Raw genomic sequence first — 72,089 nt, forward strand, 5'->3', positions numbered from 1 at the left:
AAGTGGTTGAAATGCAATGTTTATTCATCTTTTTTTTTTTTTGAAAAAAGTATAAATAAAATTCGTTTATTTGTAGAACCTACACATGTGCAAAACATGTGTAGGTTTATTTCCTACACATTTGTAGGTAAACGCTTAAAAATGAAAAAGCATATGAACAAGTTAGTTTGATGATTTTTTATATACATAACATAAACATTTGTATGTAAGATGTAGCGTATTAAAAAGCAAGAGCCATTGATAAGAAAAAAAAAGTTTATGTTTGTTCTTTTTGTGGTCGCAATAATTCAATGTTTTGTAATAAACTGTTTGTTTCAATATGTTTGTTGAAAGAAAAATTTTGTGTATATTCAGGGTGAGTCCTTCAAAGACTCCAGTGAGGCCTCGGGCCGTTCGCCCACCTTCAACCAACTAAATCTCAGTTGTTTGAAACTGACATCCTATGCATCCATGAGGGAGCCTTTGTTCTCGTTAATTTCGTGATGTTTTTTTTTTCTTTTTGTGGTGGGTCATAACTACAGTAGTGTAATGAAGTCGTGTAGCTGAAAGCTGAAAATCTGGTCTGTAAACTTGCTTGTGTCGTGATGGTCATCGTTGTTAGTTGTTGAGTCCTGGGTCTGATTTGGATGGTCATATAGTTCTGGTTGTTTTATATGTTTCTTTGATTTAGGATTTTGTGAATCTTGTTATATTTCTGTAATTTGATAGCTGCTTGTCGTGATCGCTAGTTTAGGCTTTTAGCGATCGCTACTGGAGAAAGCGGGTTAACACCATTACAAAAAATTAATATTCATTTACATGTTTTATGAAAAATGAACCAAAATTGGATTTTGAAATATTAAAGTCACTTATGCATTTATGAAAAAGAATTTAAAAGAATAACTTGTTTTCCTTTGAAAAGGTTTAAATCAGGTTAGAGTTCTATTAACTAGGGTGTTATTCGGGTTATTTATTCGGGTTTCGGAGAGTTCGGGTCAGATTGCTCGGGTTTGAGCTCAAAGCAAATTGACCCAATAAGGTCGGGTTGTTCGGGTTTCGGGTTGTTCAGATCGGATTAATTCGGGTCGGGTTTAACAAGTTAAAAAAATTCATCTTTAATAAGATCATAAATAAAACCATAATTCAAACGTTCATGAAGCCATAATCAAGTTTCAATTTACATCCATATTCGACTATAACAAAATTCAAAACCTTCACAATTCCAAAAACTTAGTAGAAATAAAATGTTTAAAACATAAAATTAACAATAGAAAAGATGATAAAAATAAACTTCTAAACGGTCTCTACTCTTCATTGTGACGGTTGTAAAAATACTTTCAAGTTTGCTCCTCCGTTTCTAATGCTATTGTAGAAAACACTAAATCAAAGATCAGACTAGATTAATCTATAATAAGATTTAAAGTGTTACCTTGAAATAGAGAGCAGATTAGATTAATCTAATAAGATTTAAAGTGTTACCTTGAAATAGATTTGATTGAACCAGGTCAAAGAGTAGTAGGAGCGCTTCACGGGTTTGTGCGATGCTATCAGTGTGATGTGCGGTTGTGGATTGGGAAAGAAAAACCACCTATCAATACATATAAGCAATGGAGATTTCGGGTTTTGTTAAATTAAATTGTGAATGGAATGAATATAACATGCCATTAGTTATTAATGATATATAGGCTATACGCCATGCAACAACCAAGACTTGAAAGTACGAGACCTTTGGTTATCCTAGGCTTATAATGCATCGAACCTAGCGACTTGGGTTATTCGGGTTGTTCGGGTTAACCCGATTTAGGATATTTCAACCCAAATACCAACCCGATTGTTTGTTCTCGGGTTCGGGTTAGACGCTTAATCGGGTCGGGTTATTTGGATATCGGGTTCTTTCGGGTCGGGTTTGTTATTCGGATACGGTTAAAAAACACACCCCTACTATTTTAGGTGTTAAAACATGGAAGTTGATTAAACGGATAATATTTTTGACATAAATTTGTAATTGATCAAAATTTGATCAAGTAGTGTTATACGTGGGTATGCGTCAAGAAAAGAGTTTACATGACATTATGTCAAAAGTCGCCCGCTTAGAGCATTCTCAGCCCATTCCCTATATTTTTGTGATGAGGATTTGTAAATTATATGGTATGGTTATGAGTGGTTGTGAGTAGAGGAGAGAGAAAATGTTATAGGGGAATGTTAAATTTAGGGATTCACTGTTTATACCGTATAATTTTTTAATATTTTCTAAAAGTGGTTGTGACTGGAGGAAAGAGAAAAGATAATGATAAAGGTATAAAAAATGTTATTTAATTAAACAGGAGAGAGAAAAAACAATAATTTTTAGTGTAATTATATGATATATATGGATATAGGATAGGGAATTGTAGTTGATATTTATTATTGGTTTCAAGAATATGTTTTACATAATAAGCTATAATAAGCTAGTATGGCAAAAATTGCATTTGAGTAGTCTTTACAAATGTCAACATCTTTTATCATATTTTTGTTGTAAAAAGTTGGGTATTGTATTTTGAGGGCGAAGTTATTTTATAAAGAGAGACAAAAATGAAAAAGATGAGAAAGATTTGTAGCCATACAAAAAAACCGTTAAAAAAGTTAATAAAAAAAATATAACTCAAAATTTAATAAAAAAACAAAAAAAAGTAAAAACAAAAAAATGTTTCCACCGTCTTTCACGTTCTCTCTCTCTCTCAAAAAAAAAAAAAAAAAACACGCACACAATGTTGAGTGAAAAACATCGTTGGGTCTTTTTGATTGTCATTGTCTTTTGTGTTTATTTTCGTCATTAATTGTGTCTTTCTCCCTTAGCGTTGTCTCTATTTTTTCTTATTATTGCGTTATAATACTAAACATTATGTTACATTTTGTTCGGCATTGTGTTATATTTTGCGATCTATTGTGTCTTTGTTAGTTATAATTGTGTCTTTTTTTCATTTTCGTCATTGTGTATTTTCTTCGGTTTTTTTTTGAACGGGAATGATGGGGGGAACATTTTAGTTTTTTATTTTTTATTTATATTTTAAGTATGATTTTTTATTATTTTTTTTTGAATTTATTTTTAAGAGGTTTTTTGTATTGTTACAAATTCTTCTCATACTTCTCATTTTTATCTCCCTTTATATTTTAACCTTACCCTCAATTATCAATTTTACATTAACAAACTTACACATGAGAATTTAATAATTATATTTAGCTATATTAGTTTATCACCAAATATTGTTTAGACAATTAGTTACTTTCAACTTTATGGAGAAATTAACTCATCAAGTTGTACGTTTATTATTCATTTTGTTATTGTATATCATTTTAAACTGGATAAAAGATTTGTTGGGAATGATAAATGTTTTATTTTATGTTTTTTTTAAAGAAAAACCAGGAGTTGAAGACTTAAAGATTAGTATTTATTTATTTAATTATTTTTTTTGTCTCCATTGTATTATAATATGAACCGAATTGTAAAACCAAACAATTGATTGGAATGATAATTTGATTGGTTTTATTAAGATCTAATTGTAATAAGTAGTTTATGTTATGAGCGCAGGCCATTTTATAGTCTGATTCAATGTTTATGGGCTTTATGGGTTTAAATGTATCTGTATATAATTATATATTGACGCTTGTATCATTACTGTGATAATCCCTAATGAATGAACGGTTTCCCATCAAATTTCTCTCTGGCTTATTAGAGTTCATATAATTTTGATTCGTATTTTAGGAATAAAAAACGAAATGTTATTTATTAAAATAATAAGATCCAACTTAGGCCCATTAGTTGGTTTGCAAAAGGGTAGCACTTTTATTCCAACCAAAATTGGCCCAGTATAGGCTTATTATATGGGGCTGAGCTTGAGAGTTGCACACTAACTCAAAGCCCATATTATGATATTAATAATCAAGACTTTGTTCGACATTTAAAGGATTTATGGGATTGCTTACTCGACCGATCATCATGTTTTTATGACCGCCATTAAACTCTACTTTAAAAAATAGAAAAATAATGAGCCGAACCATTCGTGAACTGCTCTAGCTCGTGCTTTATGGTCTTAAACGGGCTGAGCTCAAGCACTATTATGCTCGAGACTGAATGGCTCAGTTACGCCCCTAATAGCGAGTATTCCAATAATCCAACCTGATTTTTTTTTAAGATTATAAATCAAATGTTATTAAATGTTTAGACTACATCGAAATGGCAACAAGCTATGATTGAATATAAATCTTAGAATGATTGATTTTGATTATACAATAAGACTTATATGGTGAAGTTTGGAACCTTACAATTTACTCGCCCGAGATCCAATGCTTAACATACATGGACTCCCTAAACCAAGATAAACATACAACGAAAGAGTGTCTAGCTGCATTCATTCATTCATATGAATCTTGAGTTTTGTGGAGTGATAAGATCAATCGCTACTACAAAAATGATTGATCTTAACTGACCCTAATGGTCCCTAGTTATTAACACACTAATAGTTTGTTAAACACATGTTTTGCATCGATCTACTAGAATATATATTTAGAATAAAATTAAAAACACGTATTTTGCATCGAACTACAAAAGTATTTTGCAAATAAAAAAGGACTGATATCATACTCAAAGCCATATAGAATGACTTGAAACAAATTATAATAATTTTAATGAAAACTCTCTGATACAAAAACAACTTGATCTTGTAATAACATAATTTAATAGTTTGAATTTACTATTTAACTTTATTTTGGATATATTTCATTAGCAAGAATTAAGTAAGAAGTTAGAAGCCAAAAGTGTGCAAGCCCTTACACATGTGGGGGTATATTTGGCAAAATTAGCTGGTGGCTGTTAGCTGGAAGCTGCGAGCTGATAGCTGATAGCTGTTTGCTGTAGCTTTTAAAATATATTTAGGTGTTTGGCAGAGTAGCTGGAGCTTTTTAGATATATTTAGGTATTTGACAGAGTACCTGGAGCTTATAATAAAACTAATTGGGTGCCAGCGCAGTACGACGGAGTGCGCGTGCAACCTGACATCAACCGCATAATCAGTGTCGATACGTGATTCACTTGATATTAGTGCACGCATAACCCGAATGCGGATGTGTACTTCGTGCAAAGGCGGTAAGTGTGTAATCGGTGGCCAAAATCAAGAAACAAAGTTAAAATATACAGTAATTTCAAATAGATCATTTTTTAAACCAACCTCTTTTGATCTGAAACCCTTTCCGACCCGACACCATTTTAATCTGAAACATGTTTTGACCTGGCCCCTTTTGACTCAAAACTGTACCGACATGAACCGAAGTAAATTAACCCTTTTTTATCTACTCGTTTCGACCCTAATTTGGTCTTACACATGACCCGAGCTCGTCTGACTCGACTTGTTGCCAATCATAACCGGTAAAGAAGTATATCAATATCATACTCAAATTAAAGAGAATAAAATGCTCTTTTTTATGATGTAATTTATTTAAAAAATATTAATGTGTGAAAAAGTTATGGACTTTTAAAGAGTCATGGGGTAGTTAGTTTTGAATAAGGGTAAAATATGTAACTATTATATAAATTAACAAAAGTTGATGAAAGTTCAAGTACCAAAATTGTAAAAGCTTCTAACTTCTTCTTAAACGCTAGTAGTAGTAGCGTTTAAAAAAGAAACCTTTTCTCTAAAATTAAAAGCTTGAAGCTTCTCCAACCAAACAAGGCTTTTAATTAAGTATGAACTTTTTGTTAAATGCTTAAAGCTTGAAGCCCGTAAAAGCTCCTAAAAGTTCATTGCCAAACATACCCGTGTTGTAACAATGGGTGATGAGCTGACATAAACTCCTTAGCTAACACTAGTGTGTTTGTTTGTTGTTTTCTTTTTTGTTTTTTTTTTATAAATTTTTACGACCAAAGACATTGCTCGGTGAAGACTGAAGACAAATGTTGGAATCTCTCATGTAATATTATTTTATACTAGGATAATAACCTGTGTTACACACGGGTAGAAAACATATCAACAAACAATATAAAATATAAACTACTCATTTAGTTAACACAAATATTTGATATAAGTTTTTTACCCTCATATGTAACAAAAGATGTTAGATTATATCTATAACATAAAAAAAAATACTTTATAAATAAACAATGCAATGAATAAGAAATAATATAACATAAATGAACCATTAGACCTGAAAAAAAATAAAAAACATATATTAGTAAAAGATTTTGTAATACTAATTGAAAACTAAGTTTACAAATACATACCAACTTTAAACTGTATTATATTAAGTTTTCAAAAATCTCTTTATAGATAGCTTTATTTAATTTTTTTAAATGTTCCTAATTGTTCTAAATAACGTTTTTTTTCTTTTTGAGTGTTTTTTATAAATAATTTTCAGAGATATTTATATTTTTATAGCATTTTTCATGTCATTTCTTAATAAATAAATAAATAAAACTTAAAGAACATTCGGTTTGATCACCATTCACCGGCTCTTCTTCTTTCCTCAAGAGTAAATTAAATCATTGACAAGATGGTTATTAATTAGAATAAATAGACTTAATCATAAAGTTAATTGCATTAATTTGAATAAATAGATTTAATTGTAGAATTAATTGAATTAAATTGAAATGCTTATTTTAATTTAGTGGATCAAAAATAATTGTGAATATGTAGAAATTATTTATATGAAAATGTGATTACATGGAATCCTATGTGAATAGGCTAGAATAAAGACCTATGAAGAGTTTAATATATTAGTAAGATTTTATGAAGTTTTCTTTTATACGATGTTACTTTCCATATATGAATAAAAAGGTATCTTTACTTTATTTATATATTTATTTATTTATTTATTTAGAATATTCATTTTCACTCTAGATCGAGCTGGCTCTTATAGTTTTATTGTTCTAAATTCATTGATTACATGAATGCATGAATGAGGAATGTATAGAATATATGTGAGAAAGAAAATGGATGTGCGTAAGACTATGAGAGACTATCCAAATACGTAAATTAGCATAAAATCATAATTAATTTGTAATCTTTGTTGTGCCAATTATTTTAAGTCTTATCAGGGGTGTTTATCGAATTGAATAACGAATTTTTAAGTTAAATCGAATCGAATAATCCGAATAATTGTTTTTTTACCGGTATTCGTATTCGATTAAAAGTTGAACTATTCGATTCGTATTATATGCCCAATTCGAAATTCGATTTGAATTCGTATTTGAAATTCGAATTCGAATCGAATCATTCGAATTCGATTTTAATTCGAACAAATGCAATCTAGCTCAAGTTTACCTATGCCAAAAATTCGAAAATCATAATCATAATTGCAAAATAAACATATAAATTTAAAGTAGCTACAATACCACATGATAATAAATTCAAAACTAAACTACAAATAGTATAAATTCAAAATAGTCAAAACGAGAAGTAAATAACACTCATATTAGTACAGGCTAGGAAACAATAATATAACATATTGGGTTTAATAATTTGTAATGGACATTTATTATTTATGGATTTGACACAAATAAAAAAATATATTATATATATACATATATGTATATATAATTTGAATTCGAATTTCTAATCGAATCGAATAATAAATCATAAATTCGTATTTGATTCGTATTCGATTAATATACTCGAATACGAATCGAATCAAATTCGAATTTTTTAAAACCGAATTTGAATCTTAATAATCGAATTCGAATCGAATCGAAGTTCGAATATTTCGAATGCGAATCGAAATCTGAACACCCCAAAGTCTTACATCATTCTCACTCATATATATATATATATGCCTAAGGACCTTCTAATGGACACGTAACTATTAATAATTCTTGCAAAGAAAACCGCTAATTATTTTCTATAACTTTATAGATCAATATCAATTTTATATTGTTACCATGTTAGGTATATAAGTAATTTGGATATAATATATATAATTTATCTGTTAAATAGGTATATAACACACATTGTGATATGATTACAAAAAGGGGGATTTTTAACCCACACAGACCAACTAACAAAAAGCTTGCTATCTCTATCGATCAGCCATCAAAACGAATAATTGAGATTAGAATTAAAAAATTAGCTCTTTTCTCCTTACTTCACAGTTCACACACAAAAATGATATCATTCTGAAATCCCCAATTAAATCATCCACTAAGTTGTAAAAATAATACCATATAGATGAGCTTTCTCTTCTTTCCAAAAAAGAAACAAAGTAATTACATTTCACAGTGATATGCAACTAGTATTTATTTGTAAATGTGTCTTAATATGCGGGTAGATTAAAGGGTTTTAACCAATAAATAAGAACTCAATGATAAATACATTTATATACCATTTAATTAATACAAACAAATAAAAATATATATGTATACATATACACACTATAATCCCACTCATAACGTGGCGTAGGATGGAATCAAGGGAGGACTAAGAGGGGCCATTGACCTCTTAATCTCTAACTAAAAAGTTTTGTTTCTGTCACTATATGTAGGGTTTGGAAAGGCTGATATTATAGCTATTTTATGGGATAACTAGTATCGGTACGATACCGGTATTTAAGCTAAATTTCGGTATTCCGTACCGTATCGATACCGAAACTCAAAACTTTGGTGTCGATTCGGTACCGACAGTATCAAATCGGTACTGATTACGGTACCGGTTTGATATGGCTGATACTAAATTTGCTCATCCCTACTAGTCAGTACCGTGAATAAGAGTAATTAAAATCACCAAGACATAAAATACTACTAATAATAATAGTATTAAAATTTTATAGATATCATAAAGTGGTGAGTAATGCTGATATATAAGAAAGAAAACAAACAAACATGGGAAAAAAGCTCATTTGGAAAAAACCAAACTCACTTAAAACTCATTTGGAAAAAAGCTCAGAAATAACTCATTTGAAATATAATTATCTCGTTTTGTAAGCGAGAAGAGCTCGAGCCAATTAAAGTTGGCTCGTTATAAAGTAACGTTTTATAATCATTTTATTGACAATTAGCAGATATTTAATTTTTTAAGCCCAACTCTCCATCATTAGATTTTCTTAATTTCAACAAGTTTGCATAGCCAAACCTAGCTGAAACCGAGTTGAGTAGTTCTTTAAACTGAGCTAAAACAAGCGGGACTCAGGCTCAAGTTTTTAGCTCGGTATGAGTTTGAGCCGAGCTCGAACTCGCCCTAACTAGTGCGGAAAGCACTTTGATAATAGAGTAATAGATTATATGAAAGTCCGTACAAGGAAATTCTACTTTTTCTAGGGTTAGCAATTAAAAATAAAAAAGAAAGTCATTATTTGGAATAATGTAGAAAAGAGTGCGGCGGAAAAGCTTAACATCACAAAAAAGTTGATACTCCTTCCTCTAGGAGACATTTTGCCATTGCTTCAATAAACAAAACAACAAACTTATTAATTGGAAAAAAGACGATACATGAATCCATTGCCCATTGATTTCTTTTCCATTTATGCACATGCATATGCATATGCATATATGCGTATAATTAACTAATATAAATATTTAAAAGTATGATGATACGAAGGTAAAGACTAGAAGATATTGTCATGTTAAAAGTTTAAAAGCCACCAGTTATGTGTTGGTTGCGAGTGGAGGCGAGTAGCGGTTGCTGATGAGGTGCCTAGACTGTGGGAATAAAGCTAAGAAGGATTGTTTGTACTACAGGTGCAGGAGTTGTTGTAAAGGACATGGATTTCAGTGTCAAACTCACATTAAGAGCACCTGGGTTCCCATTTCTACTAGGCAGGTTGTGCGGACGGCCGCAGCCATGGTGGGGCCGTCTCATCAGTACCAGCATCAACAACAAGAGCAACAACAGTTGCGTATTTCATCTCCTTCACTATCTGGTATGCATGTGTTTTACTTATCATGTTTTATGGTTGGGATTGGCCCTAATCATCTTAACCTGAATTTAGTTGTCAAATTTTTATAAATGAAAACCGGGCTTTATTAAGGGCTTGAAGTTTAGGGTTACTGGTGTTCAAGAATTGATTAATAATAACAACAGAACTTTGATTCTTACTCAATGATGGTATATCGATTTACAAACTCTATGGACATGTATATAACCCTAGATGATCATACGAACCAACGTGATTGTTGATGAATAATTCGTATGATCATACATATTTTATAAAACTGTACACTAGACCATTGGACTTTACATATTTAAAGACGCATAAAACAGCAGCGGAGCCACATGCATAGCACCGGGTTCGGTCGAACCCGGCCTTTTTTCCATTTTATATATGACTTATAGTTACGTATTAGCGAGCGAGCTCGTTCTTTCTTGGCGAGCGGACCGAATATCATTTTAAAAAAATATTCGAACCCATTGATTATGAAATATTTAGTTAACTTTTTTAGTAATGAATGTTTTTTTATAAAATATAAAAAGCTTTGAAAAAATTATAAAAATTACTAACAAGCATTACATATTGGCCAATAATAACCCGTATATAGATTATATAAGAAAAGGCCCAACATTATTAATAGAATGTGTTGAGAGTAGAGGTGCACAAATCGGGTTTTTCAAATACCCAGATCTGGGTATGGAACCGGGTTCAGGTATATGCCCGGGTATTGGAAAATCGGGAATTGTCAATACCTAGGTCGGGTTTGGGTCCAGGTATTGTCTCTAAAAACCATACCCTAATATGGGTGTTCTTCGGTTTAGTTTTTCGGGTTTCGGATTTTTCGGGTCGAGTTCTTTGGATTTCAAAGTTTTAAATTCAGACCCGAAACCCAATCCAAATCTCTCACGGTTTCTTCGGGTTCGGGTAATTTGGGTTCAGGTTTTTTGGGTTGAGTTAATCGGGTTTCGAGTATCTTAGAAAAAAACTACATTGCAAAATTTAGATGTAACATATTCTTCTTTACTCGTAATGTAAATAAACCAATAAGAAAACAAAAATAAACCAATAAAACATCCTAAAAATAGTAAAATTTTTAACAAAATTCAACCATAATAAACAAGATCGACATAATCGTCTTCTAGTATGCCGTGACTAGGGTGTTGGATTATAGTTGCTTTTAGTTATAACTTGAAACATTAATAAACAATAAACAATCGATTCATAATAGGTGGAACGAGAACAATCGATTTGGACTAAACTTTGATAACGTCACTGGTTAAGGCTTAGCCTAAAATATCTAAAAATATATACGGTTTTAAAACTAGAAGTTTAATTGGGTTTTTCGGGTTGACCCGAAACATAGAATTCGGACCCAAGAACCAACCCGAATTACTTCGGTTAGGTTCGGGTTAGCCTTTTCTTGGGTTCGGGTTTTCTGGGTCGAGCAAGTTCGGGTTCAGATACAGATTTTTTCAGGTTGGCTTTCGGGTTTCAGGTAAAAGTGACAGCCTTATACCCTATGTATCGGGTTCGGGTCAGATATAGAACCGGGTATTTGAATATCCTATTTCTGGGTATTGAAAAAACCCTATTTTTGGGTTTTTCCTAGGTTTTTTCTGGTATAGATTGGATCTTTTTAAGGGGTTGCACTTTTTAGGGGTATTTTTTAGGTATTTTTCAAGTAATTTCGTGTATAGATTAGGTATTTGAAAAACCTGGTTTCGGGTATTGGAAAAACCAGTTCCGATTTTCGGGTATTACCGGTTACAAATCGGGTCCGGTTTGATACGGGTTTTAGTACCGAATTGCATATCCTATCTATACCCTACGGGTAGGGTCGGGTATTAAAAACCTGGGTGTAAAAAAACCGGTTCCGGGTTTTTCGTGCACCTCTAGTTGAGCGATTCTATTAATAACATTGGGCTTTTCTTAAACATAATATTTTAAAAAAACAAGCCAAGGCAATTTCTTAAACATAATACCTAAATCAAAATTAAATAAAAAAAACATAAAAGACAGATTTGTGTGACGACAAGTGTTGACAGATGTTTTTCTTCAATGAGGTACGTGAACCACAGATTTGCGTAACCTCTTAAAGGTTATGAGCAATTAAGAGGTAGTTTCTTAATGACCATTAAAAGGCTATCAAACAGCCCCGTAATATTTTTTGTTTAATATAACTTTGTATTTTTATTGAATGCTGATGATATGCTTTTGTTATGATGGTGATATTATATTTTATTTATTTGACCGAATGACCGGCCCGACCCATCCGGGCCTGAAAACTTTGACAACAAAAAAAATAAAACACAGAAAAATCCTGAACCCATAGGAAAAAAATCATGCCTCTACTACCGCATAAAACTAGGCTTTTAACTATTTACATAGCTGACACATAACTAATTATAATCAAACTTTTGACTTAACAATTAAGACAAGCAATGTCTTAATTCAATATATTTGAGGAGTGATGAATTTATTTTGTTAGGTTTTGGAGGACGTTTTCCGCCCGAGTTGAGCGGTGAAGCAATGTTTACACGTGTAAGAGTGGCAACTACTTCAGAAGAAAATGTATGCGTAGATCAATATGCGTACGAAACAACTATAAATATAGGAGGGCGCGTTTTTAGAGGTATTCTATATGATCAAGGACCTTGTGCTCCAATGATGAATTCTGATTACATGAATGTACATGAAGGTGATCAACAAAGCTCCGCCATCAACATTCCTTCCAACTTGCAACCGGTTAATAATCCAGGGTCTTCGGCCTCAACATCATTTTCAACGCGTAACTACCAATAGATTACTCTATTATGGGTGTACTTCTAATTCAATAATTTGACTACATTATGTGTTCTTGAGACTTAAATGCCATCGAATCTTGTAAAACTTTCGATCTTAACAATATATGCATCTTCTCCTTTGATATGTTTGCATACTCAACTTAATTATTCTTTAAGCTAGAACAGCATAAAACCTGGGTAACTAATAATGACTAGTGACTTAATATGTATGTTTTGGAAAAGAACATGTTTTGCTAATTGGATATGTATGCACATATATTCCCAAGTTTTGAACCTAAAGAATGGTAATTTTAAATTTATAGGACAATGTGGCTACATGGTGTCCCCAAAGGGTACATAAAAATTAAAATACCCCTTAAAATTTGAAAATCTTAACTATAAAAAAACTAGGTTGGAAAGCCTTTTCTTATTAATCATTAGATTTCATTAACATCACTTTATTCTCTTGTGGGATGTGAACATAGTTTATAAACTAATTTCTAGAACCCCCTTCGCATTATTACAGAGGTGATATATCTTTATAAAAGTTCTTTGAAGATCCCAAGCATTTCTGAGAGTAAACTATTGTTGCAATATATAGCAAATTTCATTTTCTTTGTCCTTAATTAACTAAGAAACAAAAATAATTTTATATGTTCATCTGTTGTTACAATTAATTTCATTTCCATAAATGAACGTAAGAATTTTTATTAGTTTTTGTTAAACATGTCTTGCATATTTGGGTTTTTTTAAACCATTTACTATTTTTTTTATTGAATTAAGCGAACGCCTCATCTCTACTCCCTCTCCCTCTCTATAACCACGTCATCTGCAACAACATAAATTCCAATCTACGTCGAAAATATAATCAAGGTGATTATGGTAATATAATATATATTATTGAGAGCAAAATGAAAGCTATGAAATCTTAAGTTCTTAACAATCATTTTATGATTTTATCATAGGAAGAACTTATAGCTAATGATTGCCACCTCCTCAAATTGTGTTGTATCATTATGAGAAATATTCGGTGGGCATCTTCATACTAACTTTAGGGCTTGGGCTAACGAAGTGCACTATACATAAACCATGCCACGTCGATATTTCCATTTTACATATATTATTATTATTATTATTACCCAATTACAAATTTTGTCCTTTAAAATAAGACGAATTACGGTTTGTGTCCTTTTTTTAGTTTCCTTGCAGGCGGTGTACTTTAAACTTTTTTTTCCTACAAGTTTTGTCCTTTACGCTAACTGAGTTATAAAAACTCAGTTAAATACCCTCACGTGAGGTGCATGTGAGGGCATATTAGTCTTTTAGGCTACACCTGCAAAAAGTTTTATAACACTATCTCTTTCTTCCATAACTCATCCACCACCACCAAACCCACCACCAACACCCACCTTCACCCCACCATTCAACCTCCAGCAACCACCACCAAACCCACCAACCTCCCCTCCCAAACCCAATTACATCTTCCAGACCAAACCAAAAACCCCAATTCCATCACCGGATCATAATAATAACTCAATCCGGAGCTTCCAATTCCGTCAACTCGCCGGAGCTTCCATCACAACTCGCCGGAGCTTCCATTTTCTCACAATCAGAGCATAATAATAACTCAATCCACCCACAAACCCACCAACACAATGGTCAACAACAAACGCAAACCCTGGCGACAATCCAACACTGACCCACGAAACCCACACCCCCAATTCCCACCACCACCACCTCCGCCGCCGCCGTAAACCCAACGTCCAAAACCCAGAATTAACAGATCTTCAATTGAGGCTTTAACCTGGTCGATTGTTCCGGTGATTCTTCCGGGAACGATTGTGACTTCCACGAGGCCTGTTAACTTTCCGATGGCGGGTGAAGGTGGCCAGAGTGGCGGCGGCGGCGCATGTGTCTCTGAGAGAGGCCAAGTGCGGCGGCGCGGGGTGAATGTGGCCGGTGCGGCGGCGGCGCGTGAAGTCCCATGATGAGAAGTAATTAGAACCGGGTATGCCGTCTAGTGTTTTACGAATGGTTTGTAGTGCTAGGAAATCATCTGGGTCTTGAATTGATAGTGAGAATTGAAAGTGGTGGATGATAATAATAATAATAAACAGTACCAATAATTGAAGAGGTGAGATACGGTGGAGGTGAGATACGGTGGCGTCGTTGGAGCTGGGAGACGGTGGCGGCAGTTGAGTGGGGAAGACGGTGACGGGAGGTTGGAGACTGTAATTTGATTTTGACATATTAAAGATGATTTTAGGGTTTTGATTGAGATATGCAAAATGAAGAAGAAGAAGATGATGATGATGATGAAGTTGCAGGGTAGACGAAAAGACAAAAATGCCCTCACATGCGTCTCACGTGAGGGCATTTAACTAACTTTTTCTAACCTAGTTAGCGTAAAGGACAAAACTTGTAGGAAAAAAAAGTTTAAAGTACACCGCCTGCAAGGAAACTTAACAAATGACACGAACCGTAATTCGACTTATTAAGGTTCCAATACGTTGTTTTTATAATTATTTTCTGTTATTTTTTTTCATATTTGTTGATTTCTGATTATAAGACGTTATAAGTATTTACGGATTTGTATTTTGTTGTTATTATTAGGTTTTTTTTTCTTTTGCTATTATAACCTCTAGTACTTGTTTATCTTAGTTCTCGCATAGAGCTATAGTGAGTACTATAGTAATTCGAGAACTCCATTACACGAATACGTTTAGTGTGAGTACTACAGCAGGTGAGATCCTTGGCGTGCGAGTAACTTAAGGATGAAAACTTTAGATGACGCAAGTACTTCGAAGTTCTTGTATAGCATGAAAATTGATAGGTTTTGAATCTTGTACAATCATTCAAGGTTAGAGTAGAAAAGAACCACAGGATTAAAAGGAAGTAATCACCACATAAGTTCTAGATACTCCTTTTCTACATGTTTTTGGGTGATGTGCATTTCGTCAACGGTAAGGTTAAGAGGTGTATATTATCTTAAATGTATGTATGTTAAATTGTAAGGCCAATTTAAGTGACTTGCGATATCAAATGACGAAACCCGTTATATATTTATATGGTCAAGATAATATTTAATGTCGGCGAGAAACATGGACACGAGACGAGAGCTTCGACACGCGTAACTTCAACGGGAAAGCTTCTAAAATGTTTTTTTCTTGTTTGGCTATAAATAGGAATCATGTATTTCTTTTTATGTGTGTGTTTTGTATGGTGTTTTCACCCACCCAACAGGAGCTCACCTTGGGTGGGGTCGGTTCGTTTACTTAATATATTAAATCTTTCAACCGATAACGAGATCGTTCATTTATATCATCGTTATATCATTTTTTTGGTCGTTCGATTTCACCGCACCCGTCTCGAGCGTTTATCAAGAACAAAGCCGTTCGTTGTCGGATCTGGTTTCGGGACCTACAATTGGTATCAGAGCGGGTCGAATCTTATGATTCAACTTTGTTCTTGATATTCGGGTTCTATTTCCGCTATTACCCGAACCGAGACGTTAATTTCGTTGAAGTTTTGGAAATAAAGTTTGGTGTTTGGAAATAAAGTTTGAAGATTTCAGAAAATAAAGGTGTTTGAAGCTCGTCTTGTTTCCGGATCTGGATTCACCGACACTTTTCGGGGTGGTTGTCCAGTTGGTTGTTTTTCGGTGGCTGCGGCAGTGTAACATCTGGCGTTCCGTGGTGGTGTAAGTTGTAAGATGTGGTGTAGGAAAAATGGTGGAGGCAACGGTAGCAGAAAAAGGTGGCCGGAACAACTAATTTCCGGCAGCCGCTAACCGATAATCGATTTTCTGGCGAAGGCCACAAAGGGTGGCTGCGTTTACCGGTGGCGGTGGGGACGAAGAAGTGTTAAACGGAGAAGAAGAGAGAGAAAGAGGAAAGAGATGAGGTGGATTTTAATGTTGTTCACCGGATTTTTTTTTGGTAAGGGTGACCGGAAATGGGTGCCGGAACTCTGGCGAGTTTCAACTGTTCGGTCACACGTAATTGTAACGGTGGTTGATAATGGTAGTTGTTGTTGATTAGTACATGGATTTGTGGAAGGAGGAGGAGGAGGTGGCGCTGTTGTGGCCGGAAATGGCTGCCGGAAAAACGTCTTTCCGGCAAGTACGGCGCCGGTGACGTGTTTCCGGCAAGTTGATATATGAGGGGGCAGCAACATAATAAGTTTGCAGCTAGGGTAGGTGACATAAACATGATGGGCCTAATGGATCATGGATCACGTACTAGTTATGCAATTTGGGATTACTTGAAGATATGATTTGAAAGAGTTGATAGTTTGGCCGGTTACGAGGAATGCCTTTTTTTTTTGGCAGAAAATAATTATTGATTCGGGGTTGACCAACTGAAGAAAGTCAAATTTGTTCGGGTTTCGTCTTTTTTAAACGTGTTCAAAGCTTGTTATTTCTAAGGCGTTCGAGAAGTTGGATCCGAAAGGTGAACTTTGAACGAAATAATATGTGTATAAGAATGTTATACAAGTCAAATGGAAAATCTAAATATAGGCTCTTCTATATGAACATATTGAGGCTCTCTTCCATGAGAATACGTTAACTCCTAAAAATAAAAATTACATAAAATAAAATAAAAATAAAGATTACATATATTACTAAAACCAGGGGTGTGCAAAATACAGGTTAGACCCGTGAAACCCATGTATCCGTTTTACAAAACCCGTGAAACCGAATTGGTATTAGAAATGTGTTCGGGTTCCAGTTTTGTTTCATGGTTAATCAGGAAACGGTCTGGTCCGATTACGCACCCCAAAACCGGCTTGACCCATAGAATCGTGAAAATCAATTTCCAAGTGTAGTTTTCACCGATCTATAGGAAAAGTAAAGGTCGGAATTAATTTCTAAAAACTCAGAGATGCAATAGATGTTATATTATAAACTAGGATAGTGTCTGTGTTACATACGGGTGAAACATATTTAAAGCGTTATATATATATAGGGGTTGGTTCATGCAAGAAGTCAATCTAGGTCACTTATTTTATTTTCAATCTTACATCATCTAACTAATATATTAAAGCAATACATGTTTTACACATGTCCTTCAAATATATCATCCACATGGGATGCCAACTAATCAATTTCCATTTATAATTCCACCTAATAAACTATTTTTTAATTACTACTCCTTCAATTTAATACATTTTTATGTTAAATCATATGACAATTATGCATTTATTAATATTTATTAATTACCTCAAATAAATCAATTATGACTTTCTTAGAATTATATTATTAACAATTTCTAATTATCTCAAGTTAGTTATTACCTAAGAAATAATAACTAGTTTCCACATTTTGATCAATTTGCTGAATTTTTTTTACAGGGGTATTACGAGTTTATGGGTCAAAAGTGAATTATCTAATATTAAAGCAAGATGATTTTTTCACATGACATCACTCTAGGGCTTCTACATAAGATGTCACGTAAATGTCATGTGATCAGCTTCCTATTTTATCATCTCTTCTTCTAAATACAATATGAGACACGAACCCTTTTAGTTATGTTATAATCCGTGACTCAACTTTTTATTTTTTTTAACTACCCGTGTATCACATGGGCTCTATCCTAGTTAAAAATATATGAAAATGATATTAAAGTAATATAGATGTATTATCTCTCCAATTAATAATATATATAATTAAACCATATGAGTTACATCTCTAAATAATATAATTAATCTAATCACAATAACTAAAAGATTTAAAAAATCAATAAATCTATAAAACAATAATTTATCTTTATAATTTTTTATCATATCTCTTAAATTCACTCTACACAACTTTAATTTTTTTTACACCTCTTCAAATTTTTCCTACATATCTTTAATTTATTTTTTGACGTCTTAATTTTTTTTCTACACATTTTCAATTTCTTCGTACGTATGTTTTTCGTCCTACACATATTCAAATATTTCCTACGCATATTCAATTTATTCCTACACATCTTTAATTTTCTAATACACATATTAATTTTTTTCCCTACACATCTTTAATTTTCTCATATACAACATATTTTTTTTCTACACATCTACATTCGTCGTACACTTTTTTTTCGTCTTACACATCTTTTAATTTTTCCCAAGCATATTTAATTTCTTCCTACACATCTTCAAAATTTTCCTACAAGTTTTTAATTTTCTCATACACATCTTAATTTTTTTCCTATACATCTTTAATTTTCTCTTACACATCTTATTTGTTTTCCTACATATTTTTAATTTCTTTGTACACATTTTTTTCCGTCTTACACGTCTTCAAATTATTTTATTATTTTATTCAAAATAGTAACCAAATTTGAAGAAACTATTTTGCTTAAATCTATAAATTAAAAGATGTCTATTGATGGAAAAAAAAAACAAAATTAAATCTTACACTAGCATATAATGAAATAAATAAATCGTAACTTACAAATAATAAATTTAAATTATTTATGCTTTGGACTTTTATTTGGGATAGATGATATAAATGAAATGATGAATTATCATATTCCACCTAAACTACCATTTTCTTACTTATTTTAATGTCTTTCAAATTTTATTAATTACAATAAATGCAATAATATTTCAGCCACTGATTAATAATTTAATGATTAAGATCACTTCTCCCACTTCTCGCTATAATAATCAATTTTGGAATGAACCTAATCCTATATATATATATATATACACTATAAATTTAGTAAAATGCAAATGTCATATTTATATAAAAAATGATACTTTTACATAAATTATGAGACATTAAATTTGTATTTTAATTCAAATACAAAGACTAACAAAAATAAATAAAAAATTAAAACTTCTTTATAACTTATAACATGAGTACAAAAAACACATGTTAATTAAAATCTCATCATCTAATAGAATCAACATCCAAAATATCATGTCTCATACATAATAACTGAAATACAAAAAAAAAAAAATCTTTATGCAAATTCAAACACAAATACATTAGAAAAAAATAAACAATTAGTGATAAGGAAATTAATTAATAAAAATAAAAACTTTATATAAACATAATTGAAGAAACCATACCTTGATGGTGTTTGCGTTTTCCAAAGCAATTTGGAACCCGTAAAATACCCAAACCTATGAATACAACACCTCAAATTAGTTATAAATTCAAACAATATCACAAGTTATATTCTAAATTACTACAAAATTAATAATAATGAAACCCGTATTTGAATATGTTACAAATTAAATATTTTTGTTAATTAGATTACATATAGAAGTTGTTTTAAAAGATTTTGATTTTTATTATTTCCATAAACAATTTTGAATGAATAGTAATGAAAGTTTTTATTATATTTTAAGAAATATTTAGTTTATGGTAAAACCGTTTAAAACTTAATGAGTTAGTCAAACATATTAAACAGACTTTTTTTTCAAAAATTTATGGTTTTTGAAGAGCATTTAAACAATTTATAAGATTTAAATATTTGGTTCCAAATTTATAAAGTTAATTGATTAGGTGTTTAAACCCCTTTTTAACGGCCAACAAACATAGAATGCTTAGGTACTCCGTACGTGATGACCCAATGGTAAAAGGCCACCGCCAGTTGGCCCAACCCAGCCGTACGAGCCCTTAAGCGCCTCCAAGTTATCTTAAGTTTTGGGAAAAGCCGCCCGCCCAAAGGCCCACTTGTGATAAAAACGCGGATGCCCTCAGGATCGAACTGAATATCACAAAGATCCCAGTTTTCCTTCATTGAACCACTCATGCCCCCCCCAAAAAAAGCGCCTCTAAGTTATCTCAAGTTCTAGGAAAACCCACCCGGCCGAAGGCCCACTTGTGGTAAAACCCGGATGCCCTTAGAATCGAACTGAATATCACAAAGATCACAGTCTTCCTTTATTAAACCACTCAGTTGGACTTTTGATGAAATTTAATGGCAAAACATAAGAATTTGAGAAGTGGTTTGTTGAAATCAGTTGGACTTTTGATCTATCACATAGTTAAGTCTTCAAGAAAAATAAGATGAATGCATATGCATAAAGAACAATTGCGATTTCGCCAGTGCAAGTTCGCCGGATGACAAATGCTGAGTTATCTACAAGGACAAGTTGTTTGTTCCGAGGTCCAATTTTTGTAAATGTGATCAAGATTATAAACAGCTGTGTCATGCATGGTATTAAAATTAAGCATATATTATTAACTACATATTCTTCTTGATCCTTCAATCGAGCGGCTTTGATTTGTTCTTTGAATGGAATTGGACTGTCCAATGTGCCATCTCACCAGTTCTACCTATCGTGATCGGCTGGCAATTCGTGCCTTTACAGGTTTGAAGCAACGCGCTTAACAAAAGTGTCAAACATGAATACGACTCGTTTAACTACTTTATATGGCATGATTATAAGACAGTTTTAAGTTTCATATACCAATAAAGGAAAATGATGGAGTTTCAGTTATTTAAGAAAATAAAAAAAATCACATACCATACTTTTTTATTAGCATGTCTTTATCGTATCTTAAACAAGTACCCAATTGCCAGCCTTACGTGATCCTTTGTTTCCTTTCACTCTGTCCACCCAAAGCATCATGTATCAATGGAAATTTATTATAATCACCGATATAAGTGTTTTTCTTTTTTTTGGTTGGGTTAATAAGTGGCTTTTGGTGATGATACTGGTTTTTGGGAATTGAATGTGTTGTTGATTAGAATTGAATTTGAAGATACAGTCCTACTAGAATATGAATGTTGGTGGGTTTTTTTTATTTTTTTATTTTTTATTCATTTGTGCATTTGTGTTATAAGGGTGGACGGAATGGAACCGTCTTTTCAACTTACTTTGGTAACGAAATGGCTGGAATGATATTCATGTCCATCTTTAGCCGTTTTTTTTTATCCTTCAACCGGCCGAATTCAATTTCTTCTTTAATTTCTCATGGAATCAGGTTGTCCAATCCGCCATCCTGATTCCATGTACCACCTCTCTTGCCATCTCTCCAAATCTGCGTATCTTGATCCATATATCCTTCCATTCACTCCGTCCACCCTAAGCATCATTTATCGATGGAAATTAATTATAATTGTTAATGTATACTTTTATATATAAAATCTAAGATTTCATTTAAAAAATTGTGGCTTTTGGTGAAAAGAAAGTGATTTTAACTAACCTAGACACGAATTCAAGATTTATTAATTATGTTACAGATTTGTCAAAAATGGTTTTGAATGTTCCTAAATACTTTTACAAATATTTTCCAAGTTATAAATTGGCATTAAAGAGATTAAACTGATTTTGAAGGTCTTTTAACAAAGGGTCAGGTTAAAATTGCAAAATTGAGCAATTAAGGCTCAAATATATTCCTAATTAAGTGTCAAAGCATGACTAAATTAAATGCAATGCATGATTTGGAATAGTTGAGTTAATTGGTCATGTGGATGATGAAATTAGTCATAAGGTCACTTAATTGTACTGAAGCATAATTATTAAAGTTTTGCATGAACATTAGATGTTCAAGTTCAATAATTAAGCAAGAGCATGTGAATTGCAAGCTTATTATTCTAAGATGAGCACATAAAGCTTTCCAAACGAGCATACATCAAACGGCTCGGTTTAAGGATAAATATGATTTATTGCCTCATCCGGTCCTCAATTTTGTGCAAGATGCGTATCTTGTGTATTATGAGGCCAAGTCTTATGTGTAATGTCGTTCTAATTCTAGCTAAATAGGTTAGCTATCTTATTATGTCAATCGCTGCAAGATCAACCGGGTGACAAAGGACCGTATAGTATTTAGGGTTTTTATTTTTTGTGGTGGTGCAACGGAGAAATAGGTAACCAGAACCTAAGCCTTTGATACCATGTTAGACAATGGTAAATACTGAATGACTCCATTCATTATAGGGTTACAACATATAGAGCTAAACCGGGCTCGATACTAAAACCCAAACACGTAAGCTAATGTAAGATCGATGTTGGACCCGAACTCAGATACACTATGACACTGACAACCAAACGCGAGTACACGACCAGCATGACTTGATAATATAAATAACTGATTGAATGTGTTGATTCATTCTATACATAAGTTTAGAAGATATTGTCTTTCATACTATAATTAACAAACAACCAGCTATAAGTTTAACAATCAACAAACAACCAAAAGCATCAGTCGCCTTCTTCGTTTGTACACGATCATCTGCAAAGCGAACACGAAAGAATACAAAATCAATATCTGAGATTTAACGTTACAAGAAAGAAAAAAAAAACTAATTAACTAACTAACCTTTTCGAGAGGGCGATAACATCTTTATTTAAGCTAGAGGTTTCCAAAAACCGATCACCACAATCTTTAACACTAACAGTTTCCATGTCAAAGTTAAAATGACCAGAGAATTCATTCCATTCAAACCACATCTTAGCAACAGACTCTTTCTTGAAGCAAGTGACATGGTCAGCCTGTTCGGGTGCGTCAGCAGCGATTAATCTGTATGTGTAGACCTTTCTGGTTTGACCAGGTCGAAAAGACCGGCCCAATGCTTGACGGGTAACCGACGGGTTCAAAGGAACATCCAAAATAATAATCCTAGAAGCCCCAACAAGTGATATCCCTTCACCACAAGCTTTTATGGATCCAAAGAAGACTCGGGATTCAGACGAGTTGTTGAACTGGTCCATTGCTAGCTCACGTTCATCGTTGTCATGGCCTCCAGTTATCATGAAGATCTGTTTGCCAACACTCCAACCCATGGTCTTAACGGTCAGTCTGACCAAGAACTTTAGGGGCAGCAAATACTGGCTGAACACTAAAAGCTTTTCGCCTGCAGATTCGCATAGGCGAAGCATGTTCATAAAAAACTTGGCTTTAACCCCTTCAACCCCGTCTACTTTCTCTAGCAGCTCGTCAATCTCGTTATCGTTTATATTTTTAGAATCACCCTTGTTTTTAAACAAAGATTTGAGCTCAGGGTGCACGTAGATTGCACTCCCGTCACACATTACTCTAAATGTGTTGTTTCGAGCTGCTTTCTTTGCCTCTGAAATCGCACGTTCTTGGTTCGGGGTGAGCTTCAGAAAGACTGTAAAGTCAACAAGACCCGGTAGCTCATCCAGCATGTCTCCTTTGTAATACTGGAGAAACGGTCCTGTCATCTCTCGCAGATCTTCTATGACCGCTGCTTTCCTTTTAAAGTTATTATCTTTGACTAGAGTACGCTCCACCAACTCGTAGAACGCGCTATCGGTACCCGTACTCTTCTCATGACTTTTGAACTCCACCCTGCCCATGATGCGCGTTTTTATTGCTTTTGAGGTTTCCATCTTTAGAAACTTCGGGCGGACGAGGTTCAAAATGTTGAAAACCTCAGTCACATGGTTTTGAAACAAGGTTCCTGAAAGAACTACTTTCATCGGGGTTTTTACCTTGGCAAGAGCTGTGAAGACGTTCGTTTCTTTGTTTCTTGGCGTGTGGCCCTCGTCTAGAACGAGGAGTGTCGGGCAGTTTATCAGTAGATCTTGACAACTTATTGAGGCGGGGCTTGTAGCAATGTCACACACCACCGACGAAAATTGTTGGTAGCCCAGAAACAATATGCTTCGTTGGTTCGCCCATTGTTTAAGAACTTGCAACTGTTGCACTCTGCCTTCAGCTTTTGCAGAGTACATATCCAACAATAACATGTCTTCAACTTGCCACCTGATGAATTCTTTTTTCCAGGTTCCCAAAATGCCCCTAGGGAGGACAACCAACGGTCTGGCGTCTGGATATCCAACCAAAATTGGCCCAGTATAGGCTTATTATATGGGGCTGAGCTTGAGAGTTGCACACTAACTCAAAGCCCATATTATGATATTAATAATCAAGACTTTGTTCGACATTTAAAGGATTTATGGGATTGCTTACTCGACCGATCATCATGTTTTTATGACCGCCATTAAACTCTACTTTAAAAAATAGAAAAATAATGAGCCGAACCATTCGTGAACTGCTCTAGCTCGTGCTTTATGGTCTTAAACGGGCTGAGCTCAAGCACTATTATGCTCGAGACTGAATGGCTCAGTTACGCCCCTAATAGCGAGTATTCCAATAATCCAACCTGATTTTTTTTTAAGATTATAAATCAAATGTTATTAAATGTTTAGACTACATCGAAATGGCAACAAGCTATGATTGAATATAAATCTTAGAATGATTGATTTTGATTATACAATAAGACTTATATGGTGAAGTTTGGAACCTTACAATTTACTCGCCCGAGATCCAATGCTTAACATACATGGACTCCCTAAACCAAGATAAACATACAACGAAAGAGTGTCTAGCTGCATTCATTCATTCATTCATATGAATCTTGAGTTTTGTGGAGTGATAAGATCAATCGCTACTACAAAAATGATTGATCTTAACTGACCCTAATGGTCCCTAGTTATTTAACACACTAATAGTTTGTTAAACACATGTTTTGCATCGATCTACTAGAATATATATTTAGAATAAAATTAAAAACACGTATTTTGCATCGAAATACAAAAGTATTTTGCAAATAAAAAAGGACTGATATCATACTCAAAGCCATATAGAATGACTTGAAACAAATTATAATAATTTTAATGAAAACTCTCTGATACAAAAACAACTTGATCTTGTAATAACATAATTTAATAGTTTGAATTTACTATATAACTTGATTTTGGATATATTTCATTAGCAAGAATTAAGTAAGAAGTTAGAAGCCAAAAGTGTGCAAGCCCTTACACAAGTGGGGGTATGTTTGGCAAAACTAGCTGGTGGCTGTTAGCTGGAAGCTGCGAGCTGATAGCTGTTTGCTGTAGCTTTTAAAATATATTTAGGTGTTTGGCAGAGTAGCTGGAGCTTTTTAGATATATTTAGGTATTTGACAGAGTACCTGGAGCTTATAATAAAACTAATTGGGTGCCAGCGCAGTACGACGGAGTGCGCGTGCAACCTGACATCAACCGCATAATCAGTGTCGATACGTGATTCACTTGATATTAGTGCACGCATAAACCGAATGCGGATGTGTACTTCGTGCAAAGGCGGTAAGTGTGTAATCGGTGGCCAAAATCAAGAAACAAAGTTAAAATATACAGTAATTTCAAATAGATCATTTTTTAAACCAACCTCTTTTGATCTGAAACCCTTTCCGACCCGACACCATTTTAATCTGAAACATGTTTTGACCTGGCCCCTTTTGACTCAAAACTGTACCGACATGAACCGAAGTAAATTAACCCTTTTTTATCAACTCGTTCCGACCCTAATTTGGTCTTACACATGACCCGAGCTCGTCTGACTCGACTTGTTGCCAATCATAACCGGTAAAGAAGTATATCAATATCATACTCAAATTAAAGAGAATAAAATGCTCTTTTTTATGATGTAATTTATTTAAAAAAATATTAATGTGTGAAAAAGTTATGGACTTTTAAAGAGTCATGGGGTAGTTAGTTTTGAATAAGGGTAAAATATGTAACTATTATATAAATTAACAAAAGTTGATGAAAGTTCAAGTACCAAAATTGTAAAAGCTTCTAACTTCTTCTTAAACGCTAGTATAGTAGCGTTTAAAAAAGAAACTTTTTCTCTAAAATTATAAGCTTGAAGCTTCTCCAACCAAACAAGGCTTTTAATTAAGTATGAACTTTTTGTTAAATGCTTAAAGCTTGAAGCCCGTAAAAGCTTCTAAAAGTTCATTGCCAAACATACCCGTGTTGTAACAATGGGTGATGAGCTGACATAAAATCCTTAGCTAACACTAGTGTGTTTGTTTGTTGTTTTCTTTTTTGTTTTTTTTTTATAAATTTTTACGACCAAAGACATTGCTCGGTGAGGACTGAAGACAAATGTTGGAATCTCTCATGTAATATTATTTTACACTAGGATAATAACCTGTGTTACACACGGGTAGAAAACATATCAACAAACAATATAAAATATAAACTACGCATTTAGTTAACACAAATATTTGATATAAGTTTTTTACCCTCATATGTAACAAAAGATGTTAAATTATATCTATAACATAAAAAAAATACTTTATAAATAAACAATGCAATGAATAAGAAAATAATATAACATAAATGAACCATTAGACCTGAAAAAAAATAAAAAACATATATTAGTAAAAGATTTTGTAATACTAATTGAAAACTAAGTTTACAAATACATACCAACTTTAAACTGTATCATATTAAGTTTTCAAAAATCTCTTTATAAATAGCTTTATTTAATTTTTTTAAATGTTCCTAATTGTTCTAAATAACGTTTTTTTTCTTTTTTCTTTTAGAGTGTTTTTTATAAATAATTTTCAGAGATATTTATATTTTTATAGCATTTTTCATGTCATTTCTTAATAAATAAATAAATAAAACTTAAAGAACATTCGGTTTGATCACCATTCGCCGACTCTTCTTCTTTCCTCAAGAGTAAATTAAATCATTGACAAGGTGGTTATTAATTGGAATAAATAGACTTAATCATGAAGTTAATTGTATTAATTTGAATAAATAGATTTAATTGTAGAATTAATTGAATTATATTGAAATGCTTATTTTAATTTAGCGGATCAAAAATAATTGTGAATATGTAGAAATTATTTATATGAAAATGTGATTACATGGAATCTTATGTGAATAGGCTAGAATAAAGACCTATGAAGAGTTTAATATATTAGTAAGATTTTATGAAGTTTTCTTTTATACGATGTTACTTTCCATATATGAATAAAAAGGTATCTTTACTTTATTTATATATTTACTTATTTATTTATTTAGAATATTCATTTTCACTCTAGATCGAGCTGGCTCTTATAGTTTTATTGTTCTAAATTCATTGATTACATGAATGCATGAATGAGGAATGTATAGAATATATGTGAGAAAGAAAATGGATGTGTGTAAGACTACGAGAGACTATCCAAATACGTAAATTAGCATAAAATCATAATTAATTTGTAATCTTTGTTGTGCCAATTATTTTAAGTCTTACTAGGGGTGTTTATCGAATTGAATAACGAATTTTTAAGTTAAATCGAATCGAATAATCCGAATAATTGTTTTTTTACCGGTATTCGTATTCGATTAAAAGTTGAACTATTCGATTCGTATTCGTATTATATGCCCAATTCGAAATTCGATTTGAATTCGTATTTGAAATTCGAATTCGAATCGAATAATTTGAATTCGATTTTAATTCGAACAAATGCAATCTAGCTCAAGTTTACCTATGCCAAAAATTCGAAAACCATAATCATAATTGCAAAATAAACATATAAATTTAAAGCAGCTACAATATCACATGATAATAAATTCAAAACTAAACTACAAATAGTATAAATTCAAAATAGTCAAAACGAGAAGTAAATAACACCCATATTAGTACAGGCTAGGAAACAATAATATAACATATTGGGTTTAATAATTTGTAATGGACATTTATTATTTATGGATTTGACACAAATAAAAAAATATATTATATATATACATATATGTATATATAATTTGAATTCGAATTTCTAATCGAATCGAATAATAAATCATAAATTCGTATTTGATTCGTATTCGATTAATATACTCGAATACGAATCGAATCAAATTCGAATTTTTTAAAACCGAATTTGAATCTTAATAATCGAATTCGAATCGAATCGAAGTTCGAATATTTCGAATGCGAATCGAAATCTGAACACACCAAAGTCTTACATCATTCTCACTCATATATATATATATATATATGCCTAAGGACCTTCTAATGGACACGTAACTATTAATAATTCTTGCAAAGAAAACCGCTAATTATTTTCTATAACTTTATAGATCAATATCAATTTTATATTGTTACCATGTTAGGTATATAAGTAATTTGGATATAATATATATAATTTATCTGTTAAATAGGTATATAACACACATTGTGATATGATTACAAAAAGGGGGATTTTTAACCCACACAGACCAACTAACAAAAAGCTTGCTATCTCTATCGATCAGCCATCAAAACGAATAATTGAGATTAGAATTAAAAAATTAGCTCTTTTCTCCTAACTTCACAGTTCACACACAAAAATGATATCATTCTGAAATCCCCAATTAAATCATCCACTAAGTTGTAAAAATAATACCATATAGATGAGCTTTCTCTTCTTTCCAAAAAAGAAACAAAGTAATTACATTTCACAGTGATATGCTACTAGTATTTAATTTTTAAGCCCAACTCTCCATCATTAGATTTTCTTAATTTCAACAAGTTTGCATAGCCAAACCTAGCTGAAACCGAGTTGAGTAGTTCTTTAAACTGAGCTAAAACAAGCGGGACTCTGGCTCAAGTTTTTAGCTCGGTATGAGTTTGAGCCGAGCTCGAACTCGCCCTAACTAGTGCGGAAAGCACTTTGATAATAGAGTAATAGATTATATGAAAGTCCGTACAAGGAAATTCTACTTTTTCTAGGGTTAGCAATTAAAAATAAAAAAGAAAGTCATTATTTGGAATAATGTAGAAAAGAGTGCGGCGGAAAAGCTTAACATCACAAAAAAGTTGATACTCCTTCCTCTAGGAGACATTTTGCCATTGCTTCAATAAACAAAACAACAAACTTATTAATTGGAAAAAAGACGATACATGAATCCATTGCCCATTGATTTCTTTTCCATTTATGCACATGCATATGCATATGCATATATGCGTATAATTAACTAATATAAATATTTAAAAGTATGATGATACGAAGGTAAATACTAGAAGATATTGTCATGTTAAAAGTTTAAAAGCCACCAGTTATGTGTTGGCTGCGAGTGGAGGCAAGTAGCGGTTGCTGATGAGGTGCCTAGACTGTGGGAATAAAGCTAAGAAGGATTGTTTGTACTACAGGTGCAGGAGTTGTTGTAAAGGACATGGATTTCAGTGTCAAACTCACATTAAGAGCACCTGGGTCCCCATTTCTACTAGGCAGGTTGTGCGGACGGCCGCAGCCATGGTGGGGCCGTCTCATCAGTACCAGCATCAACAACAAGAGCAACAACAGTTGCGTATTTCATCTCCTTCACTATCTGGTATGCATGTGTTTTACTTATCATGTTTTATGGTTGCGATCGGCCCTAATCATCTTAACCTGAATTTAGTTGTCAAATTTTTATAAATGAAAACCGGGCTTTATTAAGGGCTTGAAGTTTAGGGTTACTGGTGTTCAAGAATTGATTAATAATAACAACAGAACTTTGATTCTTACTCAATGATGGTATATCGATTTACAAACTCTATGGACATGTATATAACCCTAGATGATCATACGAACCAACGTGATTGTTGATGAATAATTCGTATGAACCCGGCCTTTTTTCCATTTTATATATGACTTATAGTTACGTATTAGCGAGCGAGCTCGTTCTTTCTTGGCGAGCGGACCGAATATCATTTTAAAAAAATATTCGAACCCATTGGTTATGAAATATTTAGTTAACTTTTTTAGTAATGAATGTTTTTTTATAAAATATAAAAAGCTTTGAAAAAATTATAAAAATTACTAACAAGCATTACATATTGGCCAATAATAACCTGTATATAGATTATATAAGAAAAGGCCCAACATTATTAATAGAATGTGTTGAGAGTAGAGGTGCACAAATCGGGTTTTTCAAATACCCAGATCTGGGTATGGAACCGGGTTCAGGTATATGCCCGGGTATTGGAAAATCGGGAATTGTCAATACCTAGGTCGGGTTTGGGTCCAGGTATTGCCTCTAAAAACCATACCCTAATATGGGTGTTCTTCGGTTTAGTTTTACGGGTTTTGGATTTTTCGGGTCGAGTTCTTTGGATTTCAAAGTTTTAAATTCAGACCCGAAACCCAATCCAAATCTCTCACGGTTGCTTCGGGTTCGGGTAATTTGGGTTCAGGTTTTTTGGGTTGAGTTAATCGGGTTTCAAGTATCTTAGAAAAAAACTACATTGCAAAATTTAGATGTAACATATTCTTCTTTACTCGTAATGTAAATAAACCAATAAGAAAACAAAAATAAACCAATAAAACATCCTAAAAATAGTAAAATTTTTAACAAAATTCAACCATAATAAACAAGATCGACATAATCGTCTTCTAGTATGCCGTGACTAGGGTGTTGGATTATAGTTGCTTTTAGTTATAACTTGAAACATTAATAAACAATAAACAATCGATTCATAATAGGTGGAACGAGAACAATCGATTTGGACTAAACTTTGATAACGTCACTGGTCAAGGCTTGGCCTAAAATATCTAAAAATATATACGGTTTTAAAACTAGAAGTTTAATTGGGTTTTTCGGGTTGACCCGAAACATAGAATTCGGACCCAAGAACCAACCCGAATTACTTCGGTTAGGTTCTGGTTAGCCTTTTCTTGGGTTCGGGTTTTCTGGGTCGAGCAATTTCGGGTTCAGATACAGATTTTTTCAGGTTGGGTTTCGGGTTTCAGGTAAAAGTGACAGCCTTATACCCTATGTATCGGGTTCGGGTCAGGTATAGAACCGGGTATTTGAATATCCTATTTCTGGGTATTGAAAAAACCCTATTTTTGGGTTTTTCCTAGGTTTTTTCGGGTATAGATTGGATCCTTTTAAGGGGTTGCACTTTTTAGGGGTATTTTTTAGGTATTTTTCAAGTAATTTCGTGTATAGATTAGGTATTTGAAAAACCTGGTTTCGGGTATTGGAAAAACCAGTTCCGATTTTCGGGTATTACCGGTTACAAATCGGGTCCGGTTTGATACGGGTTTTAGTACCGAATTGCATATCCTATCCATACCCTACGGGTAGGGTCGGGTATTAAAAACCTGGGTGTAAAAAAACCGGTTCCGGGTTTTTCGTGCACCTCTAGTTGAGCGATTCTATTAATAACATTGGGCTTTTCTTAAACATAATATTTTAAAAAAACAAGCCAAGGCAATTTCTTAAACATAATACCTAAATCAAAATTAAATATAAAAAACATAAAAGACAGATTTGTGTGACGACAAGTGTTGACAGATGTTTTTCTTCAATGAGGTACGTGAACCACAGATTTGCGTAACCTCTTAAAGGTTATGAGCAATTAAGAGATAGTTTCTTAATGACCATTAAAAGGCTATCAAACAGCCCCGTAATATTTTTTGTTTAATATAACTTTGTATTTTTATTGAATGCTGATGATATGCTTTTGTTATGATGGTGATATTATATTTTATTTATTTGACCGAATGACCGGCCCGACCCATCCGGGCCTGAAAACTTTGACAACAAAAAAAATAAAACACAGAAAAATCCTGAACCCATAGGAAAAAAATCATGCCTCTACTACCGCATAAAACTAGGCTTTTAACTATTTACATAGCTGACACGTAACTAATTATAATCAAACTTTGACTTAACAATTAAGACAAGCAATGTCTTAATTCAATATATTTGAGGAGTGATGAATTTATTTTGTTAGGTTTTGGAGGACGTTTTCCGCCCGAGTTGAGCGGTGAAGCAATGTTTACACGTGTAAGAGTGGCAACTACTTCAGAAGAAAATGTATGCGTAGATCAATATGCGTACGAAACAACTATAAATATAGGAGGGTGCGTTTTTAGAGGTATTCTATATGATCAAGGACCTTGTGCTCCAATGATGAATTCTGATTACATGAATGTACATGAAGGTGATCAACAAAGCTCCGCCATCAACATTCCTTCCAACTGGCAACCGGTTAATAATCCAGGGTCTTCGGCCTCAACATCATTTTCAACGCGTAACTACCAATAGATTACTCTATTATGGGTGTACTTCTAATTCAATAATTTGACTACATTATGTGTTCTTGAGACTTAAATGCCATCGAATCTTGTAAAACTTTCGATCTTAACAATATATGCATCTTCTCCTTTGATATGTTTGCATACTCAACTTAATTATTCTTAAAGCTAGAACAGCATAAAACCTGGGTAACTAATAATGACTAGTGACTTAATATGTATGTTTTGGAAAAGAACATGTTTTGCTAATTGGATATGTATGCACATATATTCCCAAGTTTTGAACCTAAAGAATGGTAATTTTAAATTTCTAGGACAATGTGGCTACATGGTGTCCCCAAAGGGTACATAAAAATTAAAATACCCCTTAAAATTTGAAAATCTTAACTATAAAAAAACTAGGTTGGAAAGCCTTTTCTTATTAATCATTAGATTTCATTAACATCACTTTATTCTCTTGTGGGATGTGAACATAGTTTATAAACTAATTTCTAGAACCCCCTTCGCATTATTACAGAGGTGATATATCTTTATAAAAGTTCTTTGAAGATCCCAAGCATTTCTGAGAGTAAACTATTGTTGCAATATATAGCAAATTTCATTTTCTTTGTCCTTAATTAACTAAGAAACAAAAATAATTTTATATGTTCATCTGTTGTTACAATTAATTTCATTTCCATAAATGAACGTAAGAATTTTTATTAGTTTTTGTTAAACATGTCTTGCATATTTGGGTTTTTTTAAACCATTTACTATTTTTTTTATTGAATTAAGCGAACGCCTCATCTCTACTCCCTCTCCCTCTCTATAACCACGTCATCTGCAACAACATAAATTCCAATCTACGTCGAAAATATAATCAAGGTGATTATGGTAATATAATATATATTATTGAGAGCAAAATGAAAGCTATGAAATCTTAAGTTCTTAACAATCATTTTATGATTTTATCATAGGAAGAACTTATAGCTAATGATTGCCACCTCCTCAAATTGTGTTGTATCATTATGAGAAATATTCGGTGGGCATCTTCATACTAACTTTAGGGCTTGGGCTAACGAAGTGCACTATACATAAACCATGCCACGTCGATATTTCCATTTTATTATTATTATTATTATTATTATTATTATTATTATTAAGGTTCCAATACGTTGTTTTTATAATTATTTTCTGTTATTTTTTTTCATATTTGTTGATTTCTGATTATAAGACGTTATAAGTATTTACAGATTTGTATTTTGTTGTTATTATTAGGTTTTTTTTTCTTTTGCTATTATAACCTCTAGTACTTGTTTATCTTAGTTCTCGCATAGAGCTATAGTGAGTACTATAGTAATTCGAGAACTCCATTACACGAATACTTTTAGTGTGAGTACTACAGCAGGTGAGATCCTTGGCGTGCGAGTAACTTAAGGATGAAAACTTTAGATGACGCAAGTACTTCGAAGTTCTTGTATAGCATGAAAATTGATAGGTTTTGAATCTTGTACAATCATTCAAGGTTAGAGTAGAAAAGAACCAGAGGATTAAAAGGAAGTAATCACCACACAAGTTCTAGATACTCCTTTTCTACATGTTTTTGGGTGATGTGCATTTCGTTAACGGTAAGGTTAAGAGGTGTATATTATCTTAAATGTATGTATGTTAAATTGTAAGGCCAATTTAAGTGACTTGCGATATCAAATGACGAAACCCGTTATATATTTATATGGTCAAGATAATATTTAATGTCGGCGAGAAACACGGACACGAGACGAGAGCTTCGACACGCGTAACTTCAACGGGAAAGCTTCTAAAATGTTTTTTTCTTGTTTGGCTATAAATAGGAATCATGTATTTCTTTTTATGTGTGTGTTTTGTATGGTGTTTTCACCCACCCAACAGGAGCTCACCTTGGGTGGGGTCGGTTCGTTTACTTAATAAATTAAATCTTTCAACCGATAACGAGATCGTTCATTTATATTATCGTTATATCATTTTTTTGGTCGTTCGATTTCACCGCACCCGTCTCGAGCGTTTATCAAGAACAAAGCCGTTCGTTGTCGGATCTGGTTTCGGGACCTACAATTGGTATCAGAGCGGGTCGAATCTTATGATTCAACTTTGTTCTTGATATTCGGGTTCTATTTCCGCTATTACCCGAACCGAGACGTTAATTTCGTTGAAGTTTTGGAAATAAAGTTTGGTGTTTGGAAATAAAGTTTGAAGATTTCAGAAAATAAAGGTGTTTGAAGCTCGTCTTGTTTCCGGATCTGGATTCACCGACACTTTTCGGGGTGGTTGTCCAGTTGGTTGTTTTTCGGTGGCTGCGGCAGTGTAACATCTGGCGTTCCGTGGTGGTGTAAGTTGTAAGATGTGGTGTAGGAAAAATGGTGGAGGCAACGGTAGCAGAAAAAGGTGGCCGGAACAACTAATTTCCGGCAGCCGCTAACCGATAATCGATTTTCTGGCGAAGGCCACAAAGGGTGGCTGCGTTTACCGGTGGCGGTGGGGACGAAGAAGTGTTAAACGGAGAAGAAGAGAGAGAAAGAGGAAAGAGATGAGGTGGATTTTAATGTTGTTCACCGGATTTTTTTTTGGTAAGGGTGACCGGAAATGGGTGCCGGAACTCTGGCGAGTTTCAACTGTTCGGTCACACGTAATTGTAACGGTGGTTGATAATGGTAGTTGTTGTTGATTAGTACATGGATTTGTGGAAGGAGGAGGAGGAGGTGGCGCTGTTGTGGCCGGAAATGGCTGCCGGAAAAACGTCTTTCCGGCAAGTACGGCGCCGGTGACGTGTTTCCGGCAAGTTGATATATGAGGGGGCAGCAACATAATAAGTTTGCAGCTAGGGTAGGTGACATAAACATGATGGGCCTAATGGATCATGGATCACGTACTAGTTATGCAATTTGGGATTACTTGAAGATATGATTTGAAAGAGTTGATAGTTTGGCCGGTTACGAGGAATGCCTTTTTTTTTTGGCAGAAAATAATTATTGATTCGGGGTTGACCAACTGAAGAAAGTCAAATTTGTTCGGGTTTCGTCTTTTTTAAACGTTTTCAAAGCTTGTTATTTCTAAGGCGTTCGAGAAGTTGGATCCGAAAGGTGAACTTTGAACGAAATAATAAGTTTTGTTCATTTGATCGATGAAGCCGGTAATTCGAGATTGATTTGTGGAAATTCGAGCTCATCTCATGCCTATATACAAGCGAGAACTACTTCAATATTAAATATAGGTGGGTCATACCTTGAGGGGGTGAATTGAAACGAAGATGCTTCTATTTATCGGGTGACTTGTGAAGATGCAAGACATGGTTTAACAAAGTTTTTGATATCATAACTCAAGGGGGTGATTGTAAGGCCAATTTAAGTGACTTGCGATATCAAATGACGAAACCCGTTTTATATTTATATGGTCAAGATAATATTTAATGTCGGCAAGAAACACGGACACGATACGAGAGCTTCGACACGCGTTTAACTTCAACGGGAAAGCTTTTAAAATGTTTTTTTTCTTGTTTGTCTATAAATAGGAATCATGTATTTCTTTTTATATGTGTGTTTTGTATGGTGTTATCACCCACTCAAGGGGAACTCACCTTGGGTGGGGTCGGTTCGTTTACTTAATATATTAAATCTTTCAACCGATAACGAGATCGTTCATTTATATTATCGTTATATCATTTTGTTCGGTCGTTTGATTTCACCGCACCCGTCTCGAGCGTTTATCGAGAACAAAGCCGGTCGTTGTCAGATCCGATTTCGGGACCTACATAAATGAATGAATATGTGTATAAGAATGTTATACAAGTCAATGGAAAATCTAAATATAGGCTCTTCTATATGAACATATTGAGGCTCTCTTCCATGAGAATACGTTAACTCCTAAAAATAAAAATTACATAAAATAAAATAAAAATAAAGATTACATATATTACTAAAACCAGGGGTGTGCAAAATACAGGTTAGACCCGTGAAACCCATGTATCCGTTTTACAAAACCCGTGAAACCGAATTGGTATTAGAAATGTGTTCGGGTTCCAGTTTTGTTTCATGGTTAATCAGGAAACGGTCTGGTCCGATTACGCACCCCAAAACCGGCTTGACCCATAGAATCGTGAAAATCAATTTCCAAGTGTAGTTTTCACCGATCTATAGGAAAAGTAAAGGTCGGAATTAATTTCTAAAAACTCAGAGATGCAATAGATGTTATATTATAAACTAGGAGAGTGTCTGTGTTACACACGGGTGAAACATATTTAAAGCGTTATATATATATATATATGGGTTGGTTCATGCAAGAAGTCAATCTAGGTCACTTATTTTATTTTCAATCTTACATCATTTAACTAATATATTAAAGCAATACATGTTTTTCACATGTCCTTCAAATATATCATCCACATGGGATGCCAACTAATCAATTTCCATTTATAATTCCACCTAATAAACTATTTTTTAATTACTACTCCTTCAATTTAATACATTTTTATGTTAAATCATATGACAATTATGCATTTATTAATATTTATTAATTACCTCAAATAAATCAATTATGACTTTCTTAGAATTATATTATTAACAATTTCTAATTATCTCAAGTTAGTTATTACCTAAGAAATAATAACTAGTTTCCACATTTTGATCAATTTGCTGAATTTTTTTTACAGGGGTATTACGAGTTTATGGGTCAAAAGTGTATTATCTAATATTAAAGCAAGATGATTTTTTCACATGACATCATTCTAGGGCTTCTACATAAGATGTCACGTAAATGTCATGTAATCAGCTTCCTATTTTATCATCTCTTCTTCTAAATACAATATGAGACACGAACCCTTTTAGTTATGTTATAATCCATGACTCAACTTTTTATTTTTTTTAACTACCCGTGTATCACATGGGCTCTATCCTAGTTAAAAATATATGAAAATGATATTAAAGTAATATAGATGTATTATCTCTCCAATTAATAATATATATAATTAAACCATATGAGTTACATCTCTAAATAATATAATTAATCTAATCACAATAACTAAAAGATTTAAAAAATCAATAAATCTATAAAACAATAATTTATCTTTATAATTTTTTATCATATCTCTTGAATTCACTCTACACAACTTTAATTTTTTTTACACCTCTTCAAATTTTTCCTACATATCTTTAATTTATTTTTTGACGTCTTAATTTTTTTTCTACAAGTTTTCAATTTCTTCGTACGTATGTTTTTCGTCCTACACATATTCAAATATTTCCTACGCATATTCAATTTATTCCTACACATCTTTAATTTTCTAATACACATATTAATTTTTTTCCCTACACATCTTTAATTTTCTCATACACAACATATTTTTTTCCTACACATCTACATTCGTCGTACATCTTTTAATTTTTCCCAAGCATATTTAATTTCTTCCTACACATCTTCAAAATTTTCCTACAAGTATTTAATTTTCTCATACACATCTTAATTTTTTTCCTATACATCTTTAATTTTCTCTTACACATCTTATTTATTTTCCTACGTATTTTTAATTTCTTTGTACACATTTTTTTCCGTCTTACACGTCTTCAAATTATTTTATTCAAAATAGTAACCCAATTTGAAGAAACTATTTTGCTTAAATCTATAAATTAAAAGATGTCTATTGATGAAAAAAAAAACAAAATTAAATCTTACACTAGCATATAATGAAATAAATAAATCGTAACTTACAAATAATAAATTTAAATTATTTATGCTTTGGACTTTTATTTGGGATAGATGATATAAATGAAATGATGAATTATCATATTCCACCTAAACTACCATTTTCTTACTTATTTTAATGTCTTTTAAATTTTATTAATTACAATAAATGCAATAATATTTCAGCCACTGATTAATAATTTAATGATTAAGATCACTTCTTCCACTTCTCGCTATAATAATCAATTTTGGAATGAACCTAATCCTATATATATATATATATACACTATAAATTTAGTAAAATGCAAATGTCATATTTATATAAAAAATGATACTTTTACATAATTTATGAGACATTAAATTGTTATTTTAATTCAAATACAAAGACTAACAAAAATAAATAAAAAATTAAAACTTCTTTATAACTTATAACATGAGTACAAAAAACACATGTTAATTAAAACCTCATCATCTAATAGAATCAACATCCAAAATATCATGTCTCATACATAACTGAAATACAAAAAAAAAAAAAAATCTTTATGCAAATTCAAACACAAATACATTAGAAAAAAATAAACAATTAGTGATAAGGAAATTAATTAATAAAAATAAAAACTTTATATAAACATAATTGAAGAAACCATACCTTGATGGTGTTTGCGTTTTCCAAAGCAATTTGGAACCCGTAAAATACCCAAACCTATGAATACAACACCTCAAATTAGTTATAAATTCAAACAATATCACAAGTTATATCCTAAATTACTACAAAATTAATAGTAATGAAACCCGTATTTGAATATGTTACAAATTAAATATTTTTGTTAATTAGATTACATATAGAAGTTGTTTTAAAAGATTTTGATTTTTATTATTTCTATAAACAATTTTGAATGAATAGTATTGAAAGTTTTTATTATATTTTAAGAAATATTTAGTTTATGGTAAAACCGTTTAAAACTTTATGAGTTAGTCAAACATATTAAACAGACTTTTTTTTCAAAAATTTATGGTTTTTGAAGAGCATTTAAACAATTTATAAGATTTAAATATTTGGTTCCAAATTTATAAATCTAATTGATTAGGTGTTTAAACCCTTTTTAACGGCCAACAAACATAGAATGCTTAGGTACTCCGTACGTGATGACCCAATGGTAAAAGTCCACCGCCAGTTGGCCCAACCCAGCCGTACGAGCCCTTAAGCGCCTCCAAGTTATCTTAAGTTTTGGGAAAAGCCGCCCGCCCAAAGGCCCACTTGTGATAAAAACGCGGATGCCCTCAGGATCGAACTGAATATCACAAAGATCCCAGTTTTCCTTCATTGAACCACTCATGCCCCCTCCCCCTCCCCCCCAAAAAAAAGCGCCTCTAAGTTATCTCAAGTTCTAGGAAAACCCACCCGGCCGAAGGCCCACTTGTGGTAAAACCCGGATGCCCTTAGGATCGAACTGAATATCACAAAGATCAAAGTCTTCCTTTATTAAACCACTCAGTTGGACTTTTGATGAAATTTAATGGCAAAACATAAGAATTTGAGAAGTGGTTTGTTGAAATCAGTTGGACTTTTGATCTATCACATAGTTAAGTCTTCAAGAAAAATAAGATGAATGCATATGCATGAAGAACAATTGCGATTTCGCCAGTGCAAGTTCGCCGGATGACAAATGCTGAGTTATCTACAAGGACAAGTTGTTTGTTCCGAGGTCCAATTTTTGTAAATGTGATCAAGATTATAAACAGCTGTGTCATGCATGGTATTAAAATTAAGCATATATTATTAACTACATATCAACGTGATTTAGCAATATTGTGATACAGTAGTCACACGTTGCTGAAGTATGTCGAAAATAAGCGATAAAAACCCGTAGCAATGCATGGATAACCTTGCTCGTTTAAATACAAAATATAAGTTATTTGAATAAATACAAAATTAACTGCAGTGGTTGGTGATGATGTGGAAGTTTGTGAAGGTTTGTTATCATGAATAAAAATGAATGTCCTTTAAAAAGTTTGGAATATGTTGTGGATTGTGGAGGTGACGCAAGGATTTGTTGTTGTAGATGTTCTAAGCCTTTTCTTCATCGATACCAAGGAAATAAAGCCACTTTTGAAATAAATCAAGCGAGCTTCGGTGTATGTTGTTGTATTGTCCTTCGGCTTATGGAAACATAACTTGTTTCTAGATGGACCAAATTAATTTTATAAGTCACATTTGATGGATCAAACTTAATGAAAAATGCATAATGTGGCTTTGTATAGGTATGTACATGGAAAGTGAGAGCATGAGAGTCGTGTTTGAGCCGTGTTCATGTTCACGCTTATGAATTTGGTACGCCATAATAGGGGCGTTTACGGTCCACTTTTACGTCAAATTGTGAGCCAAACCATCGCTGAAGGTTTGGGCTTATTAAGCCTTAATAAAAAATGCCATAAAATGTTAAACAAAAAAGTAATTTAAACAAATGGTTGCTCAAATGACCCCATTTTCAAGCTCTATTTGTTCTGATGACTGGACAACTAACGAGCCAACACACAAGCCATTCAGAACCTTCAAGTATGTTATTAGACTAGGCCAATATTTACTTCAATTAAATCCTATATAAAGTATAGGTAAATGAAAGTTTGTAAACATAAAATGTATCATTAAATGTTACGGTTCGATTTCATACAACCAATTTTTGGTATGAACCGTAAACCAAATCATTCGTTACGGTATGTAAGTTTTGAAACCGACCAACTGAGACTCTGAGAGTTAAAGATAAAAAACCAACTGCTATATCAAATTGATAACCGGTTTGAATGGTTACACTGATTGAAACAAAACCGTGAGCACCTCTACACTTTAAAATGACCAGAAAGCTATTACCGGTATGCATGTATAACTGTGTTTGATCTTCTTTAAGCTATTATACAGGAGCATATACAGAATATTTCTCATAACATTGTCAAGGGAGAACACGCTCCAGTGAGCGACTAATCCGCCCCTTGAATTGCTCACAAAAAGGTAAACAAAGAAGGCGACATAACGACCAAGTCAAGTGAGAAAACCCTGAAATTGTATAAACTAGTCTTTATCATAAACATGCACACATAGCTTATTCATGTTTCACAACACATTTATCATGTCCTATCAACCCTAGTGTTGCTTTGTAGTTTTACTGTTGCGGCTATTCTATTGGTGTACATATATTAAACATCAGGTTCTTCTTTCTTAACCTTAACCTCTGCATCAGGCATTTCTTCTTCCTTAACCTCTGCATCAGGCATTTCTTCTTTCTTAATCTTTGCATCAGGTATTTCTTCCTTAACCTTTGCATCATCCCAACGACGCTTTGTTCCCACCTGAAAATTAGAATCATTCACAACCTTAAAAACGTAAGAAGCAATCTTGGCCTTTGATCAAACGAGATTAATTAGTGACAGCTTAGTAATTAACTTCCAGTTAATAAATGGGTAAAAGATACTATTATTTGTATTTGCCCCTTGTGCCGAGTTTTTAATTAAACACTAGCTCTGCCAGTTTTTTTAAACTCAAATAAAGCTTTATATACTACACCATTTTTTATAAAAATTACACCATAAAATCAAGCATTTTATTGTTTATTGTCTTAAATATGGTTACAATATTGCTATAATTTGAAAAAGAGACATTTTAACACACCTCGCGATAACTGTGCTGCTATGTGTTCTACAAGATGTTAACTCATTTTAGTTGGTGCTAGTACATAGTAATATAGATGATAAAATTACACAACGTTGTTACGTGTCCACGTCTAAAACGGTATTTTGATAACAAAAGTAGGGCATTGTTAATTTTAATTCCATTTATGGATGCCACAAAGCCATAAAGCTGCGTTCGTAACGCAAACAAGCTCGCCCACAAAACCCACGTTTGTTGACATGTCACCTTCCTGTTGTTTCTTACGCTTTTTAGGCGAAAATCATTTTGTACATTCACCGCAGCCAACATATCCATATATGAACACAAATGCATGTTCATATGCATATGCAGGATCAAAATTTCAGTAACTGCAATTAAAGCCATAAAGCTGCTTTCGTAACGCAAATACCCTCGCCCACAAAACCCACGTGCGTTACGTGTCACCTCCCTGTTGTTTCTTACGCTTTTTAGGCGAAAATATTTTGTACATTCACCACAGCCAGCATATCCGTTATATGAACACAAATACATGTTCATATGCATATGCAGGATCAAAATTACAGTAACTGCAATTAACATAAACCAATATATACACTTTGTTACCTTAGCATCTCCATGTGGAGAAGTAGCAAGAGAATTCTGCAGCAGCTCTTGTTCTTCAGTTAAACAAGTTTCACAAAGGAAATGATCTGTATGCTTAGCCTCTGCTGATGACATACCAATACAACGAGGATGAAACCTAAACCAAAAACAGTAACAATTATAGAGATGACCAATGACCAAACTGTTAACCGAAACCGAACTGAAGACCGACGAAACCAAACCAAAATCAATCGAAAATAGGTTATCGTTCTTTTACCCCTGATTAACCGGAATTAACCAAACCATTCACATTTTCATATAAATCTTGCTTCTATACATCCATTTCATATTTTCAAAAATTTCATAAAGTTCTAGCTTTGATTAACCGAAATTAACCAAACCGAACCATTTATTTTCAAAAATTTCTAAGTATATCTTAGCCCATCTTTGGTTTTGATTATTAACCGAGCCGAAATCCAAAAGGCTAACCAAATAAACCGACCCGATGAACCAAAAACCAATTGGTTAATAAAAATAGATTAACCAATGAGTAGGCTGCTCAAAAAAGCTCGGGATCATGGCTTGCTCAACAAAAGCTCAAATAAAACTAGCTAAAAAAACTTGATTTGGAACAACCTAAGTTGAGTTGGCTCATTTTTGTAACTGAGCCAAACTCGACCCAAGCTCGGCTCGATCTTAGGCTCGTTTAACTTTAAAATCGAGCTCAAGCCTAGCTGAGCTGCCTCGTCTAATTTCGAGCTCGAACCAACCCTGGCTCGACTCGTGAACAGCCCTACCAATGACTTTGGTTTCAGATGAGACTAATATTCGAACCGAACGGAACGTACACACCCCTAAACAATTTACATCACTTTCATATTGATCAAAACCCTAACCCTAAATCCACAACCATCAAAATCATATCATTCATCCAGATCCCCAAATTCAACCTACCAATCGATGCATCCGTCACACTGAACCATCAACTCATCCGGATTATACGGCATATTGCACTTACAGTACCTACGAATCACACCAATCCATCAAACAATTTCAAATCAAAACACATTACATATTATATTATTATCATTATCTATACATACACAGCAACTTTGTTAGGAGAGAAAGCACGAGCAGAGCTCTTATACTCAAAACGACAGAAGAAATCGTCGTTTCCAACCGCACGAAGGCTCGTGTAGCCTCTGAACGAGTGCACGGTGCACTTGCCTTCGATCGTGTCGGCGCTCTGCACGTCACGGTGATCGGAGAGAAACAGCTCCTTCATGCCGTGGAACCGCCGCCGGCCGCCGGCGGCTTCTTCCGGCCGGTAGTACCACTGCACGTGCACCTTCACTTGACTTCCGATCGATTCGATCGTTTCGATTTTGGCCACGTATGAAGGCTTCGATGGTTTTGGTGGCCGCATCAACACGCAATCACCGGCTGCAAAAATAATAAAATAATAAATTAGTAAGAATAATGATAATGATAGAATTGTTAGGAGATAATATAAATTGATATACGTTTGATGATTTTTTTGGTGCGTTTGATGGTGTAGGAGTCTAGGGTTATTTTGGTGGCACGGGGTTTTGGTTTTGGTTTTGCCATGATGATGTTGAAAGATGAAGAAGAATGTTGAAATGACAATGAAGGAGTTTATATATAAGAGTGAGTTGATTTTCGAACACGTATACAGAAATATAAAATAAAATAAAATAAATAATAAATGTTGAGATATTCGTAACTACTTGTCATTATCTTTTTTTTCTTTTTTTAGTTTTGATGTGTTTCTGTTAAGGGTGGACAGGAATTCGGAATGGGACCGTCGGGCCGTCATTCTGATTTGTAGGGATTAGCTCGGTACCGTACCGTACCGGTATTGAAAATTCTGATTCTGAAAATCGCAAATTTTTGGTACCGGTACAATGTTTGGTTCGGTACCGGTATTTAAGGTAAAATTTAGAAAATACCTATGCCGTACTTGTCCCGAAAACTCAAAACCTTGGTACCAATTCGATACCGACGGTACCAAATCGGTACCAATCGGTACCATACCGATTTTTGCTCATCCCTACTGATTTCATCTTACTTTTGATAACGAAATGGTTAGATTTGGTGTTTGTGTTCATGTTTTGGCATTCTTCTTGACCCTTCAATCGAGCGGCTTTGATTTGTTCTTTGAATGGAATTGGACTGTCCAATGTGCCATCTCACCAGTTCTACCTATCGTGATCGGCTGGCAATTCGTGCCTTTACAGGTTTGAAGCAACGCACTTAACAAAAGTGTCAAACATGAATACGACTCGTTTAACTACTTTATATGGCATGATTATAAGACAGTTTTAAGTTTCATATACCAATAAAGGAAAATGATGGAGTTTCGGTTATTTAAGAAAATAAAAAAAATCACATACCATACTTTTTTTATTAGCATGTCTTTATCGTATCTTAAACAAGTACCCAATTGCCAGCCTTACGTGATCCTTTGTTTCCTTTCACTCTGTCCACCCAAAGCATCATGTATCAATGGAAATTTATTATAATCACCGATATAAGTGTTTTTCTTTTTTTTGGTTGGGTTAATAAGTGGCTTTTGGTGATGATACTGGTTTTTGGGAATTGAATGTGTTGTTGATTAGAATTGAATTTGAAGATACAGTCCTACTAGAATATGAATGTTGGTGGGTTTTTTTTATTTTTTTATTTTTTATTCATTTGTGCATTTGTGTTATAAGGGTGGACGGAATGGAACCGTCTTTTCAACTTACTTTGGTAACGAAATGGCTGGAATGATATTCATGTCCATCTTTAGCCGTTTTTTTTATCCTTCAACCGGCCGAATTCAATTTCTTCTTTAATTTCTCATGGAATCAGGTTGTCCAATCCGCCATCCTGATTCCATGTACCACCTCTCTTGCCATCTCACCAAATCTGCGTATCTTGATCCATATATCCTTCCATTCACTCCGTCCACCCTAAGCATCATTTATCGATGGAAATTAATTATAATTGTTAATGTATACTTTTATATATAAAATCTAAGATTTCATTTAAAAAATTGTGGCTTTTGGTGAAAAGAAAGTGATTTTAACTAACCTAGACACGAATTCAAGATTTATTAATTATGTTACAGATTTGTCAAAAATGGTTTTGAATGTTCCTAAATACTTTTACAAATATTTTCCAAGTTATTAATTGGCATTAAAGAGATTAAACTGATTTTGAAGGTCTTTTAACAAAGGGTCAGGTTAAAATTGCAAAATTGAGCAATTAAGGCTCAAATATATTCCTAATTAAGTGTCAAAGCATGACTAAATTAAATGCAATGCATGATTTGGAATAGTTGAGTTAATTGGTCATGTGGATGATGAAATTAGTCATAAGGTCACTTAATTGTATTGAAGCATAATTATTAAAGTTTTGCATGAACATTAGATGTTCAAGTTCAATAATTAAGCAAGAGCATGTGAATTGCAAGCTTATTATTCTAAGATGAGCACATAAAGCTTTCCAAACGAGCATACATCAAACGGCTCGGTTTAAGGATAAATATGATTTATTGCCTCATCCGGTCCTCAATTTTGTGCAAGATGCGTATCTTGTGTATTATGAGGCCAAGTCTTATGTGTAATGTCGTTCTAATTCTAGCTAAATAGGTTAGCTATCTTATTATGTCAATCGCTGCAAGATCAACCGGGTGACAAAGGACCGTATAGTATTTAGGGTTTTTATTTTTTGTGGTGGTGCAACGGAGAAATAGGTAACCAGAATCTAAGCCTTTGATACCATGTTAGACAATGGTAAATACTGAATGACTCCATTCATTATAGGGTTACAACATATAGAGCTAAACCGGGCTCGATACTAAAACCCAAACACGTAAGCTAATGTAAGATCGATGTTGGACCCGAACTCAGATACACTATGACACTGACAACCAAACGCGAGTACACGACCAGCATGACTTGATAATATAAATAACTGATTGAATGTGTTGATTCATTCTATACATAAGTTTAGAAGATATTGTCTTTCATACTATAATTAACAAACAACCAGCTATAAGTTTAACAATCAACAAACAACCAAAAGCATCAGTCGCCTTCTTCGTTTGTACACGATCATCTGCAAAGCGAACACGAAAGAATACAAAATCAATATCTGAGATTTAACGTTCCAAGAAAGAAAAAAAAAACTAATTAACTAACTAACCTTTTCGAGAGGGCGATAACATCTTTATTTAAGCTAGAGGTTTCCAAAAACCGATCACCACAATCTTTAACACTAACAGTTTCCATGTCAAAGTTAAAATGACCAGAGAATTCATTCCATTCAAACCACATCTTAGCAACAGACTCTTTCTTGAAGCAAGTGACATGGTCAGCCTGTTCGGGTGCGTCAGCAGCGATTAATCTGTATGTGTAGACCTTTCTGGTTTGACCAGGTCGAAAAGACCGGCCCAATGCTTGACGGGTAACCGACGGGTTCAAAGGAACATCCAAAATAATAATCCTAGAAGCCCCAACAAGTGATATCCCTTCACCACAAGCTTTTATGGATCCAAAGAAGACTCGGGATTCAGACGAGTTGTTGAACTGGTCCATTGCTAGCTCACGTTCATCATTGTCATGGCCTCCAGTTATCATGAAGATCTGTTTGCCAACACTCCAACCCATGGTCTTAACGGTCAGTCTGACCAAGAACTTTAGGGGCAGCAAATACTGGCTGAACACTAAAAGCTTTTCGCCTGCAGATTCGCATAGGCGAAGCATGTTCATAAAAAACTTGGCTTTAACCCCTTCAACCCCGTCTACTTTCTCTAGCAGCTCGTCAATCTCGTTATCGTTTATATTTTTAGAATCACCCTTGTTTTTAAACAAAGATTTGAGCTCAGGGTGCACGTAGATTGCACTCCCGTCACACATTACTCTAAATGTGTTGTTTCGAGCTGCTTTCTTTGCCTCTGAAATCGCACGTTCTTGGTTCGGGGTGAGCTTCAGAAAGACTGTAAAGTCAACAAGACCCGGTAGCTCATCCAGCATGTCTCCTTTGTAATACTGGAGAAACGGTCCTGTCATCTCTCGCAGATCTTCTATGACCGCTGCTTTCCTTTTAAAGTTATTATCTTTGACTAGAGTACGCTCCACCAACTCGTAGAACGCGCTATCGGTACCCGTACTCTTCTCATGACTTTTGAACTCCACCCTGCCCATGATGCGCGTTTTTATTGCTTTTGAGGTTTCCATCTTTAGAAACTTCGGGCGGACGAGGTTCAAAATGTTGAAAACCTCAGTCACATGGTTTTGAAACAAGGTTCCTGAAAGAACTACTTTCATCGGGGTTTTTACCTTGGCAAGAGCTGTGAAGACGTTCGTTTCTTTGTTTCTTGGTGTGTGGCCCTCGTCTAGAACGAGGAGTGTCGGGCAGTTTATCAGTAGATCTTGACAACTTATTGAGGCGGGGCTTGTAGCAATGTCACACACCACCGACGAAAATTGTTGGTAGCCCAGAAACAATATGCTTCGTTGGTTCGCCCATTGTTTAAGAACTTGCAACTGTTGCACTCTGCCTTCAGCTTTTGCAGAGTACATATCCAACAATAACATGTCTTCAACTTGCCACCTGATGAATTCTTTTTTCCAGGTTCCCAAAATGCCCCTAGGGAGGACAACCAACGGTCTGGCGTCTGGATATTTAGCCATGAAGCTCTGAATAAAGCTGATTAGTAGAAATGTTTTGCCAGATCCTGGAGCATGAGTGAGGATGCACCCGCCCGGGTTGTCTGACTCCAGGTTGCTAAGGAGAAAGTTGAACCCTTCAACTTGATGTGGTTTCATTTGCCTTTTGTGCCTCTGGTGAACCGTTAATTCACGTGCAGTGAAATCAGTTTCGGCTAACTTCACACTATCAAGACTGGTGTCTCCTGAATTATTGTTTCGGCCTTCATAATGATACGTTCTTATGCTCTTTGACGTCTGAATAGAAACCGGAATAAATTATGTTAGTGATGACATGATCAATAAATAAAACATGTTGTATGATGAAAAGTTAACCTTGGGACGTTGGAACTCGATTACGGAATCAATAGGCATTTGGACCATTCCACAAACTCGGCAGACATAACCGATATCATCTTTTAAGATATAATAATGATCACACTCTTGTTCATCTTCGCTTGGCTTTTGATCGGGTAAAGGATGCATTTCCTGACAAAGATAAACAGAAAACAAAGTTTGAGATCATGATGATGATGAATATATAATACAAAATTAATTACCTTTGATGACTCTAATCCAATGCGCATTTCATTCCATATATCCTCATTAGGATCAATGTCAGATTGTGAATCACTTTCATCCTCTTCAACCATCACATCATCATCATCCTCATCTTCTGTGCTATTATCATCTTCACTCTCCACCTCATCATCTTCTATGCTCTTGTCATTTTGGTCATCAACATCATTAACTTCTATACTCTTCCCTTTTTCAACATTGGGATCAGAAGTAGTTGTAACTCCGCCTGCGATGAAAGCTTGGCCTTGAACATCACCTTTCCCCTGCATGGCAATGAACTATAAATAACTTTTAAATAAAGAACGAAAATGTAATCTAGATGAATTTAAATGCAGCGTGCATATACTCGTCAAATTATCAGACAAGAACAAATGGGATCCCTACTTAACTGTTTCATTTACCGTATATGCTATATTTCTGATACGAAAATCTATATAAGCGTACCTTGATGTCTTAATTTATTTCTAATATATATATAAGTCTGCAATTTATTCTCTTTAAATGAAGTAAGACACATGTTCTCAAAATCATATGGTAACATCTTCATACAAGTCGAAAGTTTTCTAGCAAGATAATCTTGTCTTCTACACACATAAGATTCATTTCTATAATATCTCTAATATCATGCGTGCGTAGTTATAAAAGGAAGAATACACACCGAACACTTGTGTGTGGAGACTTGACAATTAATATCAGATTTGTTCTGATCATCCGCATAAATTTGTGCTAAAGACTTCCTCCTTGTCTTGTCGTGTACCTTCATGTTCGTTCATCCCAAATGAATCACAAACCAAGTAAAAAACATGAATTATGTAAAGGCAGTCCAAAAAAAGGCACAATAGATATGCACGAGTCGCATTAATATACTAAATGTCAAGATGATCTGGACTAAATCACAAGAAAACCAAACTTACCAAAACTGCCATCCCTGGAGACAGCTCAGCAAGATTATTCGATGCTACCACATTCGGCACTGGTTGAAAAGGCCTCGGATGTTTTGTCTCATCATTATCATCATCGTCGTCATCATCATCCGAGCTAATGACAATAACTTCTTTTGTGTCATTCACATTAAGAGAGTCTTGATCCCCCGCTTTTAGGTTCACTAAATCTCCTCTAGGTGACTGAAAGCTAGCTAAAAACATCTTCCGCATTTCAACTGATTTCTTGTGCTTGTTATCATCAACCAAGCATGTTGTAGATATATTTGTGTCATTCACATTAAGAGAGTCCTCCCCAGCTTTTAAGTTCGCTAAATCTCCACTAGGTGCGGGAAAACTAGCTAACCACATCTTCCTCAATAATAAAAGATGTTCGATTTCTTTTATGACAGAACCATATTCAGGAGAACCAGATTCTTTCTCATAATCTCTAGGACCAAATGGATCACCATTATCAACTTTCTTATGCTTATTATCATCAAACAAGCATGTTGTAGATGATTTTTTCTCATTGCTGTCCGTACCCCATTTACGTTTACCTGTTCAGTAATAAGCATATACATATTAAAACAAAAGATATCAAGAAATCCTAAATCAAAACAACTGTTGAAAGAATATACCCTAAATAATAACATAAATACATGAATAATTGACAAATTGATAGGCCCAGACAGTAGTGACTTAACATATTTTGGGGTCTAAAGCAAACTTTAAAAGTATGTCCCATTTGTAAAAACAAGTTCTTAACTGAGTATCAAGTAAAATAAAATGTAGTGTAATAGTGTCTGTAAACTCATATAAAACATTATATACTGTATATTAAAAATTTATAAAGAAAAACAATGTTCAATTTCTGATGAAAGGAATAAACCGATCTGTTTTGTTTATTGAGAAAAAGCACAAAGTATCTATCTCAAACACCAATCAGTATATACGCGTCACGACGTTATCTTCCCTACCAACACATTCATATTCCACAACAACACTTTTTTCACCTTAAAAGATATTAGATTAGAGTAACTAAGAAATAAACATTCAATCATTTTGCTATCTCTTCTCATTTCTTTCCAAAAATTTCCAAAAATATAAAACTTGGTAGATTATAAAATATATATATCTTCAGCATAAAATATAGATTAAAGCAGTTGTTTTTCAATTTTAGAAGCCCTAAAAATTTAGGGGGCTAAAACGGTTGCTTTACTTGCTTGTTTCCGTGGCTCCTTTATTTTGTTATATATCTCTTCTCATTTCTTTCGGAAAACATAAAACTTAGTGGGTTATCATATATATTTTCAGCATAAAATATAAATAAAGCCGTTGTTTTACGAGCCCTAAAAATTTAAGGGTTTGCTTTACTTGCTTGTTACGTGTCTCCTTTATTTTGTAACAAAAATATATAAATATAAATTAAAACTATCGTTTTTCAAATTTGCGAGCCCTGAAAATTTAGGGGCCTAAATTGTTTTACTTGGTTGTTTTGTGTCTCCTTTATTTTGTAACAAAAATATATAAATATAAATTAAAGCTTTGTTTTTCAAATTTGTAAGCCCTAAAAATTTAGAGGCCTAAAATGGTTGCTTTACTTGCTTCTTTCATGTTTCCTTTATTTTGTAACAAAAATATATAAATATAAATTAAAGCCTTGTTTTTCAAATTTGTGAGCCTTAAAAATTTAGGGGCCTAAAACGATTGCTTTACTTGCTTGTTTAGTGTCTCCTTTATTTTATAGCAGAAATATGTAAATATAAATTAAAATCGTTGTTTTTCAAATGACCACCAATATTCTTTATAAAATCAATCAGCTTAAAAAGTTACATGTAATCTAATAATAATAATAAGAAGAAGAAGATGTTGATAGATGTAACACGATATACCAGACGAGCTAGAAGCTTCCGGCCGTTCCATTTCCCGATCTGTCTCTATCGATGAAGCAGCTACAAAACAAAACCTAAAATCAAAACATGCATATTTCTCATTTCTCATAATTAATAAGCAAAAACAAGTGGAAAACAAACGGATGATTAATGGATTGAAGCTTGAAATAAACGGCCTCGTTGTGGTCGTCAGGAGTCAACAAGTTGCAAGTGATTGTGTTGTGTTGTGTTGAAGGTTTAGTAGATGAGGTGGAATATATATATATATATATATATATATATATATATATAGCGGCGTTAAGTGAAGCACAACTATGGTGTCAGTGGAGACAAGAGGATTTGTACACGTGAAAGGACAGTAGTAGTGGTCAGGGGAGTTTCGTGCCGACCATCTAATCATTTCTTTTCCTTGGGATTTCAAGGTGGCATTGGTCTAGAGTTGTCTACCTTTTTGTCTTTATTGGAATTACGCTCCTCGATAACCAATTCAGTTTATTAAGACGGGATGTTAACCGTGAATATTAATTTAGATATTTTGGTTCTAATTCTTACACAGATCATAAATTCTAAGTATCAATCATCATTACATGCTATTAAACCAGAAATCCAATCGCAAAAGTTACATGGGTTAAAAGATCGACTTTTTTTTCCCTCAAAATAATGTAATAAAAAAATTTATTTATTAAACCAGTATTAACTAAAAAGTATTTATTAAATTGGTATTAGATTAAAGAGTATTTACTTTTTTTTTCTTTTTAAGGAAAAGATGGTTTACACTTAATTCTCTACCAAATTTTTAGCTTTTAATGAATAATCTCATGCTAATGGCAAATATCATGTGTTACCGTTACAGAAAAAAAGGGGGGGTGGGGTGATTTTTTTTTTTTTTTAACAAAATTAATACAAAGTTTAATTAAAATTAAAAATTACATTATTCAAACTTAAAAAACACAAAAATACGAGCATTAAAAAAATAAATCTAAAAATCACAAGCCCGTATACGTTTTTTCGCTAGTTCATGTTTTCTGTTAAGATTTATTTCAAATATCGGACGGTCAACCTTCGTGCGAATCCGTGTACGTCTTCAAGTCCATGTCAAACCACCTCCTCTACTGGCTCTTTTGAGATTTCTTGGGTGTAGCTATCTTTGATTTATTTGAATTTATATATTAGAAATATTGTGTTTGTGTGTGTAGAAATTTGTAGAGTATGAAAAAAATGGGTGAATAAAGTGTTATATTTATATTAAAAAATTGAAAATTAATTGCAAATAACCGTTGTCAACGGTTATTTGATCTTCAATTCTATAACCCGTTTCATGCACCTGAAAAAGAAAAAAAAAAGAGGAGGTGGCTACGGTGTTCCCAGAGTACCCAGGGTACCCGCAATTGTTTACCATAGCCCACCCCCACCTCCGTTAAGGGTATTGTTAGCCCGGACTTCTATTGTATTAGCCATCGAAACGTGCGTCAATCAAAACATGCTCTTAATCTATAATGTTGATCTAGTTTATTACTATTCTCACCATTAATTTTTTATTTTTTTTCCAAAGGCCAATTTATTAAATAAAAGAAAGGCTACTTGTAAGCCGCAAGAAGCTTAAAAAGATTACAAACAAAATAAAACTGGAAATAAAGAATTACTAAGGAAAGTGTTGGGTTTCTATGGAATTTACAAGCTTAGTTAACCATTTAACTAATCACAATTAAGGCGGAAGCGTGATATTTACAAACTAAACATATCTATCCATATGTTTATATATGTATATCTTACAAGTTTATATAAGATATGTTCATGAACAACCTAGTTCATTCAAGTATTAAGATTACCAATAATCTATTTATTAGAAACCCGAAGCAAGGATCAAATGATACGGAAAAGCTAAACTATCAAGCTAGTAAATACTTACATTCTTAACCCTTTAAGAGTTTAGTAGATGGTTGAAGAAGATGATGATGTGAATGCTAGACTTTCAAAGGAAAACCCTCAAACGGAATATACCCCGAGTCTCCAACACACACCGAGCTATGCTAGGAAGCTTGAACACGAAAAACCCGAGACCCGAGCCTTTCTTTTTCCTTTTTGCCGTGAACAAGAAAGAAAGAAAGAAAGGAAGAGTTGTGTCTTGTTTTTTTTATTTTGGTTACTTGAAAGTTGTATATATTATTGATCATGACCTCTTTCTCATCATCACACACCATCATACCAACATGGTGTGTTAGGTTCTTAGATAAGTAAAACACTCAACCTTATGACAAGAAAAATGACCAAGACATGGGGTGTGGGGCCCACCCAAAACCGGCCCCAATAATGTTTTTTTTTTTTTTTTTTTTTTATTTTATTTTTTATAAAATATATAAACACCCCATCTTTTATAAACCATTTTATAAAAGAATACATAGTTAAATAATTATTCCAATAATAATTATTTGAATAAATAAATTAACCAATTAATTTATTTAACACTTTCAAGTAAATATTCAGAAACCCGATTTTCTGAATGTATCGTGTTCTGTATTTGTTTTATAGATCTTATCTTAACAAATATATAATTGGTGTGTGTCTAACTCGTTATTGGGTATGACCCGACTTGGATCAAACACGGCTAGCCACATTAACCTAATTATGTGTCTCGGGCATACGGTATTCCAACAATCTCCCACTTGCACGTGACTCATAAGAAGTTAATGCTAATGGTGAATACCGCCTAACAACAGGTCACCACCCCTAGTGTGTTTGACTAAGTGCCATTCAATAACATCATCCCCTTCAAGTCCATACTTGATATGATATAGGTAAGTCTTATCATTACATCCCTTTGTTGCTAGATGTCATGTTAAATCGAAGAGACACAGAGTGATCATTCTCTCAATGATTTAACTTAACAGGCCTTAGACATCTAAACTCTCAACACATAAGAGGAACAAATCCCATCTTGACTGCATACATCTTTGTTGACATCTCGTATGATATCTGAGCTCTTTCTTTTACGTCATCGTGTTACCGAAAAACAAAGAAGAGAGTCAAGTTATCAGACTTGATGAAAAACCAGATCCAATATGCATCTCAGGTCAAAGGACACAATAATACTCGCCTTTACTCAAGGATTACTTATGATCAGTTGCACTAACTCTATGCAGTGATCCTTGAGAGCGGATCATGTCCAATATTTGTATCCCACAAATATTTATAAACCTTGGTGGCAAACCTATGCCCTATATTCATCACATGAATATCAACCAATCCCAGTTCATAATAGTCTTACCTTCATACTTGTTCCCACAAGCATGATCGACTACGGACGTTTAGAACAACATAAGTCATTCATGGATTAAACATGCAAATATAGAACATAACTCATTGAATAATTAAAACATAATTAATTTCATGAGATACCCATTACATTCGTTCTTATACAAACACTAAATACAGATTAAATCCACTCACTAGAATACCGAAGTCCTAATGCACAAACATGACCCTCATGTTTTGGCCTATCGAGGAGCTTCGTGAGTGGGTCCGCAATATTTTGATCGGTATGAACTTTATGAATACATATCTTTCTCTTTTCAACTTCATCCCTTATGTAGTTGAATCTGCGCTCAATGTGCCTCGTTTTCTGATGAGCACGAGGCTCCTTGATCTGTGCAATAGCACCCTCATTGTCACAGAATATCTCTAGGGGCTCCTGAATGGAAGAGATAATCCCTAGATCCATGATGAACTTTTTCATCCATGCAGCCTCTTGGGCTGCCATTGAAGCGGCGATGTACTCAGATTCTGTAGTGGATAACGCGACAACATCCTGCTTCGAACTCTTCCAAGAGACAGCGCCTCCATTTAAGATGAAGACATATCCCGACTGTGACCGAGAATCATCTCGGTCAGTTTGGAAACTCGCATCCACGTAACCCTTTACGACGAGTTCCTCCTCACCAGACCCATATATTAAAAACATATCCTTAGTCCTTCTAAGGTATTTTAATATATTCTTGACAGCCATCCAATGACTGTCACCTGGGTTGTGCTGGTATCTACTCGTTATGCTTAAAGCATACGAGACGTCCGGTCTGGTGCACATCATTGCATACATAATAGATCCTATTGCCGAAGCATAAGGAACATGCTTCATCCTATCCTGCTCTTCCTTAGAGCTAGGACTTTGGGATGAGCTCAACACGGTTCCTCTAGGAATAGGTACCAAACCTTTCTTAGAGTTTTCCATCCTGAACCTTTTCAGGATTTTATCAATGTACGCACTTTGATTGAGTCCGATCAATTTTCTTTGTCTATCCCTATAGACCTTTATTCCCAAGATATATGTCGCTTCTCCAAGATCCTTAATTGAGAAACGACTACTTAACCACGTTTTAACGTTTTCCATACTTGGTATATCATTTCCAAATAAAAGTATATCATCGACATACAAAATAAGGAAAATGATTATACTCCCACTAGCCCATTTATACACACACGCCTCATCACCGTTTTGGACGAAACCAAACGCTTTGATTTCTTCATTAAAACGATGATTCCACATCCGTGATGCTTGTTTCAACCCGTAGATTGATTTCTTTAACTTACAAACTTTATCAGGATTAGATGGATCGACAAAACCTTCAGGCTGAACCATATGGACATCTTCCTCAAGATATCCATTTAGAAAAGCGGTCTTGACATCCATTTGCCATATCTCATAATCAAAATGAGCTGCAATGGCAAATAATATCCTAATCGACTTAAGCATCGCGACCGGCGAGAAGGTTTCATCATAATCAATCCCTTGAGTTTGCGTGAAACCTTTTGCTACAAGTCGTGCTTTGTAAGTATCTAAATTTCCATGCATATCGGTCTTCCTTTTGAAGACCCACTTACATCCAACCAGTTTGGAGTTAAGTGGACGATCAACCAATTCCCAAACTTGATTATCGTGCATGGATTGCATCTCGGCGCTCATGGCTTCAAGCCACTTGTCACAATCAGGTTGTGACATAGCATCTTTGTAGGAGATCGGTTCATCCGAATCGACCAAGTAGCAATCATCCACAAGAAATCCATATTTCTTGGGAGGTCGACTAATCCTATTAGATCTGCGAGCAACGTGTGTATGATCAACCATTTGATCATCTTCAACATCCTCGTGTTGAAAGCTAGTATCGACCAACTGTGTATCATCCAGTGATTCTTGAACCTCTTCAAGTTCCACTCTCTTTTCACTAGGTCCTTCCATAAGGAACCTAGTTTCTAAGAAGTATCCTTTGCGTGAAACAAACACTTTTTGTTCACTAGGATCATAGAATATATATCCTATATCATCCTTTGGGTATCCTATGAAGATACACCTGATGGATCGAGCCTCAAGTTTATTTGGGGTGTCACGTTTAACATAAACTATGCATCCCCATACCCTTAAATATGAAAAGGATGGAACCTTTCCATGCCACACTTCATAGGGTATTCGATCCACCTTTTTGGTCGGGGCCATATTCAAAATACGAGCCGCTGTGAGTAGCGCATATCCCCAAAATGATGGCGGTAGTGAGCTTCGTGCCATCATTGATCGAACCATGTCCAACAGTGTTCGATTCCTCCTTTCGGATACTCCGTTATGTTGAGGAGTTCCAGGAGGAGTGAGCTGTGAAATAATCCCACAATCTCTAAGATGACTTTGAAAAGCTTCACTTAGGTATTCGCCTCCTCTATCGGAGCGGAGTACCTTGATTGTTCGGTCGAGCTGATTTTGTACTTCATTTTGAAATTCTTTGAACATTTCAAAGGCTTCATGTTTGTGTTTCATTAGATAAACATACCCATATCGACTAAAATCGTCGGTAAAGGTAATGAAGTACCTTTCACTATTCCTACTAGTTGGCTAGAAAGGTCCGCATACATCCGTATGTATGATACCTAACAAATCCTTAGCCCTTTCATTTGTACCTTTGAAAGGCTCTTTGGTCATCTTGCCTTGAATACAAGATTCACACTCATCAAACGAACCTAACTCGTTTGTTTTCAAAAGACCTTTCTTTTGGAGAGTATTTATACGATTCTTGTTTATGTGTCCAAGGCGACAATGCCAAATGTAGGAATCACTCAAATCCTTTTTGAGTCTTTTAGTAGAAGTTTGATATAATGAGCTATTTAAGGTATTATCATGAACCAATTCATAAATACCGTTGTTTGGTACAGCTTTAAAATAAAAGATACCATTAGATGATACATGCATTTCTGATCTTACAAATTTAAAGTCAAAATTACATTGTCTAAGAAGGTGCACAGAAATAATGTTCCTAGTCAAACTAGGAGCATACAAAACATTTCTCAAAACAACTTCCAAACCACTTGGAAGCGATAAAGTGAAGTCTCCTCTAGCGACCACGTGCACCCTTGCACCGTTGCCCATGAAAAGATTCACTTCGCCCTTCTTTAAGTCTTCATTCTTTTTGAACCCCTGCAACCAATTGCAAATATGAGTTCCACATCCGGTATCCAATACCCATGTGTTAGAAGAAATAAGATTTAGCTCAACATTAATCATAAAGACATTACCCGAGGTATGCGCCGCATTCCTCTTGTCTTTTAGCTCTTTTAGGTAGACCGGGCAATTGCGTTTCCAGTGTCCGGTCTCCCCACAACCAAAACAAGGATCATCCTTATGACCCCTCGGTTCCATAACCTTTTGTTTCTTTGCCATAACCGGTGATTTGCCCTTACCCTTAAGATGCACAGGAGGACCCTTTCTTTTGGCTACCTTAGCCTTAAGATTGGGTTGAGATCGATTCTTGGATCTACCTTCATTGATCGCAAACATGGGTAAAACCCTTTTGCCCATGCTCGCCTCGGCTGTTTTAAGCATTGAGTGAAGTTCTCCAATGGTTTTGTCCCACCCGTTCATGTTGTAATTTAATACGAAAGTGTCGAACCTTTTCGACAAAGAGTTAAGGATCAAATCCGTTGCTAACTCTTTTGAGATGGGACAATTGAGCTTGGCGAGGCGATCAATGTAACTTTTCATCTTAAGTACATAAGTTGAAACTGGTTGATTATCATCCATTCTACATGCATGCAAGGCTCGAACCGTTTCGAACCTTTCAACCCTCGATTGCTTAAGGAACATTTCCTTAAGTTGAGTAATCATGTCGTACGCATTATGGTTTTCGAAATCCTTTTGGATTTCGGGAACCATAGTCGCCAACATGAGGCATGACACTTGAATGGAATCTTCCGTGAGTTTGACCCAATTCATATATTCGACCTCACTACCCTCTTCCGGTTCTTCGGGGATAGGTGTTTCCAAAACATGATATAATTTTTCTTGTTTTAGAACTATCCTTAAATTTCGGAACCAATCCGAAAAGTTATTGTGGTTAAGACGGTCTTTAGCGAGAATAGATCGGAGAGAGACATTTTGGACGTTAGGGATTATGTTGTCGTCGACGTGTGCGGCCATCTGCAGAATTTTAATTAAGTTCATTTTAGTGTTTTACCTTTTTAATTATTAATACCCTTTTATATATATACCAAATATAATTAATAATTAAAATCTAGAATCCAACGATAAACCCGACTCCGGTTAGGTGACCTTTTTCCCATTGTCGGTTTATCAAGGTAGTTATTCATAACAATTGCAAACCCTTTTGCAACTTCTAGAGTTTATGGGACCGGTTCGAAATCATATTTCGTGTCGGCATGTTTATCCCATCAACACCTATTAGACCCCATGCTTGGGTGACCCTCTTCACATGGTTCTAATTTAAGTCGTCCTACTTGTATCAACTTGTAATATTAATATACAAACGGTTAGGTGACCTTTTTCCCATTTATATGCCAATATTACCTCAACATATTAATTTACTCTACGCGGTTAGGTGACCTTTTTCCCACTAAGAGATTACTAATATGTTAAGCGTTATACAAAAGGATGGTGTTTAACTTATTATCCTTAATTTTAAAAGGGATTTTTAGTTTTAATAATTCTAGTTGTAAAACTTTAAATCATGTTCTAACATGCATTTAGTAACATGATATTTTGAAACCAATTTCAAAATTCTAATTTATAATAAAACCATTTTATTATGGGCGTGAGACGGCTAGTTAATAAATCCATTTTATTAAACTATGTGTCACGTAATTACCGATAATTATTAGAACCCGTTTTATGCTTTGTTAATTAATTCTATGTGACGAAGTTGATATCCTAATATCTAACAACCACACAATCAAACAATCAATTAATTAACAAGCATACACAATTATACTAGACACGAGCCACTAAATTAGACCACACTTGTTAGCCGAAACAAGTGTGTGTCTTAGGTCCAATCCTAAGGGACACATGACACATGGATGTTGTAGCTCCCACTCGATCCCGCATCCAAATGCTTCGAGCATCTTCTTCAACCCCGTTGTGATCCATTGGGCTTGAACTTGGGCCTTAGCTTCCATAAGCTTCCATTTGGGCTCAATTGGTGGGCTTAGGTCCTTTTGGGTTTGAATCCCTTTAATGGGCTTGTGAGACCCATTATCACCATACCCGGCCCAATTAGGCCCAAACTTCCAATTTTGCAATCTTCTTTATTTTACAAAATAAATGTCCTAATACATTTTTCTATAAAATAAAGATAATACAAATAACCTATTTATTACATACCCATATGAATAAATAATTACAAAATTACAAAATTGCCCCTAATTAATTATTACAAACCGAAACTTGAATAATTAATTACAATCACAACATCAACCACAAACAAACATCCACTTGGTCTACGGCTCGGTCTAGTATTTAACAAACATAACCCTTTATGTCTTAGGAACCCGTTCCAAAACCCCTTGACTTTATCGGACCTAGCCCAACCCATTTGGGCTTGACCCAATAACTAGATTATGGGCTTCGGCCCACATGTGCACAACACATGGGCTTCGGCCCAATTAAAAACCTCATGGGCTCGGCCCATTTAACCAAAAATGGGCTTCGGCCCATATAGCCTTTTCCCTTTTATGTCCGGTTAGCCCAATAACCATATCCAAGTGGGCTTCGGCCCAAATCACCCGATTTGGGCTTCGGCCCATATACTCGGTTTTTTTTTTTTTTTTTTTTTTTTTGAACAAAGCCAAAAACAATAACAAGATTAAATACAAAAAAAATCATGCATGTTAATTTTTTGTATAAAATCTTTCTAGGGGAAAAATATAAAACCGAGAACCCGAAGCTTAGTTTCCCGTATCCCGGCTCTTGATGCCATTTGTTGGGTTTCTATGGAATTTACAAGCTTAGTTAACCATTTAACTAATCACAATTAAGGCGGAAGCGTGATATTTACAAACTAAACATATCTATCCATATGTTTATATATGTATATCTTACAAGTTTATATAAGATATGTTCATGAACAACCTAGTTCATTCAAGTATTAAGATTACCAATAATCTATTTATTAGAAACCCGAAGCAAGGATCAAATGATACGGAAAAGCTAAACTATCAAGCTAGTAAATACTTACATTCTTAACCCTTTAAGAGTTTAGTAGATGGTTGAAGAAGATGATGATGTGAATGCTAGACTTTCAAAGGAAAACCCTCAAACGGAATATACCCCGAGTCTCCAACACACACCGAGCTATGCTAGGAAGCTTGAACACGAAAAACCCGAGACCCGAGCCTTTCTTTTTCCTTTTTGCCGTGAACAAGAAAGAAAGAAAGAAAGGAAGAGTTGTGTCTTGTTTTTTTTATTTTGGTTACTTGAAAGTTGTATATATTATTGATCATGACCTCTTTCTCATCATCACACACCATCATACCAACATGGTGTGTTAGGTTCTTAGATAAGTAAAACACTCAACCTTATGACAAGAAAAATGACCAAGACATGGGGTGTGGGGCCCACCCAAAACCGGCCCCAATAATGTTTTTTTTTTTTTTTTTTTTTTTATTTTATTTTTTATAAAATATATAAACACCCCATCTTTTATAAACCATTTTATAAAAGAATACATAGTTAAATAATTATTCCAATAATAATTATTTGAATAAATAAATTAACCAATTAATTTATTTAACACTTTCAAGTAAATATTCAGAAACCCGATTTTCTGAATGTATCGTGTTCTGTATTTGTTTTATAGATCTTATCTTAACAAATATATAATTGGTGTGTGTCTAACTCGTTATTGGGTATGACCCGACTTGGATCAAACACGGCTAGCCACATTAACCTAATTATGTGTCTCGGGCATACGGTATTCCAACTTTCTTCATAAGTTAAACAAGCATCACACTTCCCAATCCAAGTTCGCTTTCAACCTTCTATGCTTCACCTAGAAGAACGAAGTTGCCTTTATGTCATCCTCCACTTTGTCTACCGAGACTAGTATGCTTTTTAAAGATCTTATTGTTTCGATTCCTCCAAATCAACCATAACGTGACTAAAGAAATAGCTTGGATGGTTAGACATTCCTCCTTACAACTCTTTGTGTTTATAAGGAAATTCCAACATCTCATCAACCGAATTAAAGCCCGATGAGACCGGTAATTTAACATCTCGTCAGTATCGAACTTAACCAATTTATCCCAATATAGGACATTAAATTTATATCTACATCTAATCCAACTCCAAATGAACAAATCCTCCTTTTTTTCGTCTTTACCAACTTCTGAATAGGCATAGATTTCTCTTTAAAAAAGTATTAGTATTATTTGCATTTAATATGTGAAATAGAAAAAAAAAAGTAAAAATAAAAGAAAATTAATTAACAGGCGTTCCTACTTTCCTTATACAGCACGTAGCTGAAAGGTGCTGGAGAGGTACGGTGAATCATGGGTGCACCACAAAGGCACAAACAAGTGGATAAAAGGGATTCTTTTTGTTTTGCGTAATTTTTTAAATTATATTGTTATAAAACTTTTGGCAAAAAGCCTATATTTTCTTTAACTTTAATTCAAACAATGCATTGTTACAAGTCCCGAGTAATAATCCTTATAACACGTAATGGTTACACATGATATTTGCGGATGACAAGAATTGAGTATAAGGAATCTTTTGGTCTCTTAAATCTAACTATACTATTAAAGCAAGATTATTTTTCCACATGATATAATTATAGGGTTTCTACATAGGATGTCACGTAGATGTCATGTGAACAGTTTCCTATTTTATCAATTCAATCAATTATGTTATATTTTGAAATCTCAATGAATAAATTATAGAAATATTCTATATATATATATATGTATTGGTTTATTTCAGAAGTATTTTTACAGCGAGAAGTGCGAGAAGTAATATCATCCAATCACATATGTTCTTTATATTTATCTTTAATTTATTTATAAGGGCATGATTGTAATCTAACAAAATCTTATTTTTGGTAAGTAATAATTACAGGAGTTTCAAATCTTATTATTTGTTTTTATATGTTTATTAAAAAAAAACCCTGTTCGCATCATCATCGACCTTCGACCCAGTTTCAAAATCTTAGATTTCAAGCATCACCATGGCTAATAATATCCAGTAGCATATTAGTATTGATTCAAAAATGGCTAATTCGATACTAACATTCAGCAAAAGTCATTTTACCCTATTTCGATTCTACCTGATTTTGCTTAATTAGTCTGCCCTAATTTTCTCAGCAGGATGATGCATCAAACCAACCTCACCAGAATCAGGTTTTAATCAATTCGATTATATCAATTTCAATTTTATATTTTTTTCGTTTTCTCCCAATCGATTTATTATATTATGATATGAACTTGGTCAAACTGTTTTTGCTCTGTTTTACTATAACATTTTGGATATTTTTTTTTTTTTGCTCTGTATTAGTATATCAATTATTAGTCATTTAATGTAATTCTATTTACTCTTTTTGATGTCTATTGAATTCCAATCAGTTAAGTATCATAGCATATAATAGATTTATTTATTTTTATCAAAAGCTCAAATTCATTAAAATCTGGATGTTTATCTGGTAAAAAACAATCACAACTTCATTATAAAATTCTTGAAAAAAAGGTAGCAGCTACATGTATGTATGTAGGTACGTTTGTGTGTATGTAATCATGTACGTATTTTATATGTATGTATGTATGTATGTATGCACATATGTTTGTTCGAATGTTTGTATGTAGGTACGTTTGTGTGTATGTACATAAGTACGTACATAATACATCCACATGGTTCGTATGTATGTAGTAATGTATGAACGTATGTACGCACAAATGTTTTTATTTACGTACGCCATGCTAACTTGCTGTTTGGAAGGTCAGTTTCACAATCTTATTAAATTCTCGTTTTATTAGGTTAATATTCAATGAGAGTTTGTTATATTAAAAAAAAACATGTAACTAGTTTCTTTAGTGTTATGTTTATAATCCAACTTGCCGTGTTGGTAATTATATTATTTGATGTACACACTTTTTTTAAAATTTGTGTCGTTCGTTTGCTAATCTAAACAATTTTGTGTTAATGTTGATAATCATCTTGTTAATGTATGCAGGTATGTTTTTGAATTTAATTCTTTATGCTCACCCAAAACTAAAACTGTAGAATTGTGTTGGTATGTGCTGGTGAGATTATTATCATCATCATCATCATCATCATCATCATCATCATCATTATTATTATTATTATTATTATTATTATTATTATTATTATTATTATTATTATTATTATTATTTGCATTATGTATTGTTGTGTAACACTGGTAGACTGCAGTGTATAATTCAGTCCAATAACAGCCACTAGTAAGTTATTAGTTTTTTGTGACACACTTGCTTGTGTAGGGTCACTTTTTAATAAACAGTTAAATGTCTTGCATTATTTTCTAGCCATTATGATGCTATATACATAATACAGTGCCTACAAAATCCAACATCAATTGTTTTTATATTTTGTATGTCTTTTCTATTTATAGCTAAAGGGTGAGCTAAAAATAATAAACACATGAGGGATTGTGCTCATATATGGTTTGAAACATATTAATCAAACAAGAGACATTTGAAGCAAGTAGGTATGATTTGATTGAAGAATTCAACTTAGGTGACAATGACATGCTTGCTATCAGGAAACACTGGTTCACAATTACTTTAGATACTTGCCCATGTGTTCTTTGATGAAAACTACATCCAGATGTGAGGGCTCGAAGTCACTCTTCAAAGTATATCCCTGTGACGGCGATGAAGCCGGAGATTCTTATGAAATCTTAGAATCCGATTCGAATTCTGATTTATAAATGTGTGTTGCTTGATTTATATTATCTTTGAATTAGTTACGCTGTGTTTTTAACAATGGTTCTTTGTTTTGTATAATGGTTTTCATAATAGAATTATCCATATATTTGTTTAAACATTTGCACACAATAATAAATCAAATTTATGTTTTTTGAAAACAAATTATTTATGCCTCGTGTAAGTTGTTTTTATGTAGATAGGTAGGTATGTATATGTGTATATAGGTACGCAGGTACATGTGCACGTACAGATATCAATATATATATATGTAGGTAGGTAGGTACGTGCGTGCGTGCGTATGTATATACGTGTAACAAATTGTTTATGCCTTGTAAGTATGTACCTAGGTACACATTTATTTGTGTAGGTAGGTACATATGTAGGCACACATTTATTTGAGAACGAAATAAATGAAGCATACATTTGTTTTTTCCGTTCGCTTGAAACCCTTCATTACTTTAAGAAACAAATATTTGGAACTTATTTTCAAAGACATATACAATGGTACCAAATGTGAACATTTATTGACTAATCATCGGTCATGACTCATGACTTCATATCAAACTTAGATCACTTTCTTTTAAGAGACACCTACACAAAGTAAGCCTACAAAACTTAGATCACATTTTGTTAACAAACACCCACACAAAGCAAGCCTACATGTAAACACACATCAAATACACTGTTAATATAAAAAAAGTAGATAAAATACATTTATTTCACAATCAAAATTAAAACCATTTTCATTAAAACTTATAAAAGTTGCCAACCACATAAGTAATTCATACACGCCTAACCTGCATTCGTGTAGGCAAAATATAAACAAAAGGGACCATCAACAACTAAACAGTTTAACTAAACAAAATGACCTCTAAACGACTAGAAAACATAATGCCATTTAAAATAACTATTAGCCTGCTTAAACCAAATCATCATTCTATCATGAGCGCTTCCATAGTAACTAAATTTATGGTGTTTATTTCAGCAAACAGAATCTTTGCTATGAACTTAGTCCTGAAATTGACTTAACACCTTTTCCTGCTTCACCGACTCCTCCCATAGACCACAACCATAATTCTGGAAGTATTGTATTTCTTCAAATACTTTCTGCATCATACCAACACATAATAAATAACAATGACAACCTATATAGGTATACGTTTACACATGAGATGTAATAACGCATTTATCACATGTACTAAATACCTTCACACAATGAACTTAGTGTTTGACATTCTGAAGGAATTGATTAGTAGCTATGAACTGCAAATAGATTTAAAGGATCCAGAATTAAAAAAAAATCCTACTGCAAACATTAAACCATACAAAATGACTTCTACTGTAGCATAACTATCTTCTACACTATTAAATTGTTAATTAAAAAAGTCTATACACTACACAACAAATATACCATATAATATTACTACCAACCTACTATATGTAACACCTACACTATTACATATATCAATGAACAAGACAACACCATTGTCTTCCTACACAAAAGCTTCATGTACTACCCAAAAACAATAATATAACTCTTACAAAACCAAACCTACACAATAATTATTATATAATACACAATAACATCACATCCAAAACAACCTTTGTATAAATTAAAATATGAGATCCTACAACAAACCAACCATAAAACTTGCATCATACACAGCAGGCATTACAAATCTAGCTGGTTGTTTTACATGTATGCATCCTAATTCACCATGATATTAGTATATGTCAAATTATATAAAAAACAAAAAAAATCAACTTACACAAATTAAATAGTGTAGTAAAATGTTGTACCATATGAAATCATATATTAATGTAAATATAAACTCGTTTTTGGCAACAACAACAAACACACACACACGCACGAAAAAAAATCTAATTTTTGTCGAACCTTCTTTATCTTCTTGATCAACACAATGACAAAATGTCAAATATAGGTACATAAATGTAACAACCATGATGATGTTACAAATTGATTCTAGAAAAAGTTCAAAAGAAGGAAACTAACCTTGATTCAATTGAAAGCTTGTGAGTCGGTAACCTAGAAAAATCCCCAATTTTGCTTGACACAAAAATGACGGTGTTTCCGAGTCCTTCTCTATATCCTAGTGCACAGAATAATCTCTTAAAGATGGAAGATTATGTGAATCACATATTCTGGGAAGATGATCCCATGATATTCAGGAGTAAAAAGGGGAAAATGATAAGGAGATGTACGGTTGAATTGATTGGGCTACCACACGCAAATGACAAATCTATCCTTTTTACTAGATACAAAGGTCTTACTTATTACAATTAAGCCATTTTCATTCTACACCATTGATTACACATAATCAATGGTCTAGATCTACTTCTCGCACTTCTCGCATGATTCATCCCCTATATATATATATATATAGGGTTTGGATTCAATACAAATGAATTAACATGCTAATTGTGAGAATCAAGTAGAGTTTATATATACAAGTAGAGTAATTTTGTAATTCCATCATAGAGTAATTACTCTATGATGGAATTACAAAATTACTCTACTTGTATATATAATTACTTTACTTGATTCTCACAATTAACACGTTAATTTCATTTATATGTTATTACTCTATGATATAATTACAAAATTACTCTACTTATATATATAATTACTCTACTTGAATCTCACAATTAGCACGTTAATTTTATTTATATGTTAACCTTCCCCTATATGTATATATATATATATACAATTTTGTTAAATATCATATTAGATTACTAGTATGTTATAAGTCAACCTTTGAATATATTTAACTATAACTATGTTAACATTTCTTCTTATCACACGGGTCACTGTCCAATGTTATATTTAAAGAGGTTTTTAAAGATTTATGAATTGTAAAATTTTGTTTATCATAATTATATCTTATTAATCCATAAGGTATGTTATTATGTATATTATTAAATTTAACTTTTTTGTCATATTTTTTAACCACCCGTGTATTACACGGGCTTCATCCTAGTTTTATCATAAGTGAAAATATTGTTTTTACTTTTTAGCCTACCACCATTTTTTAAAGGGAAGCTTTATTAACACTAACACACCCCAACTGGCTGAGCAACAACTAAACAATTAAAACATATTATGCAAAATTAAATTTACACCAATCTAACCAAGTAAAGATATTAGAGTTAGATCTATTGAAAAACCACAAGGTTATGTTTTATGGAATTCTAAACTCTAATCACAGTGGGCTAGTGAATTTGGCAGGGCCGTCTCCGAGAATCGCTAAAAAATTTTGAGCCGAATGCGAATATAAATTCAGGCCTTATGTAAAATATAAATTAAAAAAAGGTAATCAAGCATTGTATATGATTTGGATTTTGGGCATGACTTGTTAGGTATTTCGTAAACAAAACTTTTGATTGTGCTTAATACAATATTTTTTTATAAATATATAAATATATAACTTTTTTTAAAAATTTTCGGGTCTCTAGGATGATTGGGCATAAGACAGTCGACCTCTGTCTCCCCATCCCAGATTACCCTGAAATCTGGAAGGGTTTGAGTGACTAGCATTTCTCAAACACGGTGGCAAATGGATACTTTTTTACTTCATACAAGTTATATAAATAAGTTTTTCATTTTCACCATTTTGGTGAAAGAAAAAGCCTAATATCTCAATCCACGTAACCTTTGTTACCACCCTTTTTTATAGTATCATCCAACTCCATGACCAATGCCACGTTGGCAACCCCCAGAAAAATGATTGCATGCTCCGCACGAAACGCCCCTGACCCCTGCTCCCATAATATTACACCATCTCAACCACTACCGTCCGTCCACGTGTCCAAATAGTCGCTGCTCCACTGAGAGTGTAATGTACGCACAACTTCCTCCTTAGCTAGTAGCTTTCAGTATAAGAAGAAGAAGAAAATTAACATCTGAAATTGTTGAATCGCTAACGACGCCGTTTCACTGAATTGCAGGTATGATTGATGCATAGTGCCTTTGTTTATCTGTACGTAATTTATTATTTATCACATTATTCTCTGTCTGTTTGTATTTTGATGATGATGATGATGATAGGAGCTAGAGTAACAGTTTGAGCGGTTGTTGTTTGAGAGTAATCGAATAGAGTAACGGAATCACACTTGTAGCTTGTTAGAACTTGAGGTTACGTGTTGTGATGGTGAAATTGAAGTCGAATAGGAGGTTTTTATTTTAGGTTTTGTGTTGTAGGTGCAACGATCGTTCGATTGAGGCGAATCGTGAGATGGAAACGTCTGGTACTGTTACATCCATGAACGTTTTAGCTTATTATTATTATTATTATTATTATTATTATTATTATTATTATTATTATTCTCTTGTGTTATGGTTTATGATATTGTGTAATACTAGTTTACGTGTTACTTTTTTAGCTGATTGAGTTTATGGAGAATGGCTATTTTGTGTAGTAGGTGTTTGGTTTAATTATGGAGGCTGGGATGATTTGGGCAAGGTTGAACTGTTTTAAGGTGGTAAGGTTTGGGTTTTTTCAGTAGAGACTCAAGTTTGAATACTTGTGTTACTTTGGGTGGATATTGGTAACAAAGAATTTGAGCTAGGCCTTGTGAGGTTGTTAGTTTAGATCCCGAGCACACTCAGGTTTTTGTCCAACCATGTGTTACATCAGAGAATTCTGCTCAAGTGACAGCCGACGGTATGGTTTCCTGGGAGAACGGCCAAGCCAAACTCTGAAGCCAGCGTGGGCGTGGTTAAGATAACATAGTCTGGCAAGAGTGGGGCAACGAGGCTCTTCAAATTGAAGAGTGTGGGGGCCTAAGCACAAAAAAGAAAGTCGTTGAAAAAACAAACTAATTTTAGCTCGTTTGTTGGATTTCTTGGGGAACAAGTTGTTGACACTGTTTTGTGATTGTATATAGATCTCTTGTGCGTGTAATTCCTTGTCATGAGTGGTGAGAGGCATAAAGCAATTAAAATCCTGGTAGTAGCTCATGAATATTGGTTTCTTGTTGGAATCGAACCATGTCAAATCCTTGTGTTCTCGTGTTTGTTTAATTTTTTGTGTGTTTGTTTATACCCTAAAGGTAGGTTTATACCCTAGAAGTAAAAAAGCATCAGACTAGTCATTTTTCAGGGTATGACATTGTTTTGTTCAAGACTGTCTTACATCTTTCACTATGAGGCATGTTAATAAATTCGGGTACTAATTAAAATAGACTTGGAAAAAGCAGGTACACGCGTGTGGGACGGTCATTTTATCAGTTATTCATAGATTCATGTTATTATTTAGGGCCTATCCTTTCAACAGTTGTTTTGATTAAGGATTTCTTGTAATCTTTTGTTTTAATGTACATGTTTATTTCTGAACAGCTAAATGTAGAAGGAGTACGAACAACAATAAGAAAAAATCATCTAAAACATGCTTGTTTGATGATAAGAAGCACAAGAAAGTTGATACCAGTCGCGGTCCATTTGCTCTTAGAGATTGTGTGACTGAGCTTGATTCTTCTAACTATGGTTCTGTAACAAAAGAGATAGAGGAACTTTTAACAATTAGGAAGATGTCTTCTTTAAGTAGACTTCCCTTACTTGGAGGAGGTTTAGTGAATAATCCTACCAAGCAGTTTCCAGAGGCGCCACTTTTGGTAAGTTCACTTTTCTTGTGATTCAGTTTAGATCATCAAGGCATTTAGTATATTAATGTGGCTTGTGCATTTCTGTTGTGTCTTTTTTGGACTAGCTGTATACAATTGATGTTTTTTTCTTGGTTTGTGATTTATTTGGGATGAATGAGCATGAAGGTACACAACAAGGAAAGGAGGAAGTCCTCTAGTGATAAATGCAAATCCTTAGCACAACTTTATGCATATAAGAACGAATCTGATATGATCGTCAAGTCTCCATCCATAAGTGTTTGGTGTGTATTCTCTCATCTATAGTTTTCAAGTTATGAACAGTTTAGTTTTCAAGTTTTGTCGATTGGTCACAAAGTTTTCAAGTTTTATGGATTGGCCACAAACTATAGATAATATACGACTTTAACTCATTTAATTTTCTAAAAGTAGAACCACTATGTCAACATGTTGGCACTTGACAGTTGATTATTACTATCTATTAGTCTTCAAGGACACATTTAGCAATAATATAATTCTGCATGTTTAAAACATGATTATACTGCTGGAAAAGTTTCCACTTATGAAGTTGTTACGGTTTCCATGTGATTTTGAGAACATGTGTCTTACTTTATTTGAACAGAAGGAAATTATAGACAATTATAGATATTTATACTTGCAGAAAAGAAATGAAACAATTAAGTTGGACGCCATTTTTTGTTGTCCAACAGTTTGTCGATAATATGCATGTTCCATTTAAAATCCAACTAGAATCTATGTTTCTTTTATATTACTTATTTATATTTCATTGGCATGCAGGGGAGTGATACAACAACTGCTTCTGAGCCCAATGTTGAAAAAGACAAAAGCAGAGAAGATGCTGAGGTGGAGGATGTTATGGAGGGTGCAGATAAGAGTGACATAGAAGATGGTGATTGGGAGGGTGAAGATGAAAATAACACAAAACATGTTCATGTGGAGGTTGAAAAGAAGCATGATAAGGGTGTGTATGTTGGTGTTGAAGAGGATGAAAGTGATTCACAATCTGACATTGATCTTTATGGGGAAGCTGATATATGGAATGAAATGAGCATTGGATTAGAGTCAACAACGGTAATTAATCACGCATTATATGTTTATCATCATCATGCTCATGCATCATCATCATCTCAAACTTCATTTTCTATCTTTGTCAGGAACTACATCATTCACCCGATCAAAAGTCAAGTGAAGATAGACAAGATTGTGATCACTCTTATATCTTAAAAGATGATATTGGTTATGTGTGCCGAGTTTGTGGAATTGTCCAAAGACCTATTGATTCCATAATTGAGTTCCAGCGTCCCAAGGTTAACTTTTCATCATACAAGTGTTCCAAAAACATGTTTTATTTCGTAGCTTAACTAATAACATCATTTATTACCGTTTCTATTCAGACCTCAAAGAGCATAAGAACGTATTATTATGAAGGCCAAAACAATAACTCAGGAGATGCTAGTCTTGATGGTGTGACGTTAACAGAAACCGATTTCAATGCACATGAATTAACTGTTCATCCGAGGCACAAAAAGCAAATGAAACCACATCAAGTTGAAGTCTTCAACTTTCTCCTCAGCAACCTGGTGTCAGATAACCCAGGTGGTTGCATCTGTGCTCATGCTCCGGGATCTGGCAAAACATTTCTACTAATCAGCTTTATTCAGAGCTTCATGGCTAAATATCCAGACGCCAGACCGTTGGTTGTCCTCCCCAGGGGCATTTTGGGAACCTGGAAAAAAGAATTCATCAGGTGGCAAGTTGAAGGCATGTTGTTGTTGGATATGTACTCTGCAA

General features: G+C 33.8%; 6 protein-coding genes and 1 pseudogene across 6 annotated transcripts in view; 4 read left to right on the plus strand and 3 right to left on the minus strand.

The window, feature by feature from the left end:
- Positions 1 to 720, plus strand: part of LOC143593603 (polyadenylate-binding protein-interacting protein 9-like) — a 3,280-nt gene extending 2,560 nt beyond the window's left edge. Inside the window, exon 10 of the mRNA XM_077073187.1 lies at positions 355 to 720. Within this exon, the coding sequence (XP_076929302.1) occupies positions 355 to 415 (61 nt within the window). The 3' untranslated portion in view covers positions 416 to 720. The remainder of the gene's footprint in view (positions 1 to 354) is intronic.
- Positions 721 to 9,613: 8,893 nt separating this feature from the next.
- LOC143593596 (protein SHI RELATED SEQUENCE 3-like) lies at positions 9,614 to 12,669 on the plus strand. Its single transcript, XM_077073181.1, has 2 exons — positions 9,614 to 9,858; positions 12,356 to 12,669. The coding sequence occupies exons 1-2, from the start codon at positions 9,624 to 9,626 to the stop codon at positions 12,667 to 12,669; spliced, it is 549 nt and encodes a 182-aa protein (XP_076929296.1). The 5' UTR covers positions 9,614 to 9,623.
- A 10,148-nt stretch (positions 12,670 to 22,817) lies between these two features.
- On the minus strand, positions 22,818 to 24,956 carry LOC143593597 (protein CHROMATIN REMODELING 35 pseudogene; annotated as a pseudogene).
- Positions 24,957 to 29,453: 4,497 nt separating this feature from the next.
- Positions 29,454 to 32,402, plus strand: LOC143593598 (protein SHI RELATED SEQUENCE 3-like). The gene is made up of 2 exons (XM_077073182.1): positions 29,454 to 29,696; positions 32,089 to 32,402. The coding sequence occupies exons 1-2, from the start codon at positions 29,462 to 29,464 to the stop codon at positions 32,400 to 32,402; spliced, it is 549 nt and encodes a 182-aa protein (XP_076929297.1). The 5' UTR covers positions 29,454 to 29,461.
- Positions 32,403 to 41,272: 8,870 nt separating this feature from the next.
- On the minus strand, positions 41,273 to 43,934 carry LOC143593599 (chromatin remodeling protein SHL-like). Its single transcript, XM_077073183.1, has 5 exons — positions 43,850 to 43,934; positions 43,430 to 43,769; positions 43,281 to 43,349; positions 42,348 to 42,483; positions 41,273 to 41,425 (listed from the first exon to the last, which is right to left on the minus strand). The coding sequence occupies exons 1-5, from the start codon at positions 43,932 to 43,934 to the stop codon at positions 41,273 to 41,275; spliced, it is 783 nt and encodes a 260-aa protein (XP_076929298.1).
- Positions 43,935 to 46,441: 2,507 nt separating this feature from the next.
- Positions 46,442 to 52,895, minus strand: LOC143593600 (protein CHROMATIN REMODELING 35-like). Its single transcript, XM_077073184.1, has 7 exons — positions 52,834 to 52,895; positions 51,438 to 51,511; positions 49,537 to 50,102; positions 48,604 to 48,885; positions 48,380 to 48,532; positions 46,539 to 48,301; positions 46,442 to 46,451 (listed from the first exon to the last, which is right to left on the minus strand). The coding sequence occupies exons 1-7, from the start codon at positions 52,893 to 52,895 to the stop codon at positions 46,448 to 46,450; spliced, it is 2,904 nt and encodes a 967-aa protein (XP_076929299.1). The 3' UTR covers positions 46,442 to 46,447.
- Positions 52,896 to 66,738: 13,843 nt separating this feature from the next.
- LOC143593601 (protein CHROMATIN REMODELING 35-like) overlaps positions 66,739 to 72,089 on the plus strand; it is a 6,740-nt gene continuing 1,389 nt past the window's right edge. The window contains exons 1-5 of the mRNA XM_077073185.1: positions 66,739 to 66,943; positions 70,015 to 70,289; positions 71,076 to 71,369; positions 71,453 to 71,605; positions 71,693 to 72,089. The exon at positions 71,693 to 72,089 is cut by the window's right edge and continues 1,389 nt beyond it. Coding sequence (XP_076929300.1) covers positions 66,739 to 66,943; positions 70,015 to 70,289; positions 71,076 to 71,369; positions 71,453 to 71,605; positions 71,693 to 72,089 — 1,324 coding nt within the window. The remainder of the gene's footprint in view (positions 66,944 to 70,014; positions 70,290 to 71,075; positions 71,370 to 71,452; positions 71,606 to 71,692) is intronic.

Source organism: Bidens hawaiensis, unplaced genomic scaffold (genome assembly GCF_021521415.1).
Source record: "Bidens hawaiensis isolate Kalapana, Puna unplaced genomic scaffold, B.hawaiensis_p1.1 tig00042395_1, whole genome shotgun sequence".
NCBI lineage: Eukaryota > Viridiplantae > Streptophyta > Magnoliopsida > Asterales > Asteraceae > Bidens > Bidens hawaiensis.

What these genes read in the sequence shown, in the direction of transcription:
- LOC143593596 (XM_077073181.1), top strand. Translation starts at nt 9,624, where the DNA reads ATGAGGTGCCTAGACTGTGGGAATAAAGCTAAGAAGGATTGTTTGTAC. An exon ending in TTCATCTCCTTCACTATCTG is followed by an intron (nt 9,859 to 12,355) that starts GTATGCATGTGT and finishes TTATTTTGTTAG; the next exon opens with GTTTTGGAGGACGTTTTCCG.
- LOC143593598 (XM_077073182.1), top strand. Translation starts at nt 29,462, where the DNA reads ATGAGGTGCCTAGACTGTGGGAATAAAGCTAAGAAGGATTGTTTGTAC. An exon ending in TTCATCTCCTTCACTATCTG is followed by an intron (nt 29,697 to 32,088) that starts GTATGCATGTGT and finishes TTATTTTGTTAG; the next exon opens with GTTTTGGAGGACGTTTTCCG.
- LOC143593599 (XM_077073183.1), bottom strand. Translation starts at nt 43,934, where the DNA reads ATGGCAAAACCAAAACCAAAACCCCGTGCCACCAAAATAACCCTAGAC. An exon ending in CACCAAAAAAATCATCAAAC is followed by an intron (nt 43,770 to 43,849) that starts GTATATCAATTT and finishes TTATTTTTGCAG; the next exon opens with CCGGTGATTGCGTGTTGATG. An exon ending in CTCCACATGGAGATGCTAAG is followed by an intron (nt 41,426 to 42,347) that starts GTAACAAAGTGT and finishes TCTAATTTTCAG; the next exon opens with GTGGGAACAAAGCGTCGTTG.
- LOC143593600 (XM_077073184.1), bottom strand. Translation starts at nt 52,895, where the DNA reads ATGGCTAATACAATAGAAGTCCGGGCTAACAATACCCTTAACGGAGGT. An exon ending in GGAGGTGGGGGTGGGCTATG is followed by an intron (nt 51,512 to 52,833) that starts GTAAACAATTGC and finishes TTTTGATTTTAG; the next exon opens with GTTTTGTTTTGTAGCTGCTT. An exon ending in CTCCAGGGATGGCAGTTTTG is followed by an intron (nt 48,886 to 49,536) that starts GTAAGTTTGGTT and finishes ATTGCCATGCAG; the next exon opens with GGGAAAGGTGATGTTCAAGG.